Raw genomic sequence first — 72089 nt, forward strand, 5'->3', positions numbered from 1 at the left:
CATTTTAAAAGTGTGAAAATTTCAAATATAAAGTACACCTCAGATTTAGAAAGCTGATTTTGTAAAATGACCAGAAGTCACTCATCAGAAAAATTTTTTTTCAAGTCTAAGTTGAGTTCTGTTCTAGAGCTCTAAGAGGAGAATTTGTCAATGGTAAAATTCATAGTATAATATAGGAATATTCACATTCCAAAAATACATTTTTCATATTATTTTCTTTAATATATCCCCAACAGTTCCCATCTAGAAACAACAAAATTCCTCCCTCTCCAAAATAAAAACCTTAGCAGGAACTGCTTTTACCATGTACTTACTCTTCCTTCATGTATTTCTATGAGGAAACGTTTTGGATTCTCCACGTTCAGTTTTCCAAATCAGAATTATTAAAACTAAACCTGAAACAGTCTAGATTTTAATATAATTCTGTATTTAATCTCTTTACCCAAACTCGAACTGTAAGAGCTTGAGTACTTCTTTGAAAGACTTCTAGTGACAAATGGGAATCAACAACCAGTGGTCCTTACAAAATGAAAATTGAGTCACCCATAATTAGTAAGAATAAACAATACGGCTTTCAAACCTTGAGCAGTTTTTAAGGAGACTATTCCCATTTCTATTTCATGAGAAGGTCAAATGTCATCAGAAAATTAGTAGGGCATAAAATTATTTTTAGCATAAACACAATCATGATTTAAAATTTCCTTTCTTTCCACACCTTCCACTATGGGGATACAGTCTTAAGTGTTTTGGGTATTGGAATCATTTGGCTCCTTTCCTGAGGGGATAGAGTGGTTGGGGCATTATCCTTGCTCTGATAAATTAGGAAAAGGCTCCTATAAAATGTAGCATTTGAACAAGCATCATATAACAGCTTCTTGAAGACCAGCACTTCTCAGACATGAAGTACCAGGTAATGCAAAGGAATACATTTTTTTAATTTAAAAAATTTAATGATTTAAGTTAACTGTTAATGCATTTGTAAGTGAATTATTTTACAAGACATGAATCACTTTCTAAACAGGAAAGTAAGGATTTGGGGACTTCCGTAGTGGTCCAGTGGTTAAAAACCTGTCTTGCAACGCAGGCAATATGGGTTTGATCCCTGGTGGGAGAATTAAGATCCCACATGCTGCAGGGCAACTAAACCCACACACTGTAAGTACTGAGTCCACAAGCCGCAACTAGAGAGTCCCTGCCGTGCAACAAAAGATCCCACATGATGCAACTAAGATGCAATATAGCAAATAAATAATTTTTAAAAAAGAAAAAGATTGGCACTTACAAAGAAATGGAGACAGAATATGCTGGCAATTACTAACATATTGTATTTATCTTTTTTTTTTAAGGACTTTGAAAACTGGAATGACATCCCGGACCACAGAGGGTGACAGGTTTCCAGGTATCAAATCAGAGAATCATGAGCAGTGCATCTCCTTCTGCTGCAGCTGTGCAGCTCTGCTATGAGCACCTGAACGGATCCTGTGTGAAAACCCCCTACTCACCAGGTTTCCGTCTCATCCTGTACACAGTGTTCATCTTTGGAGCTGTGCTGGCTGTATTTGGAAACCTCTTGGTAATGATTTCCATTCTGCACTTCAAGCAGCTGCATTCTCCAGCCAATTTCTTGATCACCTCCCTGGCCTGTGCAGACTTCTTGGTGGGAGTGACTGTGATGCCCTTCAGCACAGTAAGGTCCATGGAGAGCTGCTGGTACTTTGGGGAGAGTTACTGTCAACTCCACTCCTGTTTTGAAGGCTCATTCTGTTACGCTTCCATCTACCACTTGTGCTTTATCTCTCTGGACAGGTACATTGCCGTCACTGACCCCCTGGTCTATCCAACAAAGTTCACTGTATCTGTTTCTGGCATGTGTATTGTCTTCTCTTGGCTCTTTCCCATTATTTATACTTTTTCCCTTCTTGGTACAGGAGCGAATGCAGCTGGACTGGAGGATCTAGTAAGTGCTCTCACTTGTGTGGGAGGCTGTCAAATTGCAGTGAATCAGAGTTGGGTATTGGTGAATTTTCTATTATTTTTCATCCCCACCCTTGTGATGATAGTTCTTTACTCCAAGATTTTCCTCATTGCTAAACAGCAGGCTAGAAAAATTGAGAATCTGATCAATAAGACTGGGAGATGCTCAGACAGCTTCCAAGACAGAGTGGCCAAGAGGGAGAGAAAGGCAGCAAGAACACTGGGCATGGCAGTGCTAGCGTTTCTGGTCTCCTGGCTGCCTTACTTCCTGGATTCCATCATTGATGCCTTCCTAGGTTTCATCACTCCCACATATGTTTATGAAATACTGGTTTGGATTGCTTATTATAACTCAGCTATGAATCCCTTGATTTATGCTTTCTTTTATCCTTGGTTTCAAAAAGCCATCAAACTCATCATCACAGGCAAAGTCTTGAGAGAGAATTCCTCAACAATAAATTTGTTTTCTGAGTAGGTTCTGGTCTTAGTTTGGGAGAACTGAAAATAGACTCACATTAGACGGAAAATGAGGAGAAAAAAGTTGATTGTAAAAGTGCAACTTTTGTAATGTAAAATAACTAAATTGTAGTTCAACCCTGACCCAGATGCTTAAATTCAAGCTCATAATTCTCTGATAAATATAACATCAAAACCTATTTGTAATGGGGACAGCATAGCTTTGGAGCCAGAAATGCCTGGATGGCAATTTTCATTCTGCTGTTGAACACTTGGGTGATCTTAGGTGATCTTGAGTAGCTTGGCTCTTTCTGAAATTCATGGTATTTCTCTGGAGAATAACCTCTCCGTTGTAGTAGTCATGACCAAATTTAGGAGAATACAAGTGAAGGACCTAATATACATTTGTTAATATAAATCCTTCTTTCAATTACCTTGTATTAGTTCAATCTCTGCCTAAATCTTCTGTTTCTTCCTTTGTATATTTTTTCTGTTAAAATGTAAATACAACCACTCAGTGGCGGGGCGCCTCCTCGCTCGGGGAGGGCAGAGCAGTGTGTCTGCACTGTCAGGTGTTGAGATTTGTGACTCCCGCATTGTGGTTTCATATCAGGGAATACAAATCAAGTGATCACTCTGTTAACTATAATATCAACTCAGTTGTGCACAATGGGAAAGATAATTTGCATCATAGCGTTTATTTATTCAGTGAGCTTCTTCCTTATTAGTAAGTCTGCTCATAAAATTATATTAGAGTTTAGAGCCAGTTAGCAGATGTTTAAAGCAGAGTTTTAAGACTGTCATTCATTATGTGACTTTATTTTCAGATTAATTTATTCCGTATTCATTTAGTTGGACAGTGTTCTTGAAAGCATAGCTTAAAAGTATGCTCAAAAGAAGAAAGAAAACTGAAGTGAAGGGCATAGAATGAAGCCAAGACAGAGGCTGTGAAAGGCATTTTCTTATGTCCCACAAACTCAGTTCTAAGGCAAAAAAAAAAAAAAAAACAAATGAATTAGTTCTGCAATTAACAGTGGATAAATCAAGCCAATTATTTCAGAGAATTATTCTTGATACTAAGACTGGAGGGTTCTGTGTGTCAATTAGATATCAAGATTTTAAAATCAGATTATGATATCTTTGGGGCAGGAGAGAATATACATCAAAGTATTCTTGCTATATTTTAAAAATTTCTAGCTTGATGTAAATCAACAATACCTATTAGCACATTATTTCTGACTACCATTACACAAATACTTTGAATTGGTAAACATTTCTAGAAATAGTGTATTATTCCTAATTATACTGTTTCTGGAGAAGGAGATGGCAACCCACTCCAGTATTCTTGCCTAGGAAATACCATGGACAGAGGACCCTGGCAGGCTCCATGGGGTCACAAAGGGTCAGACATGACTTAGTGACTGAACATACTGTTTCTATCTGATTTTACAGATAATTAAAGGCACCCTAGCCTGCATGGTATCAGTTTATACATAATTTTCAGTTCTAACACAGGGTAATGAATTTATTTTGATTCCTGTGGTTTCAATATAGTAATTTTCCTATATAATCTTGTTTTGCAAGCTACTGATGGAATGCAGTTTATGCTTCGAGGCAGGAGAAGAAAATTTAAGCATAACATACTCTCTGCCCGTTTTGTTGTTCAGTCACATTGGCAGGCAGATTCTTTACCACGGAGCCATCTGGGAAGTCCATTTTATATATAGAAATTGTGTGTGTGTCAATCTCAGTTTATCCCTCCACCACTTATATCCTGGTATTAAAAGTTGTTTTCTGTGTCTGTAACTTTATAAAATACCACTTTTACTATTAAAAAGACTAATGTGTCAGGATGGTGGTTCTTAGAAACATGGGGTTCAGAAATAATAAAGATGGTGAAAAATTCAAGGAACCCACAGATAATTTCTGAGTGTTAACCCTGCCAACCAAGGACATCGCAAAAAGCCACAACAGCAGCAAGGACAATCATATATACTTTGCAATAATTTCATAAAAGAAAAGTGCGCTTTACTTTGAGAGGAATCTAGCTCCTCACTTTATGGAGATCTAGGGGTCTGTCCAGGTTTTACACAGAAGAAGCTTCAGGTCTCCCACCCCATCCTGCTTCTGACCACAGCCAGACTTCTCTCTCTCCCTCTTTGCCTCTTTCTATACTTCTGGTGTAATATCTCTCATTAAGTTTCTCTATGCTAAAAAAAGGTCTGAAATCTCCAACTATAGTTTCACTCATTTCCTATTTTCTTTCTCTGCGTATATATTCTACTTGCTGTTGTTGTTTTTGGTTGTAAGTCATGTCTGATACTTTTACAACTGCATGTACTATAGCCCACCAGGCTCCTCTGTCTAAGGGATTTCTCAGGTAAGAACACTGGAGCGGGTTGCCAATTCTTTCTCCAGGGGATCTTCCTATCCCAGAGATAGAACCCGCATCTCCTGCATTAGCAGGCAGATTCTTTTCCACTGAGCCACCAAGGAAGCCCATATATTACATTAAAAGTCTATAATATTGCAGCAGCATTTTGGGTTTACTCTGTTGGTAGGAACTTTACTGTCTCCACCTGCCTGTCTAGGTGGTCACTACTCTCTCACACAATACTGTCTTTCACCTTTGTAATACTTCTCACAATTTTTATTCATACATCCATTTATCTGCTTACTTGTTGAAGGTTTATCCTCCTTTTAAGACTGAAAGTGTCATAAAGAAAGGGGTCATATTTGTTTTGTTCATTTCTTTGTACCCAGCTCTTGGCACTCAGTAAATATGCCTTGGATTAAAGAATTAATTATTGAATAAATTTAAAATAATTGAGAGAGATAAAGTTATTTCTGGACCCCAAATAACAAGTGTTACTTGTAATACTTGTGATCATATGATACTTCTTTTTTGCCTAGATTCATGGTTCTAAGTAAGGCAGATCCACTGATATATTGGGTTCAGACAGTAAAGAATCCATCTGCAATGAGGAAGAACTGGGTTCAATCCCAGGGTTGGGAAGATCCCCTGAGAAGGAAATGGCTACCCACTGCAGTATTCTGGCCTGGAGAATTCCATGGACAGAGGAGCCTGGCATGGACAGAGGTGTCCATGGTGTTGCCAAGAGTCAGACACGACTGTGCTCATTTCACTCATTCCCTCTCTGATACATTTGCCCCTCAGAGGACACTTCTCAGTGTCTGGAGATATTTTTGGCTTTCACAATTAAGGGGATTTTACTGGCATCTAGTAGCAGGGATGCTGCTAGATGTCCTTCGATGTACAGGACAGATCCCACATCAAAACTTACCAGAACTCAAATGTCAATAGTGCTGAAGCTGAGAAAGCCTGCTGCTGCTGCTAAGTCGCTTCAGTCGTGGCTAACTCTGTGCGATCCCATACATGGCAGCCCACCAGGCTCCTCCGTCCATGGGATTTTCCAGGTGAGAGTACTAGACTGAGTTTCCATTGCCTTCTCCATGAGAAAGCCTAGCCTAAATCTTTGTCGATTTAAGTAACTGATTATTTTACAAAATCAAACTCTCAGAATACATTAGGAAGAATCTAAGAGATCATTAAGAATATTTTGTGTGTGTGTGATTAGGAGTCAGATAGCCAGATGAATTAATAATAATTCCTATGGCACAATTCAAAAGAACAAGTCCAGATATATCTTCAAAATCAGTGGCCCTACAGTGGCACTACAGTCCAGATATATCTTCAAAATCAATGGCTCCTCTGTCCATGGAATTCTCCAGGCCAGAATACTGGAGTGGGTAGCCATTTCCTTCTCCAGGGGATCTTCCCAACCCTGGGATTGAACCCAGTTCTTCCTCATTGCAGATGGATTCTTTACTGTCTGAACCCAATATATCAGTGGATCTGCCTTACTTAGAACCATGATTCTAGGCAAAAAAAAGTATCATATGATCGAGTCTGGAATCCTGCTTGAAGAAGGCTGGATAATACTTTCTTTTGCTCTGCTCTGTCCTGACATTCCAAGGGTGGGAAATTACCAAGAAATGTATTGCTATGTTTCCATCTTCTGTTCATTATTCGTTGGTTGACATTTTTTAGCACAAGGGACAGAAATCACTTGGATTCATAAACGAATGTGAATCATTCGGAGGGTTCATGGGTGGACTTCTCACGTGGATGAGGAGACATTACAGATCCACTTCCGATGATGTCTTGAGAAGAGAACACATCTTTTCTCTAAGAGCACTGACAGTCGTAGTAGTTCAGAAAAGTGGACATGTCTAAATACCATGGTTTTTTTCTTTTAATGTTTTCCTGAAATGTAATTCATCCATCTCAAGTTGCTCACACTGTATGCTACCTTTTCTGTATGTTAGTAGCCAGTGCACAGGCAAAAAATAATTCTTACTGGGAGAGAAAGGCTAAGTATTGACTCGCAGTGCCTGTACTTTATGATACCTCTGTAACAAAAATCCAATAAGGCGGTCACAGCAGGACTAAAATTAGGGTAAATGTCCAAATGTTGGAAGAAAAAAACACTTGAGCTCAAGAAACATAATGATTTCTTTCCGTCTACTAACCCTGGGGTTCTTTATTTGTTTGTTTTCTAGTTGCTTTAGGCTTACAGTTAGGTTATTTATTTGACTTTTTCTTGTTTCTTGAGGTATGCCTGTATTGCTATGAACTTTCCCCTTAGGACTGCTTTTACAGTGTCCCACAGGTTTTGGGTTGTTGTGTTTTCATTTTCATTTTCATTCGTTTCAATGCAAATTTTGATTTCTTTTCTGATTTCTTCTGTGATTTGTTGGTTATTCATCAGCGTGTTGTTCAGCCTCCATATGTTGGAATTTTTAACAATTTTTCTCCTGTAATTGAGATCTAATCTTACTGCATTGTGGTCAGAAAAGATGCTTGGAATGATTTCATTTTTTTTGAATTTACCAAGGCTAGATTTATGGCCCAGGATGTGATCTATCCTGGAGAAGGTTCCGTGTGCTCTTGAGAAAAAGGTGAAATTCATTGTTTGGGGGTGAAAATTAGGGCAGAAATAAATGCAAAAGGAACAAAAGAAACCATGGCAAAAATCAACAAAGCCAAAAGCTGGTTCTTTGAAAGGATAAATAAAATTGACAAACCATTAGCCAGACTCATCAGGAAACAAAGGGTAGAAAAATCAAATCAATAAAATTAGAAATGAAAATGGAGAGATCACAACAGACAATACAGAAATACAAAGGATCATAAGAGACTACTATCAGCAATTATATGCCAATAAAATGGACAACGTGGAAGAAATGGACAAATTCTTAGAAAAGTACAACTTTCCAAAACTGGACCAGGAAGAAATAGAAAATCTTAACAGACCCATCACAAGCACGGAAATTGAAACTGTAATCAGAAATCTTCCAGCAAACAAAAACTCAGGTCCAGACGGCTTCACAGCTGAATTCTACCAAAAATTTAGAGTAGAGCTAACACCGATCCTACTCAAACTCTTCCAGAAAATTGCAGAGGAAGGTAAACTTCCAAACTCATTCTATGAGGCCACCATCACCCTAATACCAAAACCTGACAAAGATGCCACAAAAAAAGAAAACTACAGGCCAATATCACTGATGAACATAGATGCAAAAATCCTTAACAAAATTCTAGCAATCAGAATCCAACAACACATTAAAAAGATCATACACCATGACCAAGTGGGCTTTATCCCAGGGATGCAAGGATTCTTCAATATCCGTAAATCAATCAATGTAATACACCACATTAACAAATTGAAAAATAAAAATCATATGATTATCTTAATAGATGCAGAGAAAGCCCTTGACAAAATTCAACATCCATTTATGATAAAAACTCTCCAGAAAGCAGGAATAGAAGGAACATACCTCAACATAATAAAAGCTATATATGACAAACCCACAGCAAACATTATCCTCAATGGTGAAAAATTGAAAGCATTTCCCCTAAAGTCAGGAACAAGACAAGGGTGTCTACTTTCACCATTACTATTCAATATAGTTTTGGAAGTTTTGGCCACAGCAATCAGAGCAGAAAAAGAAATAAAAGGAATCCAAATTGGAAAAGAAGAAGTAAAACTCTCACTGTTTGCAGATGACATGATCCTCTACATAGAAAACCCTAAAGACTCCACCAGAAAATTACTAGAGCTAATCAATGAATATAGTAAAGTTGCAGGATATAAAATCAACACACAGAAATCCCTTGCATTCCTATACACTAATTATGAGAAAACAGAAAGAGAAATTAAGGAAACAATTCCATTCACCATTGCAATGAAAAGAATAAAATACTTAGGAATATATCACACTGGTGAAAGAAATCAAAGAGGACACTAATAGACGGAGAAATATACCATGTTCATGGATTGGAAGAATCAATATAGTGAAAATGAGTATACTACCCAAAGCAATTTATAGATTCAATGCAATCCCTATCAAGCTACCAACGGTATTCTTCACAGAGCTAGAACAAATAATTTCACAATTTGTATGGAAGTACAAAAAACCTCGAATAGCCAAAGCAATCTTGAGAAAGAAGAATGGAACTGGAGGAATCAACCTGCCTGACTTCAGGCTCTACTACAAAGCCACAGTCATCAAGACAGTATGGTACTGGCACAAAGACAGAAATATAGATCAATGGAACAAAATAGAAAGCCCAGAGATAAATCCATGCACCTATGGACACCTTATCTTTGACAAAGGAGGCAAGAATATACAATGGATTAAAGACAATCTCTTTAACAAGTGGTGCTGGGAAAACTGGTCAACCACTTGTGAAAGAATGAAACTAGAACACTTTCTAACACCATACACAAAAATAAACTAAAAATGGATTAAAGATCTAAACATAAGACTAGAAACTATAAAACTCCTAGAGGAGAACATAGGCAAAACACTCTCCGACATACATCATAGCAGGACCCTCTATGACCCGCCTCCCAGAATATTGGAAATAAAAGCAAAAATAAACAAATGGGACCTAATTATACTTAAAAGCTTCTGCACAACAAAGGAAACTATTAGCAAGGTGAAAAGACAGCCTTCAGAATGGCAGAAAATAATAGCAAATGAAGCAACTGACAAACAACTAATCTCAAAAATATACAAGCAACCTCTACAGCTCAATTCCAGAAAAATAAATGACCCAATCAAAAAATGGGCCTAAGAACTAAATAGACATTTCTCCAAAGAAGACATACAGATGGCTAACAAACACATGAAAAGATGCTCAACATCACTCATTATCAGAGAAATGCAAATCAAAACCACTATGAGGTACCATTTCACGCCAGTCAGAATGGCTGTGATCCAAAAGTCTATAAGCAAAATGCTGGAGAGGATGTGGAGAAAAGGGAACCCTCTTACACTGTTGGTGGGAATGCAAACTAGTACAGCCACTATGGAGAACAGTGTGGAGATTCCTTAAAAAAATGGAAATAGAACTGCCTTATGACCCAGCAATCCCACTGCTGGGCATACACACTGAGGAAACCAGAATTGAAAGAGACACATGTACCCCAATGTTCGCTGCAGCACTGTTTATAATAGCCAGGACATGGAAGCAACCTAGATGTCCATCAGCAGATGAATGGATAAGAAAGCAGTGGTACATATAAACAATGGAGTATTACTCAGCCATTAAAAAGAATACATTTGAATCAGTTCTAATGAGGTGGATGAAACTGGAGCCTATTATACAGAGTGAAGTAAGCCAGAAAGAAAAACACCAATACGGTATACTAACGCATATATATGGAATTTAGAAAGATGGTAACAATAACCCTGTATGTGAGACAGCAAAAGAGACACAGATGTATAAAACAGTCTTTTGGACTCTGTGGGAGAGGGAGAGGGTGGGATGATTTGGGAGAATGGCATTGAAACATGTATAGTATCATATATGAAACGAGTCGCCAGTCCAGGTTTGATGCATGATGCTGGATGGTTGGGGCTGGTGCACTGGGACGACCCAGAGGGATGGTACGGGGAGGGAGGAGGGAGGAGAGTTCAGGATGGGGAACACATGTATACCTGTGGCAGATTCATGTTGATATATGGCAAAACCAATACAATATTGTAAAGTTAAAAAAAAAAGTATGAGAAAAAAAAAAAGAAACACAAAGACCTAATTAAAACAGTTGTTTGTGCTGTAGCTTTCTTAACACTCACTACTGAAAATGAACTTCCAAGTTCACACCTTGCACTACAGGGATTCCATCTAGGGATTTTCCTATTGATGACATTTGTATATCTGGAAGGGCTGTATGCTTTAGGCGGTAAGGCAGATAAACCTAACAGGAGTTGATGCTATAATTACTTCCCGTATCAGTGCCTGTTGCAAAGAGGAACTCTGAAGGTAAAAATTTTTTAAAGATATTTAGGACCAAAAGGGAATTTCATCAAATTCAAGGATCTAAGCTTTAGTTAGTTGAAATTCATTCCCAGTGACTTTGTCCAATGTAAATTTTTTGCATTTTATTCTGTTACTGAACTTATTTAAGATTTACAATAGTACTAATGTCTGATAATTTCCTCAAGCATCCTACTGTATGTATGATTTCCTCCAAAAGCATTGAAAGTCCATGGAAATCAAGGACAGAATTCTCTGAATGTAAAGGACAGATCATGAGCAGCAACTCATCCCCCACTGCAGCTGTGCAGCTCTGCTATGAGCACCTGAACGGATCTTGTGTGAAAACCCCCTACTCACCCGCATCCCGCGTGATTCTGTACATGGTGTATGGCTTTGGGGGTGTCCTGGCTGTGTTTGGAAACCTCCTGGTGATGACTGCCATCCTTCATTTCAAGCAGCTGCACTCACCAACCAATTTTCTCATTGCCTCTCTGGCCTGTACGGACTTTGTACTAGGAGTGACTGTGATGCCATTCAGCATGGTCAGGTCTGTGGAGAGCTGCTGGTACTTTGGGCAAAGTTTCTGTGCTTTGCACACATGCTGTGATGTGGCATTTTGTTACTCCTCTCTCTTCCACCTGTGCTTCATCTCCATCGACAGGTACATTGCTGTTACTGAGCCTCTGGTCTATCCCACCAAGTTCACGGTGTCTGTATCATGCATATGCATCAGCATCTCCTGGATCCTACCCATTACTTACAGTGGTGCCGTCTTCTACACAGGTGCCAATGAGAATGGGCTAGAGGAATTGTCTAGTGCCCTCAACTGTGTAGGAGGTTGTCAGATAGTTATAAATCAAAACTGGGTGTTGGTACATTTTCTATCCTTCTTTATACCTACCTTTGTTATGCTAATTCTCTATTGTAATATTTTCCTAGTGGCCAGACAACAGGCTAAAAAGATTGAAAATATCAGTAGTAAAAGAGAGTCATCATCAGACAGTTATAAATCCAGAGTAGCCAAGAGAGAGAGGAAAGCAGCTAAAACCCTGGGTATCACAGTCATAGCATTTATGATTTCGTGGTTACCATACAGTATTGACTCATTAATTGATGCCTTTATGGGCTTCATAACCCCGGCCTATATTTATGAGATTTGCTGTTGGTGTACTTATTATAACTCAGCCATGAACCCCTTGATCTATGCTTTATTTTACCCTTGGTTTAGGAAAGCCATCAAAGTCATTGTGAGTGGTGGGGTTTTCAAGAATGGTTCTGCAAGCATGAATTTATTCTCTGAATAAATGTAAGCCATTGGGTTGAGGAAGTTGAAGGTATCTTCACATTTTACAAATGAATGAATTTTTTAAAAATCAAGTAAGACTGTTAGTGCAGAGAAAACAAATGGCTTTTCCGGTTTAATTGGATAAGTCAATGTCTCAGTCTGTTAGGATGTGCATTTCCCTTTTGCTTCTCCAAAAATATTTATTTGACTAATAAATGTTAAGCCCATTATTGTTAACTGCTGTAGAACGCACCATTTCCTGTTCCCTGCAGTCATTCCCCACCTTTTCTCTCTTATTCCATTGACTCTTCCCTTTGTAACCTGTAAACATGTCTGTTGCTTTTTATTTCCTTTCTTTTTTTCCTTACAAACTGATCTACTCTTTCCCAATTTATCAAAAATTTCTCTGTGATTAACTTTCTCCAGTTTGCTGCTTTTCTTGCTTTGATTATTTTCCCAGGGAATTTTTTTGGGATGCAGTTAAAAGTATTATGTTTAAGTCTGCATGGTGTCTGTGTCAGGAATTGGCTTCAGCATCTTCTCCATCCTGCCCCTGGCGTACAGTGGTGCCAAGCTGTACACAGATGTCAGAGATGATGGGATGGAGGGATTAGTAAGTGCTCTCTGCGTAATAAGTGATTTTCAACCTGTTTAAATCAGTTTTGGATATTGATAGGATTTCTATTATTTTTCACACCTGGCTTTGTTAAGATCCTACTGTACAGAAATATTGTTCTTATGGTTAGAAAGCAGACTAAAAAGATGGAAAATATTACTAGCAAATAAATCTGTTACCAGGGACTCGCAAGATCAGAGTGGCTAAGAGACAGAGAAAAGCAGTTAAAACCCTGGGCTTCACAATGTAGCACTTTTGGTCTCATGATTACTCGATGTATCTGATTCATTCATTGATTATTCTTTAAGTTTTATCACACTTCATATGCTTATGAGATACTTTGTTGGTTCAGTTATTGCAAATTGCCCTAAATCATTCGATTTATGCTTCATTTACCATTGGTTTGGGAGAGCAATAGAACTTATTAAACTGGCAATATTAAAAGACAGTTTATGAATTATAAAACTAACTTCTAAAGCCTAAGTTTCATATCAATGATTTGAAAAATTTTAAGTTGATCTGGTGATATATTGGAAATTTCTGTAGTGATTATTGCATGAAATATAGACTTGACTATGATCATTCAGTTGAGGAGGAGACATGGCACCTCGACTTTGGCAGCTTCACTTTTATACGTTTACGTATTTTGAAAAGTGAGCATCCTTTGAGCATTTGATAGAACCCTGTTATCTAGTAGTGGTCCACACAGTGGCCGTAATTTCTAGTTTCCTCAAATCTTTACACCAGCCTGCTCTGTCAGTTGTTATTTTCTTCTTTCAAGCCTGTTGCTGTTTTACCTTTCCTACCACTTAACTTTTTTTTCATTTTCACGTTTCTTCCTTCTCTGTTCCCTGTTAATGTCAGATTGTTCTGTGGACTCCATTTGCATTTATTTTGAGCAAATTGATTCTTGGGGTCCAGTCTTCTAGAGCTCCTAAAGGTCTCTGAGACATATCCATCAGCCATTTCAGACTCAGGATGAGATTCATGTTTTATTTTTTCAGGAGATATTTTGTAAATGTAGGAATAACCGTTAGCCAAATGGAACCCCAGTTTCTATCATAGTTGCATCCCTTTATGTAACCGTTTTCTCATTTCATGAAGTTTGTTGTTTTACCTTCCAGCTCATGATGGAGAGCAATTGTCTGTTATTTTTCCTTCTGTAGGTACTATTTGGAACTTATACGCTGTTTATGATAAAAAAAATACCACTATTATCTATGTTATTGGAAAAATGTGTAATTTAGAAATGTTGTTGTATAAAACTTTTTGAAAAATTCTTAAGGATCTTGCTTCATGTATTTCACAAAATCAAAACTGATTTCTTCCCAATGTTAAAAAACCAGAAGAAAACATATATATATTTTTAACTTTGTTGGTGGAATCATGACAGAAAATCCATATGGATTCAGGCACTTAATTTTTTTTAAATTTTATTTTATTTTTAAACTTTACAATATTGTATTGGTTTTGTCAAATATCGAAATGAATCCGCCACAGGTATACATGTGTTCCCCATCCTGAACCCTCCTCCCTCCTCCCTCCCCATACCATCCCTCTGGGTCGTCCCAGTGCACCAACCCCAAGCATCCAGTATCGATGCAGTTAATTTTTAAACTTCAAAGAGAGAACGCCATGTTAAGGAAAAACATACAAACTTAGAAAAACTATCAGTAGCATGTATGATGAAGAATTAGTAGATTTTAAAATGTAAAAGCAATTTACACAATAGAAAGACAGAGACAAATGTCCCACTAAACAAATAAATAGGAAATTTTACAGAGGTATGGCTCAGAAATACATTAAAATGTCCAATGTACAAATAATTTTAAAAGTTAGATATTTGGCAAAACTAATACAATTATGTAAAGTTTAAAAAAAAGTTAGTTAAAATGTAATAAAGTTTCACATCTCAACTTGGAAGGACAGCATTGAAAGGATCCTTAATATCAGATTAATTAGATTCTGAGAAGTTGAGCACACTGCTGAGAGTTGGGCATGTTCATATAGGAAAAACACAATTTAATATCTCTTGTCTTAGAGGAAAATGAAGACATTTATATAAAATTTCAAATCACATATCACTTGACTCTGTAGTTCCATTTCTGCCAAGCAAGCCTAAGAAGATAGAGTCAGGCAAGGAAGGAAACATGACAAGGACATTCATTGTATATCTCTCAATTATAGATGGAAATAAACTAGGATTGATATGGTGTAAATTAAATCAATTATGTTCTACTTTTGAAATGGAACATTATAAAACCATTTAAAAGAACAAATGCCTTGTAACAGTTAACAAGGTAAGACAACCACAATATATTTTTTTCACTAAAATCAAAAGAAAACAGAAGCAAAAAAATCTGACCTAGATTATAAAACCATATATGGACTAGGTCCCCATATTACACTTTTACAAAATGTAATTTTATGTATAACAGACTGTGTCTATGTTTGGGGAGGGGGATTTACTTTGTAATTTAGCTTTATCATTTTAATGTTTGTGATTAAAATACATAGGTTAAAATTGATATTAATAATACCACCTTTATTTTTATCTAAGCATCATTAGCTTTATCTGTGTGCTTGCTTGTTTTATTTGGCGTGGGATGAATATCTTTTGAGAATATATCTTTGGTATATTTTTGTCTTATCTAATGAAACTATGACACAGGTACATTGCTGCTAAGTCACTTCTGTCTTGTCCGACTCTGTGTGACCCCATAGATGGCAGCCCACCAGGCTCCCCCGTCCCTGGGATTCTCCAGGCAAGAACACTGGAGTGGGTTGCCATTTCCTTTTCCAATGCATGAAAGTGAAAAGTGAAAGTGAAGTCGCTCAGTCGTGTCTGACTCTTAGCGACCCCATGTACTGCAGCCTACCAGGCTCCTCCGCCCATGGGATTTTCCAGGCAAGAGTACTGGAGTGGGGTGCCATTGCCTTCTCCAACAGGTACAGTAGTATATTTTAGAAACTGCACCTTATACAGATAAAGTATCTAAGGAATTATATGTTAATATTTTTAAGTATTTTTATGGTTTTCTTTCAGCATATCTTTAACATGCTCCAACTCTTCTTGTCTGTATTAATTGCGTGCTGTCTTTAGGAGCGATGGAAGCTACCAAAAGTCATGGTTCAAAGTTCCACTTGTGCTTTATTTCTACTCTTCAGGTCATTTCTTGAGAAGTGATAAACAGTAGATGTGTTGCGTAGATGCGCATATTCTGAGAAGAGACTTCACCTCCCAGCGAGGCTGGAAGGAGCATTTCCCCTCTAGAAGGAGAATGTTGCCCGGTCTGCCCCTTGTTGTTAGTCACGAAGTCTTGTCTTTTCTTTTGTGACCCCGTGGACAGAGTAGCATGGCGGGCTAGAGTACCTGGGATTTCCCAGGCAAGAATACTGGCGTGGGTTACCATTTCCTTCTCCAAGGAATCTTCCTGACCCAGGGATCAACCCGCATCCCTTGCATTGGCAGGCGAATTCTTTGGTAAAGCGTCTGCCTGCAATGCGGGAGACCCGGGTTCGATCCCTGGGTCAGGAAGATCCCCTGGAGAAGGAAATGGCAACCCACTCCAGTACTCTTGCCTGGAAAATTCCATGGACAGAGCCACCAGGAAAGATTATAAGTCTATCCCTTAGGTCAGGAAAATGCATTCCTCAGAAGACAGACTTCAAAGAACACCCAGAGATACTAATGTGAGACCTAGCTCTCCGAAGATGGATGACACTGTGGAGATAAAGGTCACAATCCCTATATTTACTGAGGTATTTTTCTTGTACCTGGTGAGGTGTGAGACTCTAAGTAGATTTAAGAGTATTGCAGAAAAATAAGTCCTATCTAGCATCCCTGAGCAGGTGAAGCGAAGATTTGTATCTGTTACCACAGGTATTTCATGTCCTCTCCCCTCCTACCCACTGACTTTTGTAGAAATCCAAGCAACTTGGCAAAATGAGGGGGGTGGGGTCAGGTTTTGCGCAGGTCTCCTTGAGCTCATGCCGCTCCCCACACTGCGCCTGCGCTACAGCCGCTCTCAGCCCTGCGAATGCGTCCAACCCCCATCTCGGAGCCTCAAAACACACTGCCCTCTTGCCCTGGGAACCCTTCTCTGTTTTTACCTTAAATATCTTCTTGACCCTCTCAACCTATCTTTATAGTTAGCTGCTTGGTAACTTTGCCTGTGGATACGGTTCCCTTGCTTCATTGTGGGGACCTCCACTGCACTCTGTGTATCCGAGCCATCACCACATTGAGTTGTCATTACTTGTTCACAGGTTGGCCTCTCACGTGGAGTTAGAGAAGTAGGATAAAGTATAGTGGATAAGCTTTGATTTATTCCAAAATCTTTTAAGTCGATAGACAATCCACCAGGAGGAAAGAAAGATTTGGAGCAAACTGGAACACTCATAGCTTGCTGGTGGGAGTATAAAATGGTCCAGTTACTTTAGAAGACAGTGTATACTTTCTTGCAGAGTTAAACCTACACTTCCCAATATGACAACCCCAAGCTGAACAGTCTGAATATTTATTAACTGATCAGACATGACTGAACAACTGGACAACAACAAAATACAGATAAAATAATTGTGGTATATTCAGACAATGGAACTACATTTAGCAACAATAAGGAATGAGCTTAAAATGTACTCAGACATGGATCAAACTCACAGACATTGACCTGAGTGAAATAAGCCAGACATCAAAGAGGACAAACTTTGTGACTCTTCATAAAAGATTTTGGGGCCTTGAAAATTAATCTCTAGAATGGAGATCAGCGTTTTCCCTAGGAAATGTGGGGTGAGATTAACTATAAAAGGGCCTGAGAAGAATTGCCAGGGTGTTGCTTTCTACCTTGGTTGTGGTGGTGAGTATAAGGGTGGATACATTTATCATATCATCAATTCGTGCGTGCTAAAAATGTAAACTTTTCAAATTTATTTTATGCCTCAATATGAAAAAGCTGATTTTTAAACATAGAAGTCCTTCCTCAGAAAACACTTTAAAAAGAAAATAATTTTATTTGTTCAGTTTTTGGCTGTGCTGGGTCTTCGTTGCTGCGCAGGCTTTTCTCCAGTTGCAGCCAGCAGGGGCTGTTCTCTAGCTGCAGGGCACAGCCTTCTCATCACCGCGGCTTCTCTTGCTGTGAGCACGTGGTGCGTGAGCCGCAGTAGCTGCAGCACATGGCCTCAGTGGTTGCGGCTCCCGGGCTCTAGAGCACAGGCTCAGTAGTTGTGGTGCAGGGACTCAGTAGCTCCATGGCCTATGGGATCTTCCCCGATCAGGGATCGAACCTGTGTCTCCTGCACTGGTAGGCAAATTCTTTATCACAGAACCATCAGGGAAGCTGCAAAAAACACTTTTTGAAAAACTAAGGTGAGATCTGTTGTAGAATGCTGAGAGAAAAAGGAAATTTGTCAGTGGTATAATCCAGCGTATAACATAGGAATATCCACATTCCAAAAGTCCTTTCAATATTTTATTTTTTAAGTATCTTCCATGCTGCTCCCACTACAACTCCAACAACAACAGGAGCAGAAACGATGTTTTATTTGTACTTACACTTCCTTTGTTGTTCCCTGAGGCAAACACCTTGTATTCTGCTACCCCACTTTCCCAGGTCAGAATTTTTAAAAGCAAACCTGAAGCATTCAAGTATTTAACATATAATTCTTTAACTTCTTTGAGCTTTTCAGTGTGTGGTGTGGTAAAGAATCCAACTGCCAATACAGGAGACATAAAACACACATATTAGATCCCTGGATTGGAAAGATCCCCTGGTGAAGGAAATGGCAACCCACTCCAGTGTTCTGGCCTGGAAAAGGCGAGACAGAGGAGCTTGGTGGGCTATAACCCATGTGGTCACAAAGAGTCAGACACGACTGCGTGACTGAGCAACTGAGCCCACACATTTAATTTTTTTAACACAAATCAACACTGGTAGGGATAAAGAGTTTATTTGAAAGAGTTCTAGTGACATTCAACACAGAAATCATATACATAAAAGGTTCTGCTACTGCTGCTGCTAAGTCACTTCAGTCGTGTCCGACTCTGTGTGACCCCATAGACGTCAGCCCACCAGGCTCTCCTGCCCCTGGGATTCTCCAGGCAAGAACACTGGAGTGGGTTGCCATTTCCTTCTCCAATGCATGAAAATGAAAAAGTGAAAGTGAAGTCGCTCAGTTGTGTCCGACTCTTAGCGACCCCATGGACTGCAGCCTACCAGGCTCCTCCATCCATGGGATTTTCCAGGCAAGAGTAATGGAGTAGGGTGCCATTGCCTTCTCCGATAAAAGGTTTTAAAAAAAGTGAAAAGGTAGTATTTAATAATAGCAAATAATATGACTTTCAAATTCCACTCAAAGATTTTAAAGAATAGGCACTATTCTGTTCCATGAAAAGCTAAAGTGTCATCAGGAAATTAGTAGGGCATAAACTTATTTTAGCATAAACATAATTGTTATTTAATTTTCTTTCTAAGCACCTTGAACTTATGGGGATTCAATTTTAAGGGCTTTGGAGATTGAAATTGTTTAGTTACATTCCTGAGGGGAGGGAGTGTTTGGGTCATTATCTTTGCTTTGATAAATTAGGAAAATAATGCTAATAAAATGTGGCATTCGGACATGTATCCTGTAAAAGCTTCTTGAAGACAACGTCTCCTTTAATATGAAAAACTAGGTAAGATTTTTTAAAAATTTAAATCAACAGCATTTTATGTAATGTTGAAAATTACCTGCTTATTCATTTGGAAGTGATCATTTTACAAGATGAGGATATGAATCACTTTCTAAACATACAAGTGAAGATTTGCATTTACAAGGAATTAAAGACAGAATACACTGGCAAGTGCTGACATTGTATTTATCTTTTCTTTAAGGACATTCTGAAAACTGGAATGACATCCTGGGCCACAGAGGGTGACAGGTTTCCAGCAAACCAGAGAATCATGAGCAGTGCGTCTCCTTCTGCTGCAGCTGTGCAGCTCTGCTACGAGCACCTGAACGGATCCTGTGTGAAAACCCCCTACTCACCAGGCCCCCGCCTCATCCTGTACACAGTGTTCATCTTTGGAGCTGTGCTGGCTGTATTTGGAAATCTCCTGGTGATGATTTCCAATCTCCACTTCAAGCAGCTGCATTCTCCTACCAACTTCTTGATTGCTTCTCTGGCCTGTGCTGACTTCTTGGTGGTAGTGACTGTGATGCCATTCAGCACAGTGAGGTCCGTGGAGAGCTGCTGGTACTTTGGGGAAAGTTACTGTAAATTTCACACTTGTTTTGATGGGTCATTCTGTTATGCTTCCATCTACCACTTGTGCTTTATCTCTCTGGACAGGTACATTGCTGTCACTGACCCCCTGGTCTATCCAACCAGGTTCACTGAGTCTGTTTCTGGTATGTGTATTGCCTTCTCCTGGCTCTTTTCGATTATTTATTCTTTTTCCTTTTTTGGCACAGGAGCAAATGCAGCTAGACTGGAGGATCTAGTAAGTGCGCTCACCTGTGTGGGAGGCTGTCAAATTGCAGTGAATCAGAGTTGGGTATTGGTGAATTTTCTATTATTTTTCATCCGCACCCTTGTGATGATAGTTCTTTACTCCAAGATTTTCCTCATTGCTAAACAGCAGGCTAGAAAAATTGAGAGTCTGAACAACAAGACTGGGAGATGCTCAGACAGCTTCCAAGACAGAGTGGCCAAGAGGGAGAGAAAGGCAGCAAGAACACTGGGCGTCGCAGTGCTAGCGTTTCTGGTCTCCTGGCTGCCTTACTTCCTGGATGCCATCATTGATGCCTTCCTAGGTTTCATCACTCCCACATATGTTTATGAAATACTGGTTTGGATTGCTTATTATAACTCAGCTATGAACCCCTTGATTTATGCTTTCTTTTATCCTTGGTTTCGAAAAGCCATCAAACTCATTGTCACTGGCAAAGTCTTGAGAGCGAATTCCTTGACAGTAAATTTATTTTCTGGCTAAGTCCATATTTTAGATGGAGGAATTGAATATAGATTCACCGTGAACACTCCATTGGGTAGAAAATGTAACCATATACATGCAAGATCTTGTAAAGTAAAAGAATAAATTAGGCTTCCAATATGACCTGAAGACTTAAATTCAGTTTCATCATTCTTTGGTCAATATAACATAAAAACCTGGTTGTTATGGAAACAGCATGACCTTGGAGCCAGAAATGTGGCATTTTAACATTGATCTTGGGTTGCTACTTGTCTCTGATCTTCACTATACATCTCTAGTTATTAATCCCTTCCTTGTAGCATTCTTGAGAAAATGTAAAAGATAGAAACTGCAATGTTTTGTTATTCTAAATCCTCCCTTTATTACTTTATAATAGTTTAATCCTTGGTTATAGCTTCTCTTTTTTCCTGTGAAATATTTATTTAATTACTATTACAATACTTAAAAGTATTCTGGCTCAGGGAGGGCAAAGTAGTGACTCTGCCCTGTCAAGTGTTCAGATTTGTGAGTCCAGAAACATAATGTCGGAGTCGGATAAAATCAACCCAGAGATAAATATATTGACTATAATATCTGTCGAATTATTTGCTATGGGAAAGGTAATTGATGTTATAAATAGCATTCATTTGTTGAGTGGGCTACTTCCTGGTGATTGTCTGCTCATAAAATTTTGGCTGACTTTATAAATTTTACCAGTTAACATGTTTATAGCATGCACGAGTTTTTAACATTGTCATTTTTTATTGTACTTTATGTTAAATTAGCCTTCTGTTTTGTTCACTTTTGCATTGTTCCAAAGATTATTTATAAGGATTTTCAGTGATATACATGAAAGCCCAAATTACAAATATGTTCCAAAAAATACAGAACTGAAATGAAGGATATAAAAAGATGACAGACAGAGGCTGATAAATGCATTTTATATAACCCACAAATTTGAAACTGAACAAGTTAAGCAATTCACATTGTATAGAAGCCAGTCAACTTTTCAGAAATGGAGACTTGTTTTGGGTACTAAGACTAGAGAATGCTGTATTTCTGTAATTTTAATAATTTTTTAAATAAATTTCTTGATTCTATTCTAATTTTATTTCGTAGCAATCAGATATCAAGTTTGAGAAATCAGAGAATCATATCATTGGGACAGGGATGAATATATTTCAAAATATCCTTGTTTATTTCTCTAATTTCTTATTTAATGTAAATCAATCATATATTAGGGACATCATTTCTGACTATTATTTAACAAATGCTTTAAATTGGTAAACCTTTCCTGAGACTGTGTATTATCTATGATTTAATGTACTTATGAGAAACTCTCCCATCTTTACTTGATGGTTAAAGATGAAACAAATGATTTAAAGGCACCCTAGACTGCTTAGCATTAGTTTACCCTTAACTCTTCAGTTCTGACAGTGAAAATCATCAATTTATTTTGATTTACTGCTTTCAAAAATGCAATCGTTGTTGTTGCTCAGTCACTAAGTCATGTTTGACTCGTTGCAACCCCATGGACTGCAGCATACCAAGCTTCCCTGTCCTTCACTATCTTCCAGAGTTTGCTCAAATTCATGTTCATTGAGTCCATGATGTTAACTAACCATCTCATCCTCTGTCTCTGTCACCCCTCTCTCCTCCTACCCTTAATCTCTCTTAGCATAAGGATTTTTTCCAATGAATTGGCTCTTCCCATCAGGTGTGGCTCAGCTGGATAAGAATCCTCCTGCAATGCAGGAGACCTGGGTTCGATCCCTGAATTGGGAAGATCCCCTGGAGAAGGGAAAGGCTACCCACTCCAGTGTTCTGGCCTAGAGAATTCCTCGACTCTATAGTCCATGGGGTTGCAAAGAGTCGGACACGACTGAGCGACTTTCACTTCACGTCAAGTGACCGGAGTATTGGTGCTTCAGCTTTAACATCAGTCCTCCCAATGAATATTCAGGGTTGATCTCCTTTAGGATTGACTGGTTTAATCTCCTTGCTGTCCAAGGAACTCTCAAGAGTCTTCTCTGGCACCACAGTTGGAAAGCATCAGTTCTTTGGTGCTCAACCTTCTTTATGGTCCAACTGTCACATCCATACATGACTACCGGAAAACCATAGCTTTGACTCTACGAACCTCTGTCAGCAAAATTATGTCTTTGCTTTTTATTATGCTGTCTAGATTTATCATGGCTTTCCTTCCAAGGAGCAAGCATCTTCTAATTTCATGGCTGTAGTTACTGTCAGCAATGATTTGGGAGCCCCCCCAGAAATAAAATCTGTCACTGCTTTGGCTTTTTTCCTGTTCTATTTGCCATGAAATGATGGAACCAGATGCCATGATTTTAGTTTTCTGAATGTTGACTTGTAAGCCAGCTTTTCACTCTTCTTTTTCACCCTCATCCAGAGGCTCTGTAGTTCCTCTTTACTTTCTGCCATTAGAATGGTATCACCTGCATGTCTGAGGTTATTGACATTTTTTCAGAAATCTTGATTCCAGTTTGCAGTTTATCACTTCTGGCATTTAACATGCCAGATGTACACATGTCAGTACATTCAGATATACTCTGAATATAAGTTAAATAAGCAGAGTAACAATATACAGGCTTGTCTTTCTGCTTTCCCAATTTTGAACCAGTCCTTTGTTCCATGTCCGGTTCTAACTGTTGCTTCTTGTCCTGCACACAGATTTTTCAGGAGACAGGTAAGGTGGTATGATATTCCCATCTCTTTAATAATTTCCCACAGTTTGTTGAACTATACAGTCAAAGGCTTTTTTGAAATCAATGAAGGAAAAGTAGATACTTTTCTTGAATTTCTTTGCTTTCTCTGTGATCCAGTGAATTTTGACAATTTGCTCTCTGGTTCTTCTGCCTTTTCTAAGTCCAGTTTGTACATCCAGAAGTTCTCGGTTCACTGTTGAAGCCGCGCTTGAAGTGTTTTGAGCATAACCTTATTAATATGTTAAATGAACACAATTGTATGGTAGTTTGAACATTCTCTGGCATTGCCCTTTATTGGAATTGTATTGAAAACTGACCTTTTCCAGTCCTGTGGCCACTGCTGAGTTATCCAAATTTGTTGGCGTATTGAGTGCAGCACATTCACAGCATCATATTTAAGGATTTGAAATAGCTCAGCTGGAATTCCATCACCTCCACTAGCTTTGTTCCTTGTAATGCTTCCTAAGGCCCAGTTGACTTCTCACTCCAGGATCCCTGGCTCTAGGTGAGTGACCACACCATCATGGTTAATCCGAGTCATTAAGATCTTTTATATATAGTTATTCTGTGTATTCTTGCCACCTCTTTTTAATATCTTCTGCTTCTGTTAGGTCCTTACAATTTCTGTCCGTTATCGTGCCCATCCTTGTATGAAATGTTCCCTCGATATCTCCTGTTTTCTTGAAGAGATCTCTAGTCTTTCCCAGTCTGTTGTTTTCCTCTATTTCTTTGTGTTGTTCATTTTAAAAGGCCTTCTAATCTCTCTTTGATATTCCTGGAAGTCTTCATTCAGTTGGGTATATCCTTCCTTTCCTCCTTTGCTCTTCACTCCTCTTCTTTCATCAGCTATTTGTGAAACCTCCTCAGACAACCACTTTGCCTTCTTCAGTGCAGTAACTTTCTCTAATCCTGTGCCACACGATATAGAGAAATCATACTTCCTCGTTTTAAAAATGAAAAAGCTAAAATCAAAGTTTAAAAGTCTGCTGAATGTCATAAAGCTTCTGGATTCAAATAAGCACTCTAACATCTAGTTTAATGCATTTATACTTGTCTTCCTTTTGTTTTAGTAGACTTTCACATATATTAGACAAAACATTTAGTTTTACCACTTCCTTTCCTAGGTCAACATTCAATTCTGTCTATAATTATAAATATTTTAGAACTTTCTTATTAAGAAAACAACAAGCACTTGCCCTCATTTCTCTTCTTAATTTACTCTGGCTGTATGCGGGCTAGTCTATTGGCCTTTGTGTCAGCGAACACTTACTGAGTGTTACTGGTGTGTAACATGTGAGCTTTGGAACTGGCAGGGTACAACGATAAAAACCATCTACCCCTAAGAGTGCTGTCTGAATTATGGATCTTTCATTGAGCACTTGGGACCGCCTTACCTCCCCCACTCAGTCTTCACAACAACTCCATGTGCAAGGGAATATTGTTACTATATTATTATTACTTTACATCATAAACGAGGAACCTGGGGCATAAAGAAGTGAGTCTCATGCCCAAGGTGGCATATCCGTTAAACAATAGAGCCAGTATTCTGGCTTTCCAGGTGGTGCTAGTGGTAAATAATCTGCCTGCCAGTGCAGGAGACACGAGAGATGCAGGTTCGATCCCTGGGTTAGGAAGCTCCCCTGGAGTAAGGACTGACAACCCAGTCAGGTATTCTGGAAAATTTCATGAACAGAGGAACCTGCCAGCCTGCATTCCATGGGACCGCAAAGACTGAGATGTGGCTGAGTGTTCACACACACACACACACACACACAGCCAGTATTCACATCCAGGGAGTCAGAAATTAAATGAAATAACCAGTAAGTAAATTTTCTCCCCTGTTGTGGCCCAGCCACTGCCATCAAGTTTCTGGGAACAATATGAAAACACGCTTTGTACTAATTATGTCAAAGGAAAAATTCTGTCATCATAAAGGAAAGATTAAACAAAATTCTTTGGAGATATGGGGACACTGGTGGGAATAATTGATTTCCTGTGACATATCATTTCAACCTAGACTTCTTCATTATATATTTTACTGTATAAGGTTTCCCCCTCTAAGGGTGAAGGGAGGATCATTTAGATAAATTACATCTTAATTTCTATAGCAGGATTGGTCTGCACGGCAAGCAAATACAAACAATCTTGTTGTTTCTATTAATAACTATTTGGTTCCTTTGAGCTGCTTCTCCACAGCAAGACTTCTACTTTCAAAACATTTCAAGGCACCTGAGTGTTATGAATTTGCAAATTGCATACAATTTTTTCATGGGTATCATATATTATTATGATAAGGAATGATTATATTTGCAAATCATGTGCTCCTTTAATAGCTCATATATTAACAGTACTTTATAATTTTATTTTTATTTTATTTTATTTTATTTTATTTGACTGTACCGGGTCTTAGTTGCAGCATGTGGGATCTAATTCCCCAACCAGGAACTGAAAGCAGGCTCCCTGAATTGGGAATGGAGAGTCTTAGCCACTGGACAACTAGGGAAGTCCCAGCAGTACCTGGTAACGTGTGTCTTCATTTCTTCATGAATGAAAAGCGAGAACAATAGAGGTTGTAAATGTATATCTACATAGCCCCTGCCTTCTCAGGAACCACTTTGTTCATTTGTCTGTTACACTGCTTTCTGCTTTCTGATGATCTGTTTGGTATACTGTGTGCCCCTCTCTCCCCAAATGTGTGCTCCTCAGAGGAAGATAACCAGCTCTTCATATGAATACCTCTAAGATGGACCTCCCACTGTATGTGGAATATAGGAGAGAGTCAAACACTAGAGTAGCAAATAGCATAGATTCCTCTAATAAGTTTTGATGAGTAGCAAAAACAATATAGAAAGACTCAGCACAACTCTTTTATAGTCGATGTTAGATATTGCTTTTTATTTTTTTGCATTTTATTTTTTTAATATATGTAGTTGATTTTTCCGATATCTGCTTTTATTGGAAGAGATTTCACTGTCTCAGAAGTTTGGAATTGACTAGAGGCTGCCTTGGTTTATTTTTAGGGTTATTCTATGCAACCTTTGTTATTAAAAAGACTAATGTCTCAGGATGGTAGTTCTTAGAAACTTGGGTTTCAGAAACAAGAAAATTTGTAAAAAAAAAAAAAATTCAAGGAACCAACAGATAGTTGCCAAACATAAACTTTGCCAACTCAGGACATCATAGACAGCAGCAGCAACAGTAGCAGGGACAGCTTTATGTTTTGCCTGAATTTCACAGAAGAAAGGAGAAGGCAATGGCACCCGACTCCAGTACTCTTGCCTGGAAAATCCCATGGACGGAGGAGCCTGGTAGGCTGCAGTCCATGGAGTCGCTAGGAGTCGGACACGACTGAGCAACTTCACTTTCACTTTTCACTTTCATGCATTGGAGAAGGAAATGGCAACCCACTCCAGTATTCTTGCCTGGAGAATCCCAGGGACGGCGGAGCCTAGTGGGCTGCCATCTATGGGGTTGCACAGAGTCGGAGACGACTGAGGTGACTTAGCCGTAGTAGCAGCACAGAAGAAAAGTATGTTTTAATATCAATATAGAAGAAATAGATTATTTAAGAATAAAGTGCAGTTCTGTAAATTGAACAAACAATATGAGACACGCATCTTATTGTTCTCATTCTCTGACCCCCACACTGGCACTGATCCCCAGACTGGCATTTCAGCATAACTGAATTAAGATCGAAAGACATTACAAAGAATAAATATTGAGATTTAACTTTACAAACATGTTCCTTCTGTGTCAGTTCTGTGCACGTTTTAGGAACCTGGTCTTCATCTGAGGTCTCTACTCTTTCACAGCAGAGCAATGAGGGGGCATCCTTTGCATTCTTTCTCATGGTGGTGGAGCAGTCACCCTCCAACCTCCCAGAAACCCCCAAAGGTCATCAGATTATACCAGTCTTGCCTCTCTCCAATATTGTCAACATGGGCACAGGGCCCTTCTTCCTTTTTGCTTCTTAATGTTAATTCTGAGCACTTCATCATTCTCTCCACAACTATAATACATATATTTATACATAAACATATATGTATATAAAACATTTAAAGTTGTGAACACTTGCTCTGTTAAATACTGAATCATGTGCTTTAGCAATACTAACCCTAATAATCATCGTACTAACTCTTTGTTGAAGGTAAAATTATCGTCCCCATTTCACAGCTGAAAATACTGAGGCCTGGGCCAGTTATGAAGTTGGGGAAAGCCTGAATTCAATCCTAGGACAACTGGATCCAGAGTCTGTGCTCTTGACCATGCACTAATCTGCCTCACAGTTTCTAGAAATTCTCTCCTTCTAGAATATCACCTCCACCCTGCCTCTGTCCTTACTTAGGACTTGTAATTTACTAGATACAATCTTTTATCTGAAACCCCTAGGACTTATAGAAATCAGACTCTTTTACTTTTTCATTTAAAAGGCCTATCCCTTAAATATTTGGAATATACCAGTGGAGAGTGTGAAGCACTTGTCATCAATGCATTATTTCCTCATCAATACTCAGATAGTCAAAACAGTATTAATGTATCTGCATGAATATTCAGATAGACTGATAAGAAATTAACACTAGAAATAGCCTCATGTAAGTGTTTGTCAACAAATTAATTAGAAACAAACTTCAATGTTATAGATTTTAGAATTTTAGAATATGGACCTGTACTTGAAATCCCTTCAATTTGGGTATCTAATCACTGACACCAGTCTTTCCAGCTCACTTGCTCTAGGAAGCCAACGGCATTCTACCTTCACCTCTTGCTTACAGGCGTTCATCACTTACCCACCTTCAGTGTCAGCACCGTCATTCTACTCAGTCCTTAGAAGTGAAGTTATAAACTGGAAGGAAAGATCCTGTACTTGTTTTATTATTTTTACTAATGGTTATTATATCTCTAACTCTACTATGCTATACTAACCTGTACTATTCTATATTATTGGTAATGTAATATAGTAATTAATTGGACTTAAGCATAAGTTAAGTCTTTTCCTACCTTACTTCTATTCAGACAGCTCTTTATGGTGGGTATTATTACTCCCAAATCAGAGCTGAGCAATCTGATTCCAGGAGAGTTCAGGTAAGCTGTCCAATTACATATCCAGGATTTACCCTTGGTACTTTCTGATTCAAACCTCTGTACAATCATTCTCCAGGGACATTGTCTTCCCAGCTTAGAAGGTGGGCTCCCCCTATAGCTTATACCAAACTCATGTATTGTAGCTCATCACTTTTTCAGAAATGGCATAAAGAGTAGAAATCAAACTCAATGACAGATGGCAGAATAACAAAAGATCTCTTCGAAATAATCAGTTGATAATAAAGCTCTCTGAAGTACCAGCAGCTCTACTCACTGGCCTCATTCCAAACAGCTGTCCTCTCCAGCTCAGTTCCTCATCACCTCTCTGACCTTGGCTGACTTTTTGGTGGGTGGTGGTTCTGACACTCAGCACAGTGAGGAGAATGAAAGGAGACCCTGGTGGTCCAGTGGTTAATACTCCATGCTTCCAATGCCAGGACACGGAAGCAACATTACTGTCTATCTATAAATGAATGGATAAGGAAGATGTGGTGCATATACACAAATTCTCTCATTGCACATGCCAGCAAGGTAAAGCTCAAAATCCTTCAAGCTAGGCTTCAACGGTACATGAATCGAAAACTTCCAGATGTACAAGCTGGATTTAAAATTTTCTGTACCTTCCACACAATTTTGTTTTGAACCTAAAACTCCTCTAAAAATATTTTGTTTAAAATGAACATAATTATACCTACAGTATCAGGTTATGACTGCTGATTGGCTGACAACAGACACTCTCATTGTTTGCAACTTGCCTTCAAAGCTATGAAATCCAGCTTTTTGAATGAAGTGTGTTGATTTTCATCCTTTGATACTTTGCTATAATTCCTTCCTTGCCAACCATTCTAATGAAAACCATCCAGGAGAGTGTCTTACTTTCCCAGGCTGCCATAACAAACAACCACAATCTTGCCGGCACTATTCTCTCCAGAAATGTATTCTCTCACAGTCCTGTAACCAAAGTCTGAAATCAAGGCATTGACAGGCCATGCTCCCCTCCCATGGCTCTGGGGAGAGTCATTCTCTACCTCTTCCAGCTTCTGATCCTCCAAGCATTCCTTGGTTTCTGGTGGCACCATTCCATTCTCTGCCTCCATTTTCACAGAGCCATCTTCTCTCTTCTCCCTGTTTCTCAAGTTCTGTCCCTTAGAAGGACACTGCTCTTAGATTTAATGCCCTTCTTTGTAGTACAGGGTGATTTCTTTATTAAATTCATGAAGGCCTCTTTTCCAAAGAAGATCTGATTTGGGGGGTTAGAACAAGGACATATCTTTTGCAAAGGTTGGGGCAGGGATAGCATGGAACCCACTGCAGAGGGGAATGGGAAGTCTTCTGTTTGTGAGTATCTCACAGAAGCAGGACTTGGGGGGTTTACACCCATTTCTCACATGGATGGAGAGACATTGCAGTCTGCTTCCAGTGACAATACCCTAAGAACACAATGATCTCTCTGCCAGCGCTAACTGTAACAGAAGCTCAGAAAGCAAGGTGTGTCTAAATACAACGAATGGAGCTTTCAGTGCTTTCATTGCAAGTTGCTCACAGTGTGTGTTCCTTTTTCTGTTTGTTGGTGTCCAGTGAAGATGCAAAGCTGATTCTTAACCGGAGAAAAAAGCCAAGTATTCACTGTCACTGCTCATACCCTCTTTTATTTTTGTTTGTTTGTTTTTTTTTAAATTTTATTTTATTTTTAAACTCTAAAATATTGTATTAGTTTTGCCAAATATCGAAAAGAATCCGCCACAGGTATACATGTATTCCCCATCCTGAACCCTCCTCCCTACTCCCTCCCCATACCATCCCTCTGGGTCATCCCAGTGCACTAGCCCCAAGCATCCAGTATCGTGCATCGAACCTGGACTGGCAACTCGTTTCATACATGATATTATGCATGTTTCAATGCCATTCTCCCAAATCTTCCCACCTTCTCCCTCTCCCACAAAGTCCATAAGACTGTTCTATACATCAGTGTCTCTTTTGCCGTCTCATACACAGGGTTATTATTACCATCTTTCTAAATTCCACATATATGCCTTAGTATACTATATTGGTGTTTTTATTTCTGGCTTACTTCACAATAAAAATGCAAGAAAGTGTCCACAACAGAAGTGAGATTAGGGGAAATTTTCAAGTCTAAGAAGAAAAAAAAGTCTTTGGCTTTTTTTTTTTTTTTGTAGAAATGTAATGAGTAACCTAACTTAATGCGAGGAGTCATTTTGTAGAATAACCGTCTTAATAATCACTCTTGAAAACAATCTTCCAATTTCACACGTTGCTCTACAGGGATTCCATCTAGGGATTTTCCTATAGATGGCATTCATTTATCTGCAAGGACTGTGTGCTTTAGGCAGTAATGCAGATAAACCTAACAGGAGATGGTGCTTTCTGTCTACAATTAGTTCTCATATCACACCCTGTTGAAAAGAGGAACTCTGGAGGTAAACACCTAAAAATATTTAAGACTTTACCAAATCAAGGAAACTAAGCATTAGTCAAAACTAACTCCTAGTGATCTTGGCCAATGTAATTTTTTGTATTTTATTTTGCTATTGAACACAATTGAGATTTATAGTAAAAAAAAAAAAAAAAAGGAAAATTGAAAAACAATAGTACTAATATGTGATAATTTCCTCAGGCATCCTACTGTATGTTTTTCCCTCAGAAGCATTGAAAGTCTGTGGAAATTGAGGACAGAATTCTCTGAATGTAAAGGGCAGATCATGAGCAACTCGTCCCCCACTGCAGCTGTGCAGCTCTGCTATGAGCACCTGAACGGATCCTGTGTGAAGACCCCCTACTCACCCGCATCCCGCGTGATTCTGTACATGGTGTATGGCTTTGGGGCTGTCCTGGCCGTGTTTGGAAACTTCCTGGTGATGACTGCCATCCTTCATTTCAAGCAGCTGCACTCACCAACCAATTGTCTCATTGCTTCTCTGGCCTGTGCAGACTTTCTAGTGGGAGTGACTGTGATGCCCTTCAGCATGGTCAGGTCTGTGGAGAGCTGCTGGTACTTTGGGAGAACTTTCTGCACTTTTCACACATGCTTTGATGCAGCATTTTGTTACTCTTCTCTCTTCCACTTGTGCTTCATCTCCATTGACAGGTACATTGCTGTTACTGACCCTCTGGTCTATCCCACCAAGTTCACGGTGTCTGTATCATGCATATGCATCGGCATCTCCTGGATCCTGCCCCTTACTTACAGTGGTGCCGTGTTCTACACGGGTGCCAATGAGAATGGGCTAGAGGAATTGTCTAGTGCCCTCAACTGTGCAGGAGGTTGCCAGACAGTTGTAAATCAAAACTGGGTATTGATAGATTTTCTGTCCTTCTTTATACCTACCCTTGTCATGATCATTCTCTATAGTAATATTTTTCTTGTGGCCAGACAACAGGCTAAAAAGATTGAAAATACTGGCAGCAAAACAGATTCATCATCAGACAGTTATAAATCCAGAGTAGCCAAGAGAGAGAGAAAAGCAGCTAAAACCCTGGGTATCACAGTCATAGCATTCATGATTTCGTGGTTACCATACAGTATTGACTCATTAATTGATGCCTTTATGGGCTTCATAACCCCGGCCTATATTTATGAGACTTGCTGTTGGTGTGCTTATTACAACTCAGCCATGAACCCCTTGATCTATGCTTTATTTTACCCTTGGTTTAGGAAAGCCATCAAAGTCATTGTGAGTGGTCGGGTTTTCAAGGATAGTTCTGGGAGCATGAATTTGTCCTCTGAATAAATGTAAGCCATTGGATTGAGGAAGTATAAGATATCTTTACATTTTCCAAATGAAATGAATTTTTAAAAATCAAATAAGACTGTTACTGCAAAGAAAACAAATTGCTTTTCCAATTTAATTGGATAAGTCAGTATGTTTCAGTCTTTCTAGGATACTCACTTCCTGTTGCTTCTCCAAAATATTTATTTGACTCATAAATGTTAAATCCCTATTTGTTATCTACAGTGGAGCTCACTCTGTACCCCAATAATGTAGAATAGTATAGGTTAGTATAGCATATTACAGTTAGAGATATAATAACCACTAGCAAAAACAATAAAACAAGTACAGGATCTTTCCTTTCAGTTTATAACTTCATTTCTAAGGCCTGAGTAGGATGGTGCTGACACTGAAGGTGAGTGAGTAATGAATGCCTGCAAGCAAGAGGTGAAAGGTGGAATGTAGTTTACACATTCCTCCTTCTGTTTTCTTTTTATTCCATTGACTCTTCCCTTTGTAACCTGAAAATGTCTTTTTCCTGATTTCTTTTCCTCTTTTCCTTACAAAGACTTTGACTCACTTCCAACTTGTCAAAAACTTCTCTATGATGACTTTCACTGGGCTATTGTGGGGTTTTTTTTGCAATGTAACTTATCAAATTGGCCAATATTAAAGAAGAGTTCATCAAATACAAAAATTAATATCAAAATAATCATAAATTTCATATTGATAATTTGAAAAATTTGAAATTAATTTGGTGATATATTGGGAGTTTGCCAATAACTGTGACATGAAATGCAGTGCTTGAAAGTGGCCTATTAAACTGGGGAAGAGAAACGGTGCCTCAGTTTCAGTAGCATCACCTTTACACTTTACCTTCTTGCTGATGTGAACATCCTTGAGCATCTGAGAGAAATATATTTCTTAACTAATGGTTGACACGGTGGTCATATCTTCTAGTTTCCTAAAATCTGAGTACCACCCTGTTCTGTCAGTTAATTATTTCTCTCTTCAGGCCTTGATTACCTGTCATGCCTTTTCTAACAAGCTTACCTTTTCTTCGCTTTCAAACGTTTCCTTGTTCCATGTTCCCTGTTAACGCCGTGTATTCCTTGTCTTTCTCTGGACTCAGTTTACTTTCACTGTGAGCAGCTTTTTCCTTGAACTCTGGTATTTCTGGACGTCCTAAAGGCCTCTAGCCCCGCACATCAGCCATCTCAAACTCAATGCGACGCTCATATGTTACATTTAGTAGGATATTTTGTAACTGTGGGAAAAACTACGAACAAATGGTGAAATTACCGTAATAGTAGTTATCATTTTATGTAATAGTTTTCTTATTCCGTGAGGTTTTTTGTTTTAACTTCCAGTGTTGACAGAGGGCAGTTTCTGGTCATTTCTTTCCTATAAACTCTTTCAAGTTTGTACATTGTCCGTGATAAAAATGACCCTGTCACATATGTTATTAGGAAAAATGGATAATTTAGAAATGTTGATATGGTATAAAATTTCTTGAAAAAGTCTTAAGCATTTTGCCTCATGTATTTCACAAAACCAAAACTGTTTTCTTCCAGATGTTAGAAGGCTAGAAGATAGCATAGTTTTTATAGTTTGGATTGGTGGACTCAGAACAGAAAATGTGCCCTACATTTTTAAACTTCAAAAAAAAAAAAAAATAGAGCCATGACAAAGAAAAAAAGACAAACTTAGAAGCCATTGGTGGCACACATGATGAAGAAAGTGTTAGTAACTTGAAAATGTAAAAGCTTGGATTTCTCTGGTGGTCCAGAGAAGACTCCATGCTTCCAATGTAGGGGATCAATTTCTGGCCTGGGAAGTTAAAAAAAAATGTAAAAGCCTTTTACAAAACAGACAGAGAGAGAGAGAGACAAACATCCCACTAAACAAATAAATATGCAATTTTACAGAGATGTGGCTAAGGAATACATTAAAAGGTCAAGTGTGCAAATAATCAAATAATGCTAAAAAATGTAATAGAGTTTCAGATTGCAAAATGGCAAACTTTATATGACTCAGTAATATCTATTAATAATTAGAGTGTGGGAAATGAGCACTCTCATGAGAACTGAGCATGCTTATATACATTTAAGGGAAATATAATTTAGTATTTTCTTTGTGAGAAGGATTAAGATATTTATGTAAAATTTCAAATTTTGTATGTCACTTGACTCTATAATTCTGTTCCTGGCAAGTAATCCTAAGAAAAGAGTCAGGCAAGTAACCAAACATGGTAAGGATATTCATTTTATACCTCTCAATTACTAACTGGAGAAAAATGTAGATCAGTGTGGGATAAATTCAGTAAATATGGTCCATCTATGCAATAAAATGTTACAAAGCCAATAAAAAGCACCAATAAGTTCTGTATCAGTTCACATAAAAAGGCAACCACAATTTATTTTTTGACTCAAAACAAAACCAGAAAAGTGTAACCCAGATTATAAAACAGCATATGCAATATGCCCCCCATATATATTTTATATATACCTTTATATGCTTGTACAAGGTTTAACTTTATATATAATGGACAGTGTGTGTGTACAGGGGATCTAATTTATAATTTATCTCTATAGTTTCAATATTTGTGATGAAATAAATATATAAAAATCGATATTACCGTACACTTCTCTATTCTTATCAATGCATTTGGGTTTGGGTTTATGTGTTTATTTCTTTCATTTTAGGTGACTGTCTTTTCAGTATGAATCTCTGATATACTATCTTCTTACTGAATGAAATTAAATAGTAGCTGCATGGGAAAAGTTAAGAGATCATATTTTAAAGTGATGTAAATATTTTAGCAGTTATATCTCCATGTTGTTAAAGTGCTTAAAACATTTTTTTTTTGTAGCAGTACTTTAAGATCCTACAACTCTTCCTATTTAACATTAATCAGAAGCTGTATTCAAAAGCTGTGGACTCTACCAAGAGTCATTCTTCTAACTTCTATTTGTGTTTCGCTTCTGCGCTATATGTCAATTCTTGAAAAGTGATAAACAGTAATAGTAGATGTGTTGGGTATAAGATGGGAGAGATCTCATCTTCTAATACAGGAAGGCAGAGTCTCTAGAGAATCATTGCACAGGAGTTTGAATCAGAAAGTGCTGAGGACAAATCCTGGCTTTGTGACGTTGGACAACTTCCATAACCTCTTCCAGCTGCAGATTTTTCACCCTTAATATGGGAATAATATTACCTCCATATAGAGCTGTATGAGTTAGATAAGGTGGGAAAAGGACTCAACTTATAGTTGGAGCTGAGTTACTATATAATAACCAATAACATAGTATGGTAAAATACTTGATAGATAATCATTAACAAAATAAAACAAGTGCAGAATCTTTTCTTCCAACTTCAACTTTTAAGGAATGATTAGAATGATGGTTGCTGATATTTAAGGTGGGTGAGGAAGCAAATGATGAAAGTAAAGTGAGAGGAAGTGAGAGGTAAAGTGACTAGTAGCTGGCTTTCTAGAGCTAGTGAGACTGAAAGGCAGGTGTCACGGATCATATACCCAAATTGGAGAGATTTCAGGTTTTGGCACAAGTCCACATCCTGAAATTCCAAAAGCAAAAATATTGGAAGTTAGTGTCTGATTAATTTGGTGACAAACACTGACATGAAGTTATTTCTAATGTTTATTTCTGACCAGCCCTTCTGAAGGTTCATGCTTTGGTGCAGAGATAATAGTGTTGATGACAAATGCTTCACATACTTCACTGCTGCTGCTGCTGCTGCTAAGTTGCTTCAGTCATATTCTGTGCGAACCCATAGACGGCAGCCCACCAGGTTCCCCCATCCCTGGGATTCTCCAGGCAAGAACACTGGAGTAGGCTGCCATTTCCACATTCAAAATTTTTAACAGATGTGCCTTTTTCAATTAAAAAGAAATTCCAATTTCCAGAAGTCCCAAGGGTTTCAGATAAGACTGTAGCTTGTACATTACAAGTCCTAGGTCACAACTGAGGTAGGGTGCTAGTGATATCCTGAAAGGAAAGGATTTTATGGAGGCAGCTTTAGCATATGGACAGAACACAGAGTCCACTCAGTCTGCCTAAGACTGTCTCCAGACTCTCCCCAACTTTGTAACCTCCTAGGCCTTAGTATTCTCAGCTGTGAAATGGGGATAATAATACTAGCTTCATTGGAGGCTTACTGTGATGACTATTGAGGTAAACACTTCTAAAGCACATGGTTTAGTACTTAATATAGCAAGTGTTTATGTTTAAAATATAATAAATACTGAGAGTAGAACTAGAGAGAATGACAGAGTGCTGAGTATTAAAATTAAGGAGCAAAAATAGAAAGAAGGATGTGTTGACAGTATTGGAGAGAGGCAAGACTGGTACGGTGTAATGACCTTGGGGGGACTGGGGTGATGGAGGGCGAATGCTCCACCACCATGAGGAATACAGAGGATGCCACTTCATTTGCTCTGACACCAGACAGCAGAGTCCTCAGGTGAAGACCAGGTTCCTAAAAGTTACAGAGAACCTGCATAGAAGGAAATATGTTTGTAAAGTTATATCTCAGTATTTACTCTCTGTAATACTGTCTTTTAATCTTAATTCAGTTATGTTGAAATGCCAGTCTGGGAATCAGTGCTGAACTACGGCAAACTTTTCATTGGTCAGAAGGAAAAAATGAGAAAAAAAAAGAGAACAATGAGGCATGTGTTTCATAATGGAAAATTTATTCAATTTACAAGACTGTTGTTTCTTCTTAGATTATGTTGTTCCTAAATTTTGGTATTAAAACACTTATATAAAATTATGGGAAAGGGCATGAACATTGTTCCCACAGTTATTATTGCTATTTATCTTTATTTGGTAAGTTAAAATTGGTTGATTATCTATTGGTTCCCCTAATTTTTGTCAATTTTTTAATTTCTGAAGCCCAAGTTTCCAGGAACCAGTTTCCTAACGTTAGTATTTTTAATAGAAAAGGTGGTGTTTTCAGCAGGTAAGTCTTTTATTATGCCCCTCAGATAAACCAGGGCAACACTGGTCAATTCCAAACATTACACTCAGTGAAGTAACAATGAGTGGTAATAAACTTGACATGCTCCAAGGGAAGGAGAAGTCCAAGAAACCAGCTGCATAGAAGAAGCAATGTGAAACATCTACTATAAAAAGGAAGAATTGTCCTGCATTTTTCTGCATTTTTTTTTTTTTTTGCTACAACTCTGAAGCCTCTTGATGAAAGTGAAAGAAGAGAGTGAAAAAGCTGGCTTAAAGCTCAACATTCAGAAAACTAAGATCATGGCATCCGGTCCCATCACTTCATGGCAAATAGATGGGGAAACAGTGGCTGACTTTATTTTTCTGGACTCCAAAATCACTGCGGATGGTGATTGCAGCCATGGAATTAAAAGACGCATGCTCCTTAGAAGGAAAGTTATGACGTCCTAAAGGAGAAAATTCAGTCTACTGGCTTGCTATAGATAAATGGATGTTAGACTTTTAAAAAGAGGTGGCAACTGCAGTTCGAGTATAGTCTGGAGGTTCATGTGAAACTAGTGTCACTCTATTTTGATTTTCTTGTTCAGGCTAGGGCTTGAAAATGTTTTTCCTGGGAGGCAGGAGAATTAAAAAATTTCTGTATGCAATCATTTTCCCCTCAAATGAGCCTCCTACCTTTGTACACATACCTCGCTGAGGAGAGGAACCGGGGAGGCCACTCTCACTTCTCTTCACTGCACACGTGCAGCCACCGTCTTGAGCGCTGTCTCCCGTCCCTGCTGTCTTTTGCTTTGGACGGTATTGTGTCTACACAAGGAGTCGAGCTGACCTTCCCCCAGAGACACCCTGGAGTCTCAAATGATCAGAATTAATTTATTCATGTCTTCTGTTATGCTTGTATCTCTTACTTGTTTTGACAATAAAAATCCTTACTACTTTCTCAAATATAAAAAAAAAAAAAAAGAAGGAAAGTTATGACCAACCTAGACAGCATATTAAAAAGCAGACTTTACTTTGCCACAAAGGTCTGTCTAGTTAAGGCTATGGTTTTTCCAGTAGTCATATATGGATGTGAGAGTTGGACTATAATGAAAGCTGAGTGCAGAAGAATTGATGCTTTTGAACTGTGGTGTTGGAGAAGACTCTTGAGAGTCCCTTGGACTGCAAGGAGATCCAACCAGTCCATCCTAAAGGAGATCAGTCCTGGGTGTTCATTGGAAGGACTGATGTTGAAGCTGAAACTCCAATACTTTGGCCACCTCATGCAAAGAGTTGACTCATTTGAAAAGACCCTGATGTTGGGAGGGATTGGGGGCAGGAGGAGAAGGGGACGACAGAGGATGAGATGGTTGGATGGCATCACCGATACAATGGACATGGGTTTGGGTGGACTCTGGGAGTTGGTGATGGACAGGGAGGCCTGGCATGCTGCGGTTGAAGGGGTCGCAAAGAGTCGGACATGACTAAGCGACTGAACTGAAGTATATTACAGGAATCTAGGTTCTTTTACGTTAGTCCCTGAAGAGAACTCATGTCATGTTGAGATGAGATGTAATTTGGAGGCTCTAAGCAACCTAGATGTCTATCAGCAGACGAATGGATAAGAGACTGTGGTACATATACACAATTGAGTATTACTCAGCCATTAAAAAGAATGCATTTGAATCAGTTCTAATGAGGTGGCTGAAACTGGAGCCTATTATACAGAGTGAAGTAATCCAGAAAGAAAAACACCAATATAGTATACTAATGCATATATATGGAATTTAGAAAGATGGTAATGATAACCCTGTATGTGAGACAGCAAAAGAGACACAGATGTACAGAACAGTCTTTTGGACTCTGTGGGAGAGGGAGAGAGTGGGATGATTTGGGAGAATGGCATTGAAACATGTATAATATCATATATGAAACGAATTGCCAGTCCAGGTTCCATGCATGATACAGGATGCTTGGGGCTGGTGCACTGGGATGACCTAGAGGGATGGTATGGGGAGGGAGGTGGGAGGGGGGTTCAGGATGGGGAACATGTGTATACCCATGGCAGATTCATGTTGATATATGGCAAAACCAATACAATGGTGTAAAGTAATTAACCTCCAATTAAAATAAATAAATTTATATTAAAAAAATTAATTGGAGGCTCTTCCTAAGGCCTTCATAAGACCATCTTAAGTAAATGCATTTGCATCAGATAAAGATCAAGATTAGGCAGCAGTCACGTTTCTCAAGGGGTTAGAGAACACTAGGCAGCATTTGGAGTCAAACTTTGGTTGTCTTGCATCATCTACAGTTTTCAGTCTCATATCTACATTGGACCTTTGTTTACAGGCTTTGAACTTCTCTAAGACATTCCTCAACTTAAAGTCTGTTTAATAAATTCCCCAATGGCTAAGAATGTGAGGTATTCCTCAGTTATGATGAAAGTGGGAGAAAGATGCGTTAATGATGCTCTGTGGTCTTTCCAGTGCCCAAACTCAGAAGCTTGCTAATGAGAAGGGGAGAGACATATTTTGTACTCTTGTCTCTTTGGATTAGAGTCAAGAGGTAACCAAACATAAAGCAGGGTCAGAGTGTTAAACTATAAATAAACAGCCCCTGGCATTGGCCACTTTGATCAATATGTCTAATTTACAGTCTAAGCAATTCTTCAAGTTGGTGCCTAACTGAATCAGTTCTTACCTAGATTCACCATACAGTCCATTTGTATTTAACAAGTATTTCTTAGGAATGTGTATAACTGCTTATAGAATATTTTGGGGGTGAGAAACAGTACAAAATTACATTCTCTCCCGTCACAGTCCAGTGTGCTCTAACATATCTTCCTTTTTATCCCTTCATGAGATTTCAGGCAGACCCCAGAGCTGTCCAGTCACTCTGAGTGTTAAATTTCCATTTTGATCTACACTAATTTAAAACCATAATCTCTATCAAATACAGTATCTGCATTCTCACTGAACCCAGACTAGCCAAGCCTAAGTTTAAAACTCTCGATTTTAGGGAAACAGCATGTCTGATCATTTATTCCTTGTCCCACACTCCTTTTCCGCTCTATCCCATAGAGAGAAGAAGAGAGTAGAAGAAAAAGAGCACAATCATTCTGTGCCCAATTAGGTTCCTTGTAACCTTCATTTCAGAGAAGGCAATGGCACCCCACTCCAGTACTCTGGTCTGGAAAATCCCATGGATGGAGGAGCCTGGTAGGCTGTAGTCCATGGGGTCGCTAAGAGTCGGACAGGACTGAGCAACTTCCCTTTCACTTTTCGCTTTCATGCATTGGAGACGGAAATGGCAACCCACTCCAGTGTTCTTGCCTGGAGAATCCCAAGGACGGGGGAGCCTGGTGGGCTTCCGTCTATGGGGTCGCACAGAGTCGGACACGACTGAGGCGACTTAGCAGCAGCAGAGGCAGCAACCTTCATTTAGTGGTCACAACCTCTGTGTATGAGCCTTCTAACAGCATCCCACTCCTGCATCGCATATCTGGGGGCTGCAGGCATCCCCACAGGAGGCATTCCCACCCCAGGTCCCTCGTCCTTGTGATCAGTGCTGGTTTGGCCTTTTTCAGCATCCTCCTCAAGTCCTGTGGGAAGTGTCACAGTTGCCTGACACACCCTGAAGTGGGAGGGCTGAGGAAGGGCCAAACCAGACTGGCTTCCACTGGCCTCCAGACCTCATGAAACTGATGCATCTCTGGCACCAGAATCATTAACAGTATGGCCTTCTCTCCCCACTGGCCCATTTCTCCTCCCAGCCATCTCTCTCCATTTCTACTTTCCTCTGCTTAACATGGCTTTCCAGATGGTGCTAGTGGTAAAGAACCCACCTGCCAATTCAGGAGATTTAAAAGACTCAGGTTCAATCCCTGGGTGGGAAAACACCCTTGGAGGAGGGCATGGCAACCCACTCCAATATTCTTGCCTGGAGAATCCCAGGGACAGATGAGACTAGTGGGCTACAGTCTACAGGGTCGCAAAGAGTCAGACACGACTGAGGTGACTTAGCGTGCACGCACTGCTTAACACAAACACAGAGCAGGTCAGCAAGCAATTGAAGAAGCAGATTTAAAGAGGCAATTAAGATTGAATCATCTTGCCAGTACCTTCTTCACTGGAGTAGTTTCCTGAACAAAGGACCCCAGAAGAAAAGTCTGCCTGGAGAGATTCTAAGGAGAAGTCAAGAGAGGTCAGCTGGGGGTGGGGGGGAGTGGTTCACCCCACATTAGGGAACTGAACCGTGGGTGGATTCCCCCAAAAGAAGTTACATGTATACCTCATCACTGAGCCTACAGTTGGGCTTCTGCCACAATCAAGACGTAGGTCATTAATACCATGACACTACAAGGCATGAGAACACAGCTTTCATCTCTTTATTAATACTCTTTTTATTCTTGTTCCATCCTGGAGGGTGGTTGGGGCTCCAAGCAGAAACTGGGAGTGAAAGGAAGAGGCCTAAGCCTGGATGGCACTGACTGGGGTAGGAAAGATAAGATTACTTAACTGGATGTGATTTTAAAGCTTTACTCTGAATTATAAAGACCTTATCATGACTTTATAAATTTTGGAAATTGAATGGAAAATAGTAATACCTTCCCAGAATGTTCTTAACATGTGGGGAAGGGAGAATCAGTAGAGTAGATTTGCCTGCTCTAGGAGATAAATGGTAAAGCTGTTTTATGTTTGAGATGCACCAAGTTCAGACTGTCCCAAATCTAGTGACATATTCGATGGGCCAGACTTCCTAATCAGACTAGAAGGAAGGATGAAGCTAATGACTAGAGTTCTGTTCTTTCATGCTTTTCCTGAATAATTTGAAAACTTCTTCCCATCATCTCATTATACGTTTTCAGAAATCTCATTTATTTCTTAGAAAGTAAATAATAATTATTTAAACAATCACTCAGTAGTTCTGAGTACATTCTTAATTTTCCCCTATTTAAGTTTTCATCATCAGAAGTAAATTTACTGTTGATGAAGTGCTCTTCAAAAAGTGACCATTTGATTTCTGGGTCAGTATTTAGGGCTGACATTTTGAAACGTGAAAAAATCCATCTGCTAAGACATGAGCAATGACTGGTCAGAAAGGATGCTCTTTTGAGAGATAGCTAATCTGTGGAGGTGCCCACCTTTGCTTTCCATTGATCTTTCATTGTTGGATCATGTCAAGGCTTGAGAGGTGTAGGAGGCTCAGGTCAACAGATATTTACCAACAGTAGTTAAGCATTTCATCATTTTCACAATGGAATGGTTGAATTGGTACATACCATCTGAAGATTAGCCCTGTCAAGATAAGTGAGCCGATAATTTACTTACTTCTGAAATCCCAGTTAGATGCCCTAAAGTGTATCTCTGAAAGATCAAAATGAGATAGGGTCAAACAGATGGAAAACCCTAGGTACAGAAAATACAACCCACATTAAACACAGTGAAAGTTTCTCAGATAGGTAAGAGAAATTCTTTCCATAGGACCTGGGAGAAATTCTTAATTCCAGAAAAAATCAGCTGAAGAATGAGCACAAGAAAATAATAAAAATGATCCTAGAGAAAGTTTTCTCTGGGCTAAAGAATCTAAACTCCAAATGTAAATGCCTACCAACTACAAAGAGACAAAACAAAACAAAAAATAGAGGCGCTAAATATAAACAAATATAAAGAGAAGTTCTTAAAAGTTCCTAGGAACAAAGGCCAGGGAGAACTAGTCTATGAAAATGGAATGAACACCATACTGGGACCAAGCTTCTCATCAGTACACTAGGTCCAAGAAGACAATGGAGTTATGTTTTTGCAGTTGCAAGATAATTTATTTTTGGAAATATAACTCTTGTGAAAATTAAAACTATAATTGAAATCCTATAAAATTTAAAAAAACTTTTTGGAATTGTTGCTGTTCAATTGCCAAATCATGCCCGACTCTTCATGACGCCAGGGACTGAGGCATGCCAGGCTTCTCTGTCCCTTATTGTTTCCCAGAGTTTACCCAAGTTCATGTCCAATGAATTGGTGATGCCATCCAACCATCTCATCTTCTGTCACCCTCTTCTGCTTCTGCCTCAAATAAGAAGTAATAGATAATGGATAACTATATATAGTATACATTTCTATATACTATAATATACAATGTGGTGGCTCAGATGGTAAAGAATCTACTATCAATGCAGGAGACCCAGGTTCAATCCCTGGGTCAGGAATATCCCCTGGAGATGGAAATGGCTACCCACTCCTGTATTCTTGCCTGGAGAATTGCATGGACAGAGGAGCCTGGTAGGTTATAGTCCTTGGGGTGGTGTAGAGTCAGACACAACTGACTGACTAACATTTTCACTTTTCACAATATAACAAAAGTTTTATTATATTAAATTATAATTAATAAACATGATTGTATAACATACATTTATAGATAAAATTTGCATTAATACAAAATAGAGCAAGAATCAGATGGTCATGGATCATTAGAACCAGGCAAGCCACATCTAAGGGAGTAGAGGTGAGGCAATTCTTAGAAAGGAGACCTTGAGCCAAGACTAGGGGGAGGAGGGGATGAAAGTAGATTTCTACACTTCTCAGCAAGGCCCAATCCACCTCCTGGAGGGTGGCCAAGCCCCCTTCTGTGAATTCATGAGACTGGCTATCTTGCTCAAGTACTTAAGTTGTGACCTGCATCTAGAAAGGGATGGTTCAAACCAAACTTCAGTCAACAGGTGAGGTGAATAAACAAATTGTGCTCAATTCACATAGTGAAATGCTGCTGCTGCTGCTGCTGCTGCTGTTGCGGTCACTTCAGTCATGTCCGACTCTGTGCGACCCCATAGACGGCAGCCCACCAGGCTCCCCATCCCTGGGCTTCTCCAGGCAAGAATAATGGAGTGGGTTGTCATTTCCTTCTCCAATGCATGAATGTGAAAAGTGAAAGTGAAGTCGCTCAGTCGTGTCCGACTCTTAGCGACCTCATGGGCTGCAGCCTACCAGGCTCCTCCGTCCATGGGATTTTCCAGGCAAGAGTACTGGAGTGGGGTGCCATTGCCTTCTCCACAGTGAAATGCTACTCTATCACAAAGAAAAAAGACTAAAATATATATTTTTAAATTTTTATTATTATTATTATTTTTACTTTACAGTATTGTACTGGTTTTGCCACACATCAACATGCATCCGCCACGGGTGCACACCTGTTCCCCATCTTGAACCCCGCTCCCACCTCCCTCCCTATAGCATCCCTCTGGGTCACCCCAGTGCACCAGCCCCAAGCTTCCTGTATCCTGCATCAAACCTGGACTGGCGATTCGTTTCTTATATGATATTATACATGTTTTAATGCCATTCTCCCAAATCATCCCCCCACCCCCGATTCATGCTTTGACATGGATTATTCTCCAAATTACTATACAGAGTGAAATAATTCAGACAGAAATGAGTATATATAATGTATAGCTGTATTTATATAAAATGCTAGAAGTACAAACTAGTATAGAGTGACATAAAGCTGATCAGTGGCTGTGTGGGGATGGAAGAAGGTTGAGTGTGTAGGGATGAGCAGGAAGGACATATCAAAGAACATGAGGAATCTTTGGGGAGATAGGTATGTTCAGTCTTGATTTTGGTGATGATTTTACAGGTATCTACAAATGTCAAGATTTATCAAATATATAGTTTAAATATGTTCAATTTATATGTCCATTATGAAAAATATTTAATTATGAGCTTCTCTGTTAAAAAATTTAAATATGGGGAGTTCCCTGGTGGTCCAGTGGTTAGGATTCAATGCTTTCAATTCCATGGCTTGGGTTCAAAACCGGATGGGCTAACTGAGATTCTGTAACCCATGCAGTGCAGCCAGGAAAAATTTTAAATTACTTAATTAATTATTTTAAAGGGATGGTTCAGAATAGACCATCTCAAAGTCACCTTCAGTTTTATTATTTTGTACATTTATCACAGCAGACTAACAATTGAATGGCCAAGAAACTGTGACCAGCTTGCTTTTCTTGGTGTGCGAATTTTTCTGTCTCTGATTTCATCTCCAAATGTCTGACAGAGAGGGATGGTCTTTCCAGAGGTACATCCCAATAACCACAAAATAAGTGTGAAGTGTCTGTAATTTGCATATCACATAACCACTATGATGCATAAAGAATTATTTCTTTTATATACTCAGGCACATAAATGAGAAGAAGCTTGTGCTTTTAGAAAGAAAGATATTAAATATTCACCAAAATACAGTGATATGTTGATCTGGGGAAGAAAGGAGCAAAATTAAATCATTTGTTAAATATATGTGAAAAGGGACTTAAAAAACAGAAAGACAAGTGTAAAAGTACTAAACTAGATGTTAGAAGTGCTTATTTGAATCCAGAAGCTTAGATATGAATCCAAAGTCTGCTAAGATATTCAGCAGATTTTGTAAGCACTTTGTAGCTTTTTCTATTTTTAAAATGGTCAGTATGATTTCTCTATAGCTTGTGGCACAGGATTAGAGAAAGTTACTACATTTAAAGCACTAAATCAAAATAAATTGATGATTGTCAGCATTGGAAGAGTTGTGTATAAACTAATACTGAGCAGTCTAGGGTGCCTTTAAATTATCTGCATCATCTTTACTCATAAAATGAAGATGAGAGAGTTTCATTCAAGCATAGTATATTCAGAAAAAGTTCACTGTCTCAGGAAAGGTTTACCAGCTTAAAGCATTTGTTTAATAATAGAAACAATGTGCTAATATATTTCTGATTTATATGAATCAAGAAATTAAAGAAAAATAACAAGAATGTTTTTAATATTTATTCACTCTTGCCCCAAAGATATGATGCTCTGATTTTTAAATTTTGATGTCTGATTACAACAAACCAAAAGTTAGAAGAGAATCAAACAATTAACTCAGTGCATGGGACACACAGCACCCTCCAATCTTAAGACCCAGAACAAGTCTTCATGTCTGAAAAGCTGGTGAATGTTATACAAAGTAAATAGCTTAATTTACCCAATGTGAGTTGCTTAAATTAATTCAGTTTCAAATCTGTGGGTCACACAAAATGTGTTTACCAGTCTGTCTATCATCATTTATCTCCTTTACTTCACTTTTCTATTCTTTTGGGTGTTTTTTAATTTGGACGTTTTATGTGTATCATTGAAAGCCCTTATAAATAATTTTGGTACATTTAATCACTATACTTTAATAAAATAAATGTTTAAAAAATAATATTTTTGGTACAATGCAAAAGTGAACAAATATTAAATTAATTTAAGATAGAGTATAGTAATGAGTGACAGTCTTAAAACCCATGTTCTAAACATATGTTAACTGGTAAAATTTCTGAACCAAAATGAAATTGTAGGAGTAGAATTAATCAGTACAAAGAAGCTTACTGAATAATCAAATACTATTAATGACACCAATCACCTTACCCATAGTAAAGACTTAAATGGATGTTATAGTCACTCTTTCTCTCTGGGTTGATCTTACCCGACTCTGAGACCATATTTCTGGACCACAAATCTGAACACCTGACAGTAAGGAGTCACTACTTTGCCCTCCCTGAGCCAGGATGTCTCTGAGCATTCCCCAGCTGCATGTGCATTTTAATGGAAAAATATTACAATCACAAAAATATAAAGAGAAGTAATAACCAAGGCTGAACTATTATAAAGCAATAAAAGGGGGGATTTAGAATAATAAAAACATAGTTTTTTTTTTTTTTTTTTTTTCTACACATACTTTTCGGCTTCTCTGATAGCTCAGTTGGTAAAGAATCTGCAATGCAGGAGACCCTGGTTCGATTCCTGGGTAGGGACGATCCACTGGAGAAGGGATAGGGTACCCATTCCAGTATACTTGGGCTTCCCTCGTGGCTCAGTTGGTAAAGAATCCACCTGCAATGCAGGAGACCTGAGTTCAATCCCTGGGTTGGGAAGATCCCCTGGAGAAGGGAAAGGCTACCCGCTCCAGTATTTTGACCTGGAGAGTTCCATGGACTATATAGTCCATGGGGAGGCAAAGAGTCAGACATGACCGAACGACTTTCACTTTCTTTATACATTCTTTTAAATTTTCTCAAGAATGCTACAAAGGAGAGTTTATTAACTAGAGACATACAGTGAAGTTCAGAGAATGGAAACAGCCCAAGATCGGTGTTAGATTGCCATGTTCCTGGCTCCAAGGTCATGCTGTTTCCATTACATACAGGGTTTTATGTTATATTTACCAAAGAATGATGAATCTGAATTTAAGTGTTTGGGTCAAATTTGAAGCATAATTTATTTTACATTAGAAGACCCTGACACATATGACTAAATTTTCTACCCAACGTGTGTTCACTGTGAATCTACTGTCAATTCCTCCATCTAAAATGTAGACTTACCCAGAAAATAAATTTACTGTTGAGGAATTCTCTCTCAAGACTTTGCCAGTGACAATGAGTTTGATGGCTTTTCGAAACCAAGGATAAAAGAATGCATAAATCAAGGGGTTCATAGCTGAGTTATAATAAGCAATCCAAACCAATATTTCATAAATATATGTAGGAGTGATGAAACCTAGGAAGGCATCAATGATGGAATCGAGGAAGTAAGGCAGCCAGGAGATCAGAAATGCTAGCACTGCAATGCCCAGCGTTTTTGCAGCCTTTCTCTCCCTCTTGGCTACTCTGTCTTGGTAGCTGTTTGAGCATCGCCCAGTCTTATTGCTCAGATTCTCAATTTTTCTAGCCTGTTGTTTAGCGATGAGGAAAACATTGGAGTAAAGAACTATCATCACAAGGGTGGGAATGAAGAATAAAATGAAATTCACTAATACCCAGCTCTGATTCACTGCAACTTGACAGCCTCCCACACAGGAGAGAGCACTTACTAGATCCTCCAGTCCAGCTGCATTTGCTCCTGAGCCAAGAAGGGAAAAAGAATAAATAACTGAAAAGAGCCAGGAGAAGGCAACACACATGCCAGAAACAGACATAGTGAACCTAGTTGGATAGACCAGGGGGTCAGTGATCGCAATGTACCTGTCCAGAGAGATAAAGCACAAGTGGTAGATGGAAGCGTAACAGAATGACCCATCAAAACAAGTGTGAAATTTACAGTAACTCTCCCCAAAGTACCAGCAGCTCTCCACGGACTTCACTGTGCTGAAGGGCATCACAGTCACTCCCACCAAGAAGTCTGCACAGGCCAGGGAGGCAATCAAGCAATTGGTTGGAGAATGCAGCTGCTTGAAGTGGAGAATGGAAATCATTACCAAGAGGTTTCCAAATACAGCCAGCACAGCTCCAAAGGTGAACACTGTGTACAGGATGAGGCGGGGAGCTGGTGAGTAGGGGATTTTCACACAGGATCCATTCAGGTGCTCGTAGCAGAGCTGCACAGCTGCAACAGTGGATGAGCTGCTGTTCATGGTGCTGCTGTAGATAGCACGTAAACATCCGGAGAAGGTCCTCCCTTTTTCAATCAAATAAAATAGAACAAAGATATTTGAACCGGTTATTTCTGTTATAATTACCAAACATTATCGTGTGACCTGTCATGTATTTATGTTAGTTTTAATCTCTGAACATATTAAATAACTGTATATTGAATTTGAATTTATTTTAATTTTAGAATGTAGAGTATTATTTTTATACTTAAAATGTACTATGAAACAATATTCTAAATTGAATAATAATTTAACTTCACATTGTTGCAAATTTTATTTTCCCACAAAAGATGTCTTACCTTACAATATAACAGCAATCTTTTATTACCTGACTGATGTTTGGGTGGGTATTCCTCTTTGTCAAAGTTAGCATGGTGCGTGTTGATTTGTTATTCATTCATTACCTTTTAGGGAAGCCCATATAATGCCAGTGGTAAAACTCCTGCCTGCCAATGCAGGAGATGCAAAAGACGCAGGTTACCTTTTACTACTCACCTCCAAACTATCTAACAAGTTAATGCCAAATCCCCTCAGGAAGCACAGCCAAATCCCATATCCAAAATCCTCTACAGTGGAGTCCCTATGGTGCAAGGTGTGAAGAAGAAGAAATTCACACTTTTACTCTTCAATTAAAATTTATTGTTTGATGTAGAATAGCGTGGATACAAAACCCAAGGAAAAAGAATGAACACTCTCACTCATAATGAAGCAGAAATCCTAAACAAAATAAAATTAACAGCATATAAAGAGATGATACATCTTGGGGTTGGTGATGGACAGGGAGGCCCAGCGTGCTGCGATTCATGGGGTCGCAGAGTTGGACACGACTGAGTGACTGAACTGAACTGAACTGATGCCAAGAATGAAAGTTTGCTTTAACAATTGAAAATCTATTACTATAATTCACCATTTAACAGATTTAAATTGTATGATCATCCAATGAAATACAAAATTCCATCTGATATATTTCAAAATTTATTCATTGCTAAAAGGAAAAAGTCTTAGCTAAGTAAAAATATGAGATCGTTTTATCTGAAGAGGTCTACACACAAAGGACCTATTGCACAGGATATATTGCAGAGAGATATTTAAGAACATTCTCTTTAAGATGAATAAAAACTCAGAGACACTTCAGTAGAAGAAAATTTATGAGCTGTAAGGCATGCAAGATATCTGTAAATTCAAATGCATTTCAGTCATTCATGTATATTACATTTATATTTGCTTATTTATTGTATAGACCTTGTCAAGAAAATGAGAGTTATTAAGGGAATAGTTCATGCAAAGATGGACACAATAAAGGACAGAAATGGTAATAACCTAATAGAAGCAGAAGAGATTAAGAAGAGGTGGCAAGAATACACAGAAGAACTGTACAATAAAAAAGGTCTTAGAGACAAAGATAACCATGATGGTGTGGTCATTCATCTAGAGCCAGACATCCTGGAGTGTGAAGTCAGATGGGCCTTAGGAAGCATTACTATGAACAAAACTAGTGGAGGTGATGGAATTCCAGCTGAGCTATTTCATATCTTAAAAAGATAATGCTGTGAAAGTGCTATACTCAATAGGCCAGGAAATTTGGAAAACTCAACAGTGGCCACAGGACTGGAAAAGGTCAGTTTTCATTCCAGTTCCAAAGAAGGACAATGTCCCAAAGGTTCAAACTACCGCACAATTGTGCTTATTTCACATGCTAGTAAGGTAATGCTCAAAGCTCTCCAAGCTAGGCTTCAACGGTGAACTGACAACTTCTAGAGGTACAAGCGGGATTTAGAAAAGGCAGAGGAACTAGAGATCAAATTGCCATCATCCGTTGGATCAGAGAAAAAGCAAAAGAATTCCAGAAAAACATCTGCTTCATTGACTTTGCTAAAGCATTTGATTGTGTGGATCACAACAAACTGTGGGAAATTGTTCAAGAGATGGGAATACCAGATCACCTTACCCACCTCCTGAGAAGCGCTATATGAGAAGCCCTCCTTCAAGAAGCAACAATTACAACTAGGCATGAAACAATGGACTGGTTCAAAACTGGGAAAACAGTACATTAAGGCTGTATATTGTCACCCTGCTTACTTAACTTCTATGCAGAGTATATCATGCAAAATGCTGGGCTGGATAAAGCGCAAGCTGGAATCAAGATTGCCAGGAGAAATATCAATAACTTCAGATATACAGATGACACCACCCTAGGGGCAGAAAGTGAAGAGGAGATGAAGGATGAAAGACAAGAGTAAAATATCTGGCTTACAATTCAACATTCAAATGACTAAGTTCATGGCCTCCAGTCCCAACACTTCATGGCAAAAAGAGGGGAAAAGAATGGAAACACTGACAGACTTTGATTTTCTTTAGCTTCAGAATCACTATGGATGGTGTCTGCAGCCATGAAATTTAAAAATGCTTATTCCTGGGAAGAAAAGCTATGACAAACTTAGCATATTAAAAGCAGAGATGTTACTTGCCAACAAAGGTCCATATAGTCAAAGGTATGGTTTTTCCAGTAGTCATGTATGGATGTGAGAGTTGGACCATAAAGAAGGCTGAGCCTGAAGAATTTATGTTTTCAAATTGTGGTGCTGGAGAAGAATCTTGAGAATCCCTTGGATGGCAAGAAGATCAAACCAGTATATCCTAAAGGAAATCAATCCTGAATATTCATTGAAAGGACTAATGCTAAAGCTCTAATATTTTGGCTCCTGATGCAAAGAGCTGACACATTGGAAAAGACCCTGATGCTGGGAAAGATTGAGGGCAGGAGGAGAAGGGGGCGATAAGAGGATGAGATGATTAGATAAGACCACCAACTCAATGGACAAGAGTTTGAGCAAACTCAGGGAGACAGTGAGGGACAGGGAAGCCTGGTGAACCACTCTCCACGGGGGTCACAAAGAGTTGGGCATGACTTAGCGACTGAACAACAACAGCAATAAAACAATGTTTATAAAATGTGATAATATTGGACCATTTTGTCTTTTACTGGACTCCAAAGAGATTGCTTCTAAATTTTCATCTCTCAGTGTGTGCTGAATTTCAGTGATAGATATATTTTTTATCATTTTAAAGAAGGAAACAATGAGCAATCAAAACTTTGAATAGAACTCAGGCAAGATCAAAGAGCTACATTCTCATACTTAGTATTAACATGATCTGGTGTCTTTGTTACTTTTCTCTTGAGTAACAATATGATAGATTCACTCCTACCTACTAATGGAGAAGGAAATAGCAACCCACTCCAGTGTTCTTGCCTGGAGAATCCCAGGGACGGGGGAGCCTGGTGGGCTGCCATCTCTGGGGTTGCACAGAGTCGGACACGACTGAAATGACTTAGCAGCCTACCTACTAAAGAGTTTTCCTGGAATCATTTTGCCAACTCTAATTCAGTCATCTAAGACTAGATCAGATCAGATCAGATCAGTCGCTCAGTCGTGTCCGACTCTTTGCAACCCCATGAATCGCAGCATGCCAGGCCTCCCTATCCATCACCAACTCCCGGAGTTCACTCAGACTCACATCCATCGAGTCAGTGATGCCATCCAGCCATCTCATCCTCTTTCGTCCCCTTCTCCTCCTGCCCCCAATCCCTCCCAGCATCAGAGTCTTTTCCATTGAGTCAACTCTTCGCATGAGGTGGCCAAAGTACTGGAGTTTCAGCTTTAGCATCATTCCTTCCAAAGAAATCCCAGGGCTGATCTCCTTCAGAATGGACTGGTTGGATGTCCTTGCAGTCCAAGGGACTCTCAAGAGTCTTCTCCAACACCACAGGTCAAAAGCATCAATTCTTCAGCACTCAGCCTTCTTCATAGTCCAACTCTCACATCCACACATGACCACAGGAAAAACCATAGCCTTGACTAGCTGGACCTTTGTTGGCAAAGTAATGTCTCTGCTTTTGAATATGCTATCTAGGTTGGTCATAACTTTCCTTCCAAGGAGTAAGCGTCTTTTAATTTCATGGCTGCAGTCACCATCTGTAGTGATTTTGGAGCCCAGAAAAATAAAGTCTGACACTGTTTCCACTGTTTCCCCATCTATTTCCCATGAAGTGGTGGGACCGGATGCCATGATCTTCGTTTTCTGAATGTTGAGCTTTAAGCCAACTTTTTCACTCTCCACTTTCACTTTCATCAAGAGGCTTTTGAGTTCCTCTTCACTTTCTGCCATAAGGGTGGTGTCATCTGCATATCTGAGGTTATTGATATTTCTTCCAGCAATCTTGATACTAGTTTGTGTTTCTTCCAGTCAAGCATTTCTCATGATGTACTCTGCATATAAGTTAAATAAACAGGGTGACAATATACAGTGTTGACGAACTCCTTTTCCTATTTGGAACCAGTCTGTTGTTCCATGTCCAGTTCCAACTGTTGCTTCCTGATCTGCATACAAATTTCTCAAGAGGCAGATCAGGTGGTCTTGTATCCCCATCTCTTGAAGAATTTTCCACAGTTTATTGTGATCCACATAGTCAAAGGCTTTGGCATAGTCAATAAAGCAGAAATAGATGTTTTTCTGGAACTCTCTTGCTTTTTCCATGATCCAGTGGATGTTGGCAATTTGATCTCTGGTTCCTCTGCCTTTTCTAAAACCAGCTTGAACATCAGGAAGTTCACAGTTCACATATTGCTGAAGCCTGGCTTGGAGAATTTTGAGCATTACTTTACTAGCATGTGAGATGTGTGCAGTTGTGCGGTAGTTTGAGCATTCTTTGGCATTGCCTTTCTTAGGGATTGGAATGAAAACTGACCTTTTCCAGTCCTGTGGCCACTGCTGAGTTTTCCAAATTTGCTGGCATATTGAGTGCAGCACTTTCACAGCATCATCTTTCAGGATTTGGAATAGCTCAACTGGAATTCCATCACATCCACTAGCTTTGTTCGTAGTGGTGCTTTCCAAGGCCCACTTGACTTCACATTCCAGGATGTCTGGCTCTAGGTCAGTGATCACACCATCGTGATTATCTGGGTTGTGAAGATCTTTTTTGTACAGTTCTGTGTATTCTTGCCATCTCTTCTTAATATCTTCTGCTTCTCTTAGGTCCATACAATTTCTGTCCTTTATCGAGCTCCTCTTTGCATGAAATGTTCCTTTGGTTTCTCTGATTTTCTTGAAGAGATCCCTAGTCTTTTCCATTCTGTTGTTTTCCTCTATTTCTTTGCATTGATCACTGAAGAAGGCTTTCTTATCTCTTCTTGCTATTCTTTGGAAGTCTGCATTCAGATGTTTATATCTTTCCTTTTCTCCTTTGCTTTTTGCTTCTCTTCTTTTCACAGCTATTTGTAAGGCCTCCCCAGGCAGCCATTTTGATTTTTTTGCATTTCTTTTCCATGGGGATGGTCTTGATCCCTGTCTCCTGTACAATGTCACGAACCTCATTCCATAGCTCATCAGGCACTCTGTTTATCAGATCTAGGCCCTTAAATCTATTTCTCACTTCCACTGTATAATCATAAGGGATTTGATTTAGGTCATACTTGAATGGTCTAGTGGTTTTCCCTACTTTCTTCAATTTAAGTCTGACTTTGGCAATAAGAAGTTCATGGTCTGAGCCACAGTCAGCTCCTGGTCTTGTTTTTGCTGACTGTATAGAGCTTCTCCATCTTTGGCTGCAAAGAATATAATCAATCTGATTTTGGTGTTGACCATCTGGTGATGTCCATGGAGATCAGTGGAGAAATAACTCCAGAAAGAATGAAGGGATGGAGCCAAAGCAAAAACAATACCCAGCTGTGGATGTGACTGGTGATAGAAGCAAGGTCCGATGCTGTAAAGAGCAATATTGCATAGGAACTTGGAATGTCAGGTCCATGAATCAAGGCAAATTGGAAGTGGTCAAACAAGAGATGGTAAGAGTGAATGTCGACATTCTAGGAATCAGAGAACTGAAATGGACTCGAAAGGGTGAGTTTAACTCAGATGGCCATTATATCTACTACGGCGGGCAGGAATCCCTCAGAAGAAATGGAGTGGCCATCATGGTCAACAAAAGAGTCCAAAATGCTGTACTTGGATGCAATCTCAAAAACGACAGAATGATCTCTGTTCGTTTCCAAGGCAAACTATTCAATATTATGCCCCAACCAGTAACACTGAAAAAGCTGAAGTTGAATGGTTCTCTGAAGACCTACAAGACCTTTTAGAACTAACACCCAAAAAAGATGTCCTTTTCATTATAGGGACTGGAATGCAAATGTAGGAAGTCAAGAAACACCTGGAGTAACAGGCAAATTTGGCCTTGGAATACGGAATGAAGCAGGCAAAGACTGATAGAGTTTTGCCAAGAAAATTTCTGGTCATCTAAGGCTAAGGAGGTCATAATACAGTACCAACAAAAGCATTACATGCTTGTGTAATTAGAAAGCCTTAATCAGCCAACCTGGGTAGTCATATTTAGGAAAGACTATCCTGGAGTGATCTTCCCTGGAGCTCAGATGGTAAAGAATCTGCCTACAATGCAGGAGACCTGGGTTCGATCCTCAGGTCAAGAAGATGGTCTGGAGAAGGGAATGGCAATCCACTTCAGTGTTCTTGCCTGGAGAATCCCATGAACAGAGGAGCCTGGCAGGCTACAGTTCATGGGGTTGCAAAGAGTCAGACACGACTGAGCAACTAACACTGCTACTGCTATCCTGGAGTGAATGCAAGAATCTGCTCTTTTGTTTTCTTTTTCTTTTGTTGAGTTCCACATACTCACTACATGCTCAAAAGAAATTTCATATTCAGAATTGTACTAGAGATTTTGGTATAATATATAATAATAGAATATTTTCCCTACCCATAGGAAGTATTTTAAAAATCTTTAATTTTCCTTTGGTCTATCTATAATTTAGTAACAGTGTAATTCTGTGTGAAATTTATTGAATGGAACTATTATGTGACTCTTTCACTTAATTTTTTCTATGTGCTCTATGCTCTAAAAATAGGAAGATGTCCTTTTTTAAAATCTGTTGCAGTTAATCTGATGTATTGAGGATAGTGAGTGATAACATGAAAATGTACTTATTTTTATCATACTACTGCTCTACTTGACTCCCGCTTTTTCCAAGCCCAGTCTTCCATTTATGGAAATTAATCCAACAGTCCCAAACTAATCTAGCCTTCTATTTGCCTACTTTTGCCTACACAAGTCCAAACATGCTTGGGGATTCCTCAAAAGTCCTTCCTACTGAAAAATAAGGTTGTTTTAACAACTTTTAAATACACAGGCCATGGGACCATATGTGGGTGAGAAGACAATATTATAGGAATGACCAAATACCATGTGCCAGCCTTGTGATGGCAACTCATCCTCTGCTCACAGGAGTTAGATCTGCGATATCCTTCTGAGTCTCAAAAAATATATTTTAAAATGAATTATCCATACTACCCACAAAATTATTTTCCTTGAGGAAAATACTAGATAAAATACATTTTTTTAATCCTTAGCTATCCTTGCACAGGTACTTAGTGAAGTGAAGTCGCTCAGTCGTGTCCGACTCTTTGCGACCCCACGGACTGTAGCCTACCAGGTTCCTCTGTCCATGGGATTTTCCAGGCAATAGTCCTGGAGTGGATTGCCATTTCCTTCTCCAGAGGATTTCCCCAACCCAGGGACTGAACCCGGGTCTCCAGCATTGTAGACAGACACTTTACCTTCTGAGCCATTTACTTGTATATAATTAATATTCAGAATTTGTTTGAAAACAATGAAAAGACTCAATGAAAACCAATGAGAAAAAATTACTTCAAATGAATGACAAGACAGAAAAATCCAAAAGAAAAAGACCTACATACCACTACTTATACTACAATGGTTTCATTATGCAAAATACACTGGACTTCCTCAATGGATCAGCAGATAAAGAATCTGCCTGCAATACAGGAGACACAGGAGACATGGGTCGGAGATTTATACATTGTTTATGCTTTTTCTAATATTAGGTTTTTTGCAGCAAAAGCAAAGAATTTTTGATCCTACAACATCCTGGAGAAGTAAATACAGAGTACACTTAGGTGAGGAAACTGCTGAGAAGAAAATGAGAATGTGAATTACACATTATTTTCAAGTGAGAGAAATTGATGCAGAAATGGTCCCTGCTAGTGATAATAGATATTTTTTTCACATGCAGATTTTATATTAGCTAACAATCATTGTATCAGCTTTTTTGGTAAATTTTCCCCACAATTTCTACTTCTTTATAATGTCTGTAACTAACCTCTACATTTCTAAGTGAGAGAAATAATTTCTGTCGACTGAGCCACCCCACCTGTGATACTTTGCTATGACAGCCCTAGAAAATGAAATAATGTTGCAGAAGACTGAGAAAGAAGGACCATTGAAAGATAAATGAAAGTTGAGCCTAAATGAGAAAATGATTACAGATTTGAGAACGAAAAATGAGATTCAGGATTCACAGAAATGGATATATGGTACATATAGAATGCATATACATATAGTATAACAAGTACATATAGTAAGAATGTGTACAAAGCATCAAGACAGATGATACAAGTAAACTACTTAATCATTTATTACTTTGTTATATCGTTTCAGTTGTGTCTAACTCTTGCTGAGCCTATGAACTGTAGCCCCCCAGGCTCCTCTGTCCATGGAATTCTCCAAACAAGAATACTGGAGTGGGCTGCCAGGCCCTCCTCAAGGACATGCCTTTATTACTTAGTGCAATAAATATCTTTATTATATAATGAAGGCACCTGTCTGTGACTTTGCTCCTGGATAATTTGAAATATATATATATATATATATATCCCCAATTTTGAAAAGCTTTATTCATTTTTTTGTATCTAATTTCATCATAAATTCATAATTTCAAAAATAGTCCTAAATTTTTCAACTTAGTGCTTTCATTTACTCTGAAAATAAGCTAGTGGTTGATGAACTATCCTTAAAAGTTCCCCACTTAAAATAGCTTTCAAGGCTTTCCTAAACCAAGGGTAAAATAAAGTATAAATCAAAGTGTTCATGGCTGAGTTGTAATAGGAACCCCAACAGCAAATCTCATAAATATAGGGAGGGTTTATGAAATCCATAAAGGCATCAATTAGTATATCAACTGTATATGGTAACCATGAAATCAGAAATGCTACTACTGTGACCCAGTGTTTTAGCTGCTTTTCTCTCTCTCTTTGCCACTCTGGATTTGTAACTCTCTGATTCTGCTTGCTACCAGTATTTTCAATTTTTAGAGCTTGTTGTTTACTGCTGCTAAGTCACTTCAGTCGAATCCAACTCTGTGCAACCCCAGAGATGGCAGCCCACCAGGCTCCCCTGTCCCTGGGATTCTCCAGGCAAGAACATTGGAGTGAGTTGCCATTTCCTTCTCCAATGCAGGAAAGTGAAAAGTAAAAGTGAAGTCGCTCAGTCGTGTCCGACTCTTAGAGAACCCATGGACTGCAGCCTACCAGGCTCCTCCAATATGGGATTTTCCGGGCAAGAGTACTGGAGTGGGGTGCCATTGCCTTCTCTGTGTTGTTTAGCTATTTAAAAAAATCTTGCCATACAGAATTATCATAACAATGGTAGGTATAAAAAATAACAAAACACTTAACAAAACCCATATACAGTTGAGAGCACTTACTAATTCCTCCATCCCATCATCACTGACACCTGTGTAGGACACAGCTCCGCTGCACACAATGGGTAGAATCCAGGAGATGCTGATGCACACCCCTGACACAGACACCTTGAATTTGGGGGGATAGACCAGGGGATCAGTAACAGCAACGTACCTGTCGATGGAGATAAAGCACAAGTGGAAGAGAAAAGAGTAACAAAATGCCACATCACAGGAACTGTGAAGCACACAAAATCTGGCTCCAAAGTACCAGCAGCTCTCCACGGACCTGACCATGCTGAAGAGCATCACAGTCACTCCGCACAGGCCAAAGAGGTGATCAAGAAATTGGCTAGAGAATGCAGCTGCTTGAAGTGAAGAACTGAAGTCTGAAATCATCACCAAGAAGTTTCCAAAGATAGCCAATAAAGACCCAAAGGAGATTTAATACAAGATGTGTTCACATTCTCATGGCAGAGCTGCACGGTTTCAGGTTGGGAAAGATTGCTGGCCATGGTTCTGCAGTTGGATGCTTGCTTTGTTTCTGCTTTTCAGAAAAATGGTCTTCAATTCTGAAAATTAAAAAAAAATAAAATAAAATAAAACTGCATACTTGAGTACTACTTTTAAAAATTGTCTCATATTTTGTCCTTTTCCCGTTTTGTTATGAGAGAAACTAAAAGAATTTTTAAAACTCAGGAATACATTCTTACTATGTTCACATAATATTTCTATACCTAAATCTCCTAGATAGTTAACTCTAAGCAAATCTACTATGATTTTTCATCAGTCCAGAAAACACATTGCCTCATAATTGAAGAAATTTAATTTAATTACTTGGTCCTTTATACCTGTGGATTTCTTCCTTACAAAGGTTATGTGTGCATGCTTAGTTGCTCAGTCACTCAATTGTCTCAACTCTTAACGACCCATGTCCTGTAGTCCACCAGGCTCCTCCAACCATGGCATTTTTCAGGCAAAAATACTGGAGTGAGTTGCAATTTCCTACTCCAGGGGATCTTCCTGACCCAGGGAATGAACTCATGTCTCCATCTCCAGCATTGGTAGGCAGATTCTTCACCACTGAGCCACCTGGGAAGCCCCCTTATGAAGGATAATCACATGCAACAATTGCATGTTTAAAAAGTCACATCTTGATAGACTTCCACCTTCACATCTGAGAAGTTAACACCCAGGATGCTTTAAGAAGCCAGCCAATAAACTTGGTCCATGATAAATTCCTTACAAGCAACCCTGGTAGTGTAAGGTATGACTCATGAAAGGAAACTTACTTTAGGTCATTATAATTAAAAAGTTCTACAGAACATATTTCTCTGTGCCCTGTTACTTTATCAAAATCCTTACAATTTTCACAACAGAGAAATTTCTTTTAATTCAACTGTTCTGAAATAGCCTTATCCTGTATTTGACAATAATGTTACCTATTCACTGTTTATAAGACTGGTTGTGCAATTTGCAGGGTTGGGCAAAAGAAAAATGTGGAGATTTTATTCAAAAACATGAAAAATAGTGCCCTCAAAGTATCAAGCTTTTCCCCTTCTCTGCAGTTTCTCTCACCTACCAAGATGTTTGATTTTTGCTATGGAATGCCTCTCTCTCAGACATGCAGATATTAGCAGGGCAAGTGCAGGTCCTCAAAGGTGCCTGGAGACCCTGCTCTGTGACTCAGTGATCCAACCACTACCAGGCTCCCCCTCTCACCAACCGCTGAAATAATAGTCCAGGCTCAGGTTGGAGTGAGGAAGCTGAGCCAGGTATCTGCCCTTCTCCTGGGCCTGCCACCTCAACCAAAGGCAGATAGACAACTCCCTGAGATGGCAGCCTCCACATCAGGAACCTCACAGTACCTGAACTGGTGAAGGAGGGGCTTGGACTCCCTGAATCTCTCAAGTAACATGCTGTGCCCTACCAGCCTGAGATGGGATAACACTTGCCGTGCTTGCCCTGAGACTGCTCAGTGCACACATGACCACAACCTTTCCTGCATCATATCCAGTCCTCATATAGGATGGAGAGGGGAGTGGCAGTGCTAGTAAGTCTGGGTGAGGAAGGAGAGGCTGAACTGGGCCCAAAGAGCCAAGGGGTTGGGGCTCAGGTGGAAGAGAATCCCTCCCATGAAAACAATTATTCAATTAATCATCTACCAAATTCTTCTGGGGATTACTATCATTACTTTTTTTTCAATTCTCAAATATAACTTGATTTCTTCCCACTCTTATTTAGTAACCTTGCCTCCCCCTTTTTTGATAATATGACATATAGAATTTAAAGACTGAGAGGGTAGAGAGGTTTGGGGTGCATAATGGAAGCAAGAATCAAGGATGGTTCCAGGCTTTTAGCTTGCCAACAAGAAAGATGCAATAGGAGAAAGAGTACACTAGGGAGAAAGATGATGGGTTAAGTTGGGAGTGGTCAGAGGGACATAAAACTGAGGTTCTTTAGTGAGTGGTTTAGTCTGTAAATTTTTAGCTCAGAAAATAAACTTTGCCTGATATGATCACATGAAATTTTGAGAAGTAAATGTGTTTGCCTGCTATACACCTGTCATAAAGCCTAGGATATATATCTGATACTCAATAAACAATTGTTGACTACTTTGGAAGGTATATAGTGAAAATAGAAGGACCTGGATGTGCACCAACTTCAAAGTTATGCCTACAAACAAATACAGATGAGAAAAGATGAAAAAGTGGTCCCACAGACTCCCACGGGATGAAAGTGGTTCGTGAAGGAGAGAATACCAGGAGTGTCAAAGGTTAGTGACGGGTCAGGTTAAATAAAAACTGAGAATTGTTTGTTGTCATTAAAAACTGGATCATGATGAACATGATTCTACCTCTTCTGGTGGAATATTAGAGATAGACTCCAATTGCAGCAGATTGAGAATTAATGGGAATGAGTAGGGAAGACAAAGACACCATGAGCCTATCAGGCTTCTCCATCCTTGGGATTTTCCAGGCAAGAGTACTGGAGTGGGGTGCCATTGCCTTCTCTGCCAAACAGAATAGCATCTTCAAATCTCTGACTCTGACTCTTCCCTCATCTCCCTTTTTCATTTTTAATGACCCTTGTGATTACATTGAGCTCATCTGGATAGTCAAAAATAATCTTGCCATCTCAAAATCCTTAACCACATCTACGAAGTCCACTTAGCCACATAAGGGCCTTGTCCAGTTCACTTCAGAGATTAAGCTATCACTTTGCAACAGCAAATAAGTGATTAAGTCAAGTCAAGTGGAAGCAACTGCAAAAGCTGACATCCACAGGTTGTGAGGATTAGTATTAATACATTAAAAATCCCTTGATGGAATCCCTGTAGTGCAAGATGTGAACTTGGAAGGTTATTTTCAGGAGTGATTACTAAGAGAGTTATTCTACAAAACAATCTTCACATTAAGTTAGATTATCATTATGTTTATTTGGCCAAAAACTTTTTTTCTTCTTAGACTTGAGCTTTTTCTCTAGTCACAGTCCTGCTGTGGCCACATTACTGGATTTTTATTACAAAGATATGACAGGTTACAAGCAGTGAGAATCAATCCTTGGGTTTTTTTCTTCAGTTAAGAATCATTTTTGTATCTGACTGGATACCAACAAACAGAAAATGAAACACACATTAGAGCAACTGGAAAAGGATGAATAACATTATGGGAAAGCATTAAAAATGCCATGGTATTTAGACACACCCTCCTTTCTGAGCTTCTACAACTATCAGTGCTGGTAGAGAAAAGATCATTCTCTTCTCAGGATGTTGTCACTGGGAGAAGAGTGCAGTGTCTCTCCATCCACGTGAGAAACGTCTGTAAATCCTCTGAATACTGCTGCTGTGAGATTCTCACAGACAGAAGACTTCACATTCCCATCTGTAGTGGGCTCAATGCTGTACCCCATCCCCACAAGGAATATGCCCATGTTCTAACCCCCAGAGCCAGCTCTTCTTTGGAAAAGATGCCTTCATGAGTTTAATAAGATGAGATCATCCTGTACTACATGGATGGGCACTAAATCCAAGAGTAGTGTCCTCAGACAAAAGTTGAGAAAGAGAAGAGAGAAGATGGCTTTGTGAAGATGGAGCCAGAGATTGGAATGATACTGCTACAAGCCAAGGAATGCTTGGAGCCATCAGAAGCTGGAAGAGACAGAGAATAACTGTACCCAGAGCTGTGGGAGGGGAGCATGGCCCTGTCAGTGTTCTGTCAAGACCTGTAAAATCAGAGGTTTGGATTTCAGACCTCTAGTGTACAGGACTATGAGAGAATACATTTCTGGAGAGAACAAAGACAGCAAGATTGTGGTCATTCGTTACAGCAGTCCTAGAAAAGAAAACACTCTCCTGGGTACTTTCCATTTCAGTGGTAGAATGGTTGGTGAAGAAGAAATTTCAGCAAAAAATCAAGAAAATGAAAATCAACACAATCGTTCAAAAAACCAGATTTCAGAGCTTTGAAAGCAAATTGTAAATAATGTGAGCTTCTACCATCAGCCATTTAGCAGTCATCAACCTTATATTGTAGGTATAATTTACCTCATTTTAAAAATAAAGTACATTTTAGAGGAGTTCTAGGTTCAAACCATGGGGCTTCCCTGGTAGCTCAGCTGGTAAAGAACCTGCCTGCAATGCAGGAGACCATGATTCTATCTCTGGGTCAGAAAGATGTCTTGGAGAAGGGATAGGCTTACTCCAGTATTCTTGGGCTTTCCCTGGTGGCTCAGATGGTAAAGAATCTGCCTGCAGTGCAGGAGACCTGAGTTTGATCCCTGGGTCGGGAAGATCCCCTGGAGAATGGAACGGCTACTCACGCCAGTATTCTTGCTTGGAGAATTCCATGGACAGAGGAGCCTCGCGGGCTACAGTCCATGGGGATGCAGAGTCTGACATGACTGAGCGAATTTCCCTTTCACTTCAGTTTCAGGTTCAAAACAAAATTGTGCGGAAGGTACAGAAATTTCCCCTGTGCAACCTACCCCCATGGAAGCACATCCTCCCCCACTTCAATATCCAGCCAATTTTGAAACTAGACAAGTTAATTTCAGTGACAGAGACGAAAGAGGAATTCAGGTTCAGTCCAAACCCCGTGCTCGTTTCATTCTCCTCACTATGCTGAATGTCAGAACCACCTCCACCAATAAGTCAGTCAAGGCCAGAGAGGTGATGAGGAACTTAGTTAGAGAGGACAGCTGTTTGAGATGAGACCAGTGAGTACAGCTCCTTATACTGTGGAGAGCTTTATTATCAATTGCATTATTATTTGAAGAGAACTTCTGTAATTCTTCTCTCATTGTGTTTGACTTCTATTTTTTTGTCATTTCTAAAAAGTAAGAGCTACAATACATGTGTTTGGTATAAGCCATATGGGAGAATCATCTTCTAAGCTAAGAAGACAGTGTCCCTAGAGAATGATTATAGAGGGCTTTGAATCAGAAAGTGCCTGGATATGAGATCTTGGAAGACTTACCTGAAGTCTCCTGGCATCAGATTGCTCAGCTCTGACTTGGGAGTAATAATACCCACCATAAAGAATTGTGTGACTAGAGGTAAGGTAGGAAAGGATTTAACTTACGCTTAAACTGAATTACTATGTTACCAATAATATAGAATAGTACAGGTTAGTATAGTATACAAGAGTTAGAAATATAATAAGCATTAACAAAAATAATAAAACAGGTGCTGGATCTTTACTGCCAATTTACAACTTCACTCCTAAGGACTGAGTAGAATGATGGTGCTGACATTTAAGGTGGGTGAGGAGAATAGTAATGAATTCCAGCAAGCAAGAGGTGAAAGGTGATTTGCATTTGGCATTCTAGAGCAAGTGAGCCTGAAAGGCTGGTGTTGGTGATGATATAACTAAACTGGAGGGATTTCAGGTTTTAGTACAAGTCCACATTCTAAAAATTCTAAAATCGATAACATCGTAAGTTTATGTCTAATTAATTTGGTGACAAACACTGACATAAGGCTATTTCTAATGTTTATTTTTTAATCAGTCTATCTGAATATTCATGCAGATATATCAATATTGTGTTGAATATCTGATTATTGGTGCAGAAATAATAATGTGTTGATGACAAATGCTTCACACACTTTATTGGTTTAGTCCAAACATTTAATGGATATGCCTTTTAAATGAAAAAGAAAAAAATTTGATTACTTACAAGTCTTGGGACTTTTAGATAAAAGATTGTAGCTGGTAAATGACAAGTCCTAAGTAAGGACAGAGGCAGATTGCAGGTGATATCCTAGAAGGAGAGAATTTCTAGAAACTGTTAGAGGCAGATTAGCATTTGGTCAAGAGCGTGGACTCTGGGGTCTTCCAGTGATTGTTCAGTGTGAGGAATTTGCCTGCCAGTGCAGGGGACGCAGTTTCCATCCCTGATCCAGGAAGATCCCACAAACCTAGGAGCCACTGAGCCCGTGTGCCACACTATTGAGCCTGTGCTCTAGACCGTGGGAACTACAACTACTGAGCTCCTGCCGTGCAACTACGAGGCTCCCGAATCTAAAGCCCGTGTTCCTTAACAACAGAAGACACCGCAATGAGAAGCCCTCGAACCACAGGAGAGTAGCCCCGCTTGCTACAACTAGAGACAAGCCCACACAGCAGGGAAGACCCAGCAGAGCCTAAAATAAATAGATAAATAAAGCTATGTTTTTAAAAAGGCATGGGCTCTGCCTAGGGTTGAATCCAGGCTCTCCCCAACTTTGTAACTGACCAAGGACTCGGTTTTTCAGCTGTGAAATGGGGATAATAATATTCCCTTCAACAGAAGGTTATTATGACAACTTAACTAGCACGTGTTTACACTTTAAATGTTTAAGATCTATATATGTTGAGAGTAGTTCTGGAGAGAATGATAGAGTGCTGGGTATTAACATTAAGATGCAAGAAGGAAGAAGGACCCTGTGCTAGGTGACAGTATTGGAGAGAGACAAGACTGGTACAATCTGATGACCTTGAGGGTTTGAGGGAAGATGGAGTGTGAATTCTCCGCCACCATGAGGAACATGCAGGAAGCCCCCTCATGGCTCTGCTACTGGAAAGCAAAGTCCTCAGGTGACAACTAGGTTCCTAAATGGTGCAGAGAACCTACATAGAAGAAAACATGTTTGTAAAGTTATTTCTCAATATTTATTCATTTCAATGTTCACTTTTAATCTTAATTCAGTTATATTGAAAAGCCAGTCTGGGAATCAGTGCTGATCTATGGCCAACTCCTCATCGATCAGAGGAAAAGGAGAAAAATAAGGCAAAGAGATGTGTGTCTCATATTGTTTGTTCAATTTATAGAACTGCCATTTATTTTTAAATGATGTGTTTCCTATAATATTAATATCAAAACATGGTAAAGAATTCACCTACAATGCAGGAGACCCAGGTTCGATCTCTGGGTCGGGAAGATCCCCTGGAGAAGAAAATGGCAACCCACTCCAGGATTCTTGCCTGGAGAATTCCATGGACAGAGTAACCTAGCAGGTTACAGTCTATAGGGTCAAAAAGAGTCATTCATGACTGAGCAAAAAACCCCATACTTCTCTTTTATGAAATTTTGCCAAAACATAAAATTGTCCCTGCAGCTGCTGCTGCTCTTTGTGAAGTCCTTAGCCGGCAAAGTTATTCTTTGGCAAGCATCTGTGGTTTCCTTGGATTTTTTCACCAATTTTATTGTTTCTGAAACCCACGTTTCCAGGAACCATTAGTCTTCTCAATACCAAAGGTGGTATTTTAGCAGGTAAGCCTTTTAGAGCCTTAAAATAAATCAGGGCATCCTCTGATCAATTCCAAATATTTAAAATAGTAAAATTTCTTCTAATAGACGTATATGTCCAAGAAATCAACCACCTAGAAAAAGCAATATCTAATGTCTGCTATGAAAAGAAAATAGTTGTCTTGCATTTTTCTATGTTTTCTTTTTTGCTACCTTCAAAACTTATTAGAGGAACCTAGGTTATTTGCTGCTCTCATGTTTGGCCAATTAAGGACAACTAGCCTTGTGCTGAGATGAGGTAAAAAATGGAGGCTCTTCCTGAACCCTCTAAAATTCTTGCACTATCTGACTCTTCCTTTTATGCTCATACATCTTGAGAAAGTGATCTGCCTCAAATAAAGATAAGATTAAACAATAATCATATTTCTCAGAAGCAGTAATCATATTTCTCCTTCTAATACCAAGGACAGAATTTGAGGCAAATTTTGGTTATCTTGCATTATCCAAAGTTTTCAGTGCCTATTTGCAGATTTTGAAATTCTCAGGCATTCTTAAAAATCCATTCAATAAACTCTCTCCCCAGTGACTGATAGTGTGAGACTTTCCTCATTAAAACAAAACAAGAGAAATGTGCATTAAAGTTGTGATTTTTCCAGCACACAAACTCAGAAGCTTGTTAATGGGAGGGGTGAGAATGAAATGCTTTGTACTCTTGTCTCTTTGGATTAGAAGCTAGATGTAACCAAACACAAAGGAGGGTAGAAGTATTGAACTATGAATCAACAGCAATTGCCATTGATAACACGTAATAAGTACACACACATTAATTATATGTAATAATAATATTTAAAGCATTTTTACAAGTGAGTGTGAAACTGAATCACACTTGATTCTTTATGAATCAAGTTATGAATTTGATTCTTTACATAATATATTTGTGTAATGGATATTTCTCAGAAATATATGTTAACCTGTTATGGAATAAACTGAGTGAAATGGGAAATGATATGTCATTGTATTTTCTCCAACCACAGACTTCCAATGTTCTCTACATATTTTCCTTCCTCAGCTCGCATTAGATCTCAGGGCTGTCTAGTCACTGTGTGTGATAATAACTCAGTTTGGATGACTCCAGGTTGAAACACACCCTAAATGTCATGGAATGACAATGCTTGAGACATTTTATTCTGAGATAAAGGGTCTAAACTTGAAATGCAAATGCCTATCAAGTTTAAAGAAGGAAAATAGAATAAACACAGGCACTAAATATGGACAAGTCTAAAGAGAAATTCTCAAAAGTGCCTGGGAACAGAGACCAGAGGGAACAGGTTTATGAAAACGATGTGAATATCATACTGGGATCAAAATTCTCATCAGTACACTAGGTCCAAGAAGGCAATGGAAGCATGTTTTTTAAGTTATCAGAGAATTTATTTTTGAAACCATCATTCTAGTTAAAATTAAAATAATGATTGAAATCCTATAAAGTTCTTTAAAGCTAGTTTGGAATTAAGAACATTCATTCTAGTTACATGTATATATAGTATGCATTTCTATGTATTATACAATATATCAATATATTATAACAAATATTTTATTAAACTGAATTATAATTAATATAATATATGCTTATATAATTCAAATATGTAATTTGCATAAGTATAAAACAGAGCTACAAATAGATGGTCATGGATCATTAGAAGCAGGCAAGCCACAAATAAGCAAGCAGAGGTGGGGCAATTCTTAGCAAGAGGAGGTTGTGCCAAGACCTAAGGAAGAAGCAGATGAAAATGGACCACTGGGCTGTTCCAGCAGGACCCAATCCAGCCAGACATTCCCTGGGTGGTGGCTAGCCCCACTCTGCAAATGCATGAGACTCTGGGTATCTGACCTTGTTCAGGTCACTTAAACTTCAGCCTGCATTTTAAAAATGATGGTTCAAACCCAAATTCAATCAACAAATAAGAAGAATAAATAAATTGTGGCCAACCCACACAGTGCAACACTACGTAGTCAGTCACAAAGTCACAAAGAAAAAGGAATTCGATACTGATTCATCCTTTGACATGGCTTATTCTCCAAATTACTAAGCACAGTGAAATAATTCAGACAAAAATAAGTGTATATATGTATGCTTGCATTTATATAAAATGCTAGAAAGTACAAATTAGTGTAGAGTAACATGAAGTTCATCAGTGGCTACCTGGGGACAGAAGGGGGCTGAATTTGTAGGGATGAACAAGAAGGACATTACTAAAGACGTGAAGAAACTTTTGGAGTAGTAAATAAGTTTAGTCTTGATTTTGGTGATGAATTTGCAGGTGTCTACAAATGTCAAAACTCATCAAATTGTATATTATTTGTATGTGTAGTTTCTATTATGCATATGTGTATTACAAAAATATTAAAATTTGAGTTTCTCTGTTAAAAAGTAAAAGGTAATGGTTCAGAATAGATCATCTCAAAGTTACCTTCAGTTTTAGTGTTTTGTACATTTCTCGCAGAGGGCCCATGATTGGATGGTCAAGTAAATCTGGCTAACGTGATATTCTTGGTCTGGGAATTTTTCTGGCCCTGAATTCACCTGCCCAAGTCTGACAGAGAGGGATGTTCTGTCCAAGGGATGATCCCAAGAACCACAAAATAAGTGTGCATAGCTCCTGCAGTACTATAAGCACTGTGATACATAAGAAATTTATGTAGCCATGGATGGCAGGTATTCTTTCCTTCCTGAGTTCCCTCAAGGTTACCAGTTCATTCTCCATGGTGGCTGCAATTGCTGATGATCATAACCTCCTCTGTTAACTGATACGGCAGAAAATATCCCATTTCTTGCTTTCAATAACTTGATTTCAGTGGCTGGGCCACATCAGGGGAGGAGGAGTTACTACTTACTCACTTTCTGACCCCCTGGACATGAACACCAACCCTATTGTTTAACAAATATGCCACCTTGGGCATAAGACTCATCTCTCTTTGCCTCAGATCTCTCATTTGTGACCTAGAAGTAATAATAATGTATTATAGTCATAATATTTCCTCTCACATAGTGTTGTTGTAAAGACTGAATAGGGCAGGTAAGATGGTCCCAAGCAAAGAATGAGTAGTCTATAACAAAGCATTCTTAGGTTTGCATATCAGAAACACTCAATAAGTGTTCACTGAAGCAAAGGCGAGTGGACAAGTCCAACATGAACAGAGTAATTCATAGAAGAGATAAATGAGGCCTAGAGTGTATTCTTTTATAAAGAAAGTTCAGAAATAAGTTCAGAAATATTTTAAAAAATAGAATAATATGTAGTTCTAGGACACAAAGTGGTAAAATTGAATGATTTGTCTAGCATGTGTAAAAGGTAACTAAAAAAGGAAAAACAAATGTAAATGTATTAAACTATATGTTCAGTTCAGTTTAGTCGCTCACTTGTGTCTGACTCTTTGTGACCCCATGAATCGCAGCACGCCAGGCCTCCCTGTCCATCACCAACTCCCGGAGTTCACTCAGACTCACGTCCATTGAGTCAGCGATGCCATCCAGCCATCTCATCCTCTGTCGTCCCCTTCTCCTCCTGCCCCCAATCCCTCCCAGCATCAGAGTCTTTTCCAATGAGTCAACTCTTCGCATGAGGTGGCCAAAGTACTGGAGTTTCAGCTTTAGCATCATTCCCTCCAAAGAAATCCCAGGGCTGATCTCCTTCAGAATGGACTGGTTGGATCTCCTTGCAGTCCAAGGGACTCTCAAGAGTCTTCTCCAACACCACAGTTCAAAAGCATCAATTCTTCAGTGCTCAGCTTTCTTCATAGTCCAACTCTCACATCCATACATGACCACTGGAAAAACCATAGCCTTGTCTAGACAGACTTTTGTTGGCAAAGTAATGTCTCTGCTTTTCAATATGCTATCTAGGTTGGTCATAACTTTCCTTCCAAGGAGTAAGCATCTTTTAATTTCATGGCTGCAGTCACCATCTCCAGTGATTTTGGAGCTCAAAAAAATAAAGTCTGACACTGTTGCCACTCTTTTCCCATCTATTTCTCAAGTGCTTATTTGAATCCAGAAGATTTATGGTATTCAACAGACTTTTAAACACTTTGATTTTAGCTTTTTCATTTTTAAAATGAGGAAGTATGGCTCCCTATAGCTTGTGGCATAGGATTAAAGCAAGTTACTACATTGAAAGCACTAAATCAAAATAAATTGATGATTTTCAATGTCAGAACTGAAGAACTGTGGGTAAACTAAATACTAAGCAGGTAAAAGTACCTTTAAATCATCTTAACCACCAAATGAAGATGAGAGAACTTCAATCAAATATAGGATAATGTAATCAGAAATAATTCACTATCTCAGGAAAGGTTTATTGATTTAAAGCATATGTCTAATAATAGTCAGAAATGATGTGCTAATATATGACTAATTTCTATCAAGCAAGAAAGTAGAAAAATTCAGAATATATTGATGTGAATTCACTTCTGCTCAGGAGACATGATGCTCTAATTTTTAAATCTTGATGTCTAATTACAACAAAAGTTAAAATGTTTTATTGTTGTTTTAGTTGCTAAATAAAATCTGACTCTTTTTTTTTTACTTCATTGAACTGTAACTCACCAGGCTTCTCTGTCCATGGTATTTCCCAGGCAAGACTATTGGAGTGGGTTGCCATTTCCTTCTTCAGGGTAACTTCCCAATCCAGGGATCACACCCACGTTCCCTGCATTGGCAGGCAGATCCTTTACTGCTGAGCCACCAGGGAAATTTAGAATAGAATCAAGCAATTTATGTAAAAATTTGTTTAATTTACTTTTAAAAACCCAGACGTATAGCATCCTCCAATCTTTGTACCAAAAACAAGGCTTCATTTCTGAAAAGCTGGCTGGCTTTTATCCAATGTGAAAATTTGTGAGTCATGTAAAATGTATTAATCAGCCTCTGTCTGTCATCCTTTTAGGCCCTTCACTTCAGTGTTCTATTTTTTTAATACATTTTTAATTTGGGCTTTCTTGTATATCAATGAAAACCCTTATAAATAATTTCTGGAACAATGCAAAAGTGAACAAAATTGTAAGTTAATTTAAGATAAAGTACAATGTGAGTGACAATCTTAAAAACTCATGCATGGTCTCAACATATGTTAATTAGTAAAATTTCTAAACTCAAGTGAAATTTTATGAGCAGAGGATCACCAGGAAGAAGCCCACTCGACAAATGATTGTTATTTATGACATCAATTATCTTTCCCATAGTACATAACTCAACTGATATATGTCAGTGTGTTCGTCACTCAGTTATGTCTGACTCTTTGCAACCCCATGGATTGTAGACCACCAGGCTTCTCTGTCTATGGAATTCTCCAGGCAAGAATATTGGAGTGGATTGCCATGCCTTTCTCATATATATATTATATATATATAATATAAAATCAGTCAATAAATCGATCTCTGGGTTGATTTTACCCGACACTGAGCTCACACTTCTGAACTCATAAATCTGACCACCTGACAGTGCAGACTTACCTCTTTGCTCTCCTTCAACCAGGACCTCTCTAAGTATTCCACAGGTGCATTTACATTGTAATGGAAAATATTACAAAGGAATAAAGAGAAGCTATAACCAGGGATTAAACTATTATAAAATGGTAAAAGAAGATTTTGAATAAAAAATATACTACATCCTTCCCCATATGTTCTCTTACATTTTCTCAAGAATGCTGCAAGGAAGGGATTAATAGCTAGAGACTGTACAGTGAAGTTCAGAGACAAGTAGTAGCCCAAGACCAATGGCAAAATGCCACATTTCTGGCTCCAAGGTCATGCTGTTTCCATAACAACCAGGTTTTTATGTTATATTGACCAAAAAATGATGAAACTGAATTTAAGTCTTTAGATCATATTGGAAGCATAATTAATTCTTTTAATTTACAAGATCTTGCATGTATATAATGAAGTTTTCTACCCAATGGTGTGTCCATGGTGAATCTATATTCAATTCCTCCATCTAAAACGTGGACTTACCCAGAAAATAAATTTACTGTCGAGGAATTCGCTCTCAAGACTTTGCCAGTGACAATGAGTTTGATGGCTTTTCAAAACCAAGGATAAAAGAAAGCATAAATCAAGGGGTTCATAGCTGAGTTATAATAAGCAATCCAAACCAGTATTTCATAAACATACGTGGGAGTGATGAAACCTAGGAAGGCATCAATGATGGCATCCAGGAAGTAAGGCAGCCAGGAGACCAGAAACGCTAGCACTGCGACGC

At 38.9% G+C, this 72089-nt stretch overlaps 6 protein-coding genes and 1 pseudogene across 6 annotated transcripts in view; 4 read left to right on the forward strand and 3 right to left on the reverse strand.

The window, feature by feature from the left end:
* The first annotated feature begins 1417 nt into the window (after window positions 1–1417).
* Window positions 1418–2449, forward strand: LOC109563656 (trace amine-associated receptor 7a-like). The gene has a single exon (XM_019966991.2). The coding sequence runs from the start codon at window positions 1418–1420 to the stop codon at window positions 2447–2449; it is 1032 nt and encodes a 343-aa protein (XP_019822550.2).
* Window positions 2450–11049: 8600 nt separating this feature from the next.
* On the forward strand, window positions 11050–12087 carry LOC109563655 (trace amine-associated receptor 6-like). The gene has a single exon (XM_070795627.1). The coding sequence runs from the start codon at window positions 11056–11058 to the stop codon at window positions 12085–12087; it is 1032 nt and encodes a 343-aa protein (XP_070651728.1). The 5' UTR covers window positions 11050–11055.
* A 7505-nt stretch (window positions 12088–19592) lies between these two features.
* On the forward strand, window positions 19593–20657 carry LOC109563545 (trace amine-associated receptor 7a-like). Its single transcript, XM_019966928.2, has one exon. The coding sequence runs from the start codon at window positions 19626–19628 to the stop codon at window positions 20655–20657; it is 1032 nt and encodes a 343-aa protein (XP_019822487.2). The 5' UTR covers window positions 19593–19625.
* A 10501-nt stretch (window positions 20658–31158) lies between these two features.
* LOC109563542 (trace amine-associated receptor 6-like) lies at window positions 31159–32193 on the forward strand. Its single transcript, XM_019966927.2, has one exon. The coding sequence runs from the start codon at window positions 31165–31167 to the stop codon at window positions 32191–32193; it is 1029 nt and encodes a 342-aa protein (XP_019822486.2). The 5' UTR covers window positions 31159–31164.
* A 15308-nt stretch (window positions 32194–47501) lies between these two features.
* Window positions 47502–48545, reverse strand: LOC109563541 (trace amine-associated receptor 7a-like). Its single transcript, XM_019966926.2, has one exon. The coding sequence runs from the start codon at window positions 48531–48533 to the stop codon at window positions 47502–47504; it is 1032 nt and encodes a 343-aa protein (XP_019822485.2). The 5' UTR covers window positions 48534–48545.
* Window positions 48546–57399: 8854 nt separating this feature from the next.
* On the reverse strand, window positions 57400–58620 carry LOC139184834 (trace amine-associated receptor 8-like; annotated as a pseudogene).
* Window positions 58621–71913: 13293 nt separating this feature from the next.
* Window positions 71914–72089, reverse strand: part of LOC139184835 (trace amine-associated receptor 7a-like) — a 957-nt gene continuing 781 nt past the window's right edge. The window contains exon 1 of the mRNA XM_070795629.1: window positions 71914–72089. This exon is cut by the window's right edge and continues 781 nt beyond it. Coding sequence (XP_070651730.1) covers window positions 71914–72089 — 176 coding nt within the window.

Source organism: Bos indicus, chromosome 9, assembly GCF_029378745.1.
Source record: "Bos indicus isolate NIAB-ARS_2022 breed Sahiwal x Tharparkar chromosome 9, NIAB-ARS_B.indTharparkar_mat_pri_1.0, whole genome shotgun sequence".
Lineage (NCBI taxonomy): Eukaryota > Metazoa > Chordata > Mammalia > Artiodactyla > Bovidae > Bos > Bos indicus.

What these genes read in the sequence shown, in the direction of transcription:
- LOC109563545 (XM_019966928.2), top strand. Translation starts at nt 19,626, where the DNA reads ATGAGCAGTGCGTCTCCTTCTGCTGCAGCTGTGCAGCTCTGCTACGAG.
- LOC109563542 (XM_019966927.2), top strand. Translation starts at nt 31,165, where the DNA reads ATGAGCAACTCGTCCCCCACTGCAGCTGTGCAGCTCTGCTATGAGCAC.
- LOC109563541 (XM_019966926.2), bottom strand. Translation starts at nt 48,533, where the DNA reads ATGAACAGCAGCTCATCCACTGTTGCAGCTGTGCAGCTCTGCTACGAG.
- LOC109563656 (XM_019966991.2), top strand. Translation starts at nt 1,418, where the DNA reads ATGAGCAGTGCATCTCCTTCTGCTGCAGCTGTGCAGCTCTGCTATGAG.
- LOC109563655 (XM_070795627.1), top strand. Translation starts at nt 11,056, where the DNA reads ATGAGCAGCAACTCATCCCCCACTGCAGCTGTGCAGCTCTGCTATGAG.